Source organism: Rattus norvegicus, chromosome 4 (assembly GCF_036323735.1).
Source record: "Rattus norvegicus strain BN/NHsdMcwi chromosome 4, GRCr8, whole genome shotgun sequence".
Lineage (NCBI taxonomy): Eukaryota > Metazoa > Chordata > Mammalia > Rodentia > Muridae > Rattus > Rattus norvegicus.
Window position 1 is genome coordinate 87,427,518 of NC_086022.1, and position 61,349 is coordinate 87,488,866.

Here is a 61,349-nt window from a genome sequence, read left to right on the forward strand (position 1 = left end):
ATAAATAAAAACCTTGAAAAAGCTCTGCTCCCAGACCCGGTGAGAGAGAGACCCAACCGCCTGGTCAGGTGGGCACTCCTGAGGCTGCAGAGCGGAAGAGACCACCAACACTGCTCACCCCTGCCCACATCCCTGGCCCAAGAGGAAACTGTATAAGGCCTCTGGGCTCCCGTGGGGGAGGGCCCAGGAGCGGCAGGACCCCTGCGCCTGAGACACCGCCGGAACCTGAAAGAAACAGACCGGATAAACAGTTCTCTGCACCCAAATCCCGTGGGAGGGAGAGCTAAACCTTCAGAGAGGCAGACAAGCCTGGGAAACCAGAAGAGACTGCTCCCTGCACACACATCTCGGACGCCAGAGGAAAAAGCCAAAGACCATCTGGAACCCTGGTGCACTGAAGCTCCCGGAAGGGGCGGCACAGGTCTTCCTGGTTGCTGCCGCTGCAGAGAGCCCCTGGGCAGCACCCCACGAGCGAACCTGAGCCTCGGGACCACAGGTAAGACCAAAATTTCTGCTGCAAGAAAGCTGCCTGGTGAGCTTGGGACACACGGAAGCAGAATTTCTCTAGGACCGGGCACGTTCTGTGTTTACCGGAAGTCCCACACCCGCGGATCCCGGCCCGCAGCAGCTCTCTGCTCCCAGACCCGGTGAGAGAGAGACCCAACCGCCTGGTCAGGTGGGCACTCCTGAGGCTGCAGAGCGGAAGAGACCACCAACACTGCTCACCCCTGCCCACATCCCTAGCCCAAGAGGAAACTGTATAAGGCCTCTGGGCTCCCGTGGGGGAGGGCCCAGGAGCGGCAGGACCCCTGCCTGAGACACCGCCAGAACCTGAAAGAAACAGACCGGATAAACAGTTCTCTGCACCCAAATCCCGTGAGAGGGAGAGCTAAACCTTCAGAGAGGCAGACAAGCCTGGGAAACCAGAAGAGACTGCTCCCTGCACACACATCTCGGACGCCAGAGGAAAAAGCCAAAGACCATCTGGAACCCTGGTGCACTGAAGCTCCCGGAAGGGGCGGCACAGGTCTTCCTGATTGCTGCCGCTGCAGAGAGCCCCTGGGCAGCACCCAATGAGCGAACTTGAGCCTCAGGACCACAGGTAAGACCAAATTTTCTGCTGCAAGAAAGCTGCCTGGTGAACTCAAGACACAGGCCCACAGGAACAGCTGAAGACCTGTAGAGAGGAAAAACTACACGCCCGAAAGCAGAACACTCTGTCCCCATAACTGGCTGAAAGAGAGGGAAACAGGTCTACAGCACTCCTGACACACAGGCTTATAGGACAGTCTAGCCACTGTCAGAAATAGCAGAACAAAGTAACACTAGAGATAATCTGATGGCGAGAGGCAAGCGCAGGAACACAAGCAACAGAAACCAAGACTACATGGCATCATCGGAGCCCAATTCTCCCACCAAAGCAAACACGGAATATCCAAACACACCAGAAAAGCAAGATCTAGTTTCAAAATCATATTTGATCATGATGCTGGAGGACTTCAAGAAAGACATGAAGAACTCCCTTAGAGAACAAGTAGAAGCCTACAGAGAGGAATCGCAAAAATCCCTGAAAGAATTCCAGGAAAACATAAATAAACAAGTAGAAGCCCATAGAGAGGAGACACAAAAATCCCTGAAAGAATTCCAGGAAAACACAATCAAACAGTTGAAGGAATTAAAAATGGAAATAGAAGCAATCAAGAAAGAACACATGGAAACAACCCTGGATATAGAAAACCAAAAGAAGAGACAAGGAGCTGTAGATACAAGCTTCACCAACAGAATACAAGAGATGGAAGAGAGAATCTCAGGAGCAGAAGATTCCATAGAAATCATTGACTCAACTGTCAAAGATAATGTAAAGCAGAAAAAGCTACTGGTCCAAAACATACAGGAAATCCAGGACTCAATGAGAAGACCAAACCTAAGGATAATAGGTATAGAAGAGAGTGAAGACTCCCAGCTCAAAGGACCAGTAAATATCTTCAACAAAATCATAGAAGAAAACTTCCCTAACCTAAAAAAAGAGATACCCATAGACATACAAGAAGCCTACAGAACTCCAAATAGATTGGACCAGAAAAGAAACACCTCCCGTCACATAATTGTCAAAACACCAAACGCACAAAATAAAGAAAGAATATTAAAAGCAGTAAGGGAAAAAGGTCAAGTAACATATAAAGGGAGACCTATCAGAATCACACCAGACTTCTCGCCAGAAACTATGAAGGCCAGAAGATCCTGGACTGATGTCATACAGACCCTAAGAGAACACAAATGCCAGCCCAGGTTACTGTATCCAGCAAAACTCTCAATTAACATTGATGGAGAAACCAAGATATTCCATGACAAAACCAAATTTACACAATATCTTTCTACAAATCCAGCACTACAAAGGATAATAAATGGTAAAGCCCAACATAAGGAGGCAAGCTATACCCTAGAAGAAGCAAGAAACTAATCGTCTTGGCAACAAAACAAAGAGAATGAAAGCACACAAACATAACCTCACATCCAAATATGAATATAAAGGGAAACAATAATCACTATTCCTTAATATCTCTCAATATCAATGGCCTCAACTCCCCAATAAAAAGACATAGATTAACAAACTGGATACGCAACGAGGACCCTGCATTCTGCTGCCTACAGGAAACACACCTCAGAGACAAAAACAGACACTACCTCAGAGTGAAAGGCTGGAAAACAACTTTCCAAGCAAATGGTCAGAAGAAGCAAGCTGGAGTAGCCATTCTAATATCAAATAAAATCAATTTCCAACTAAAAGTCATCAAAAAAGATAAGGAAGGACACTTCATATTCATCAAAGGAAAAATCCACCAAGATGAACTCTCAATCCTAAATATCTATGCCCCAAATACAAGGGCACCTACATACGTAAACGAAACCTTACTAAAGCTCAAAACACACACTGCACCTCACACAATAATAGTGGGAGATTTCAACACCCCACTCTCATCAATGGACAGATCATGGAAACAGAAATTAAACAGTGATGTCGACAGACTAAGAGAAGTCATGAGCCAAATGGACTTAACAGATATTTACAGAACATTCTATCCTAAAGCAAAAGGATATACCTTCTTCTTAGCTCCTCATGGTACTTTCTCCAAAACTGACCATATAGTTGGTCAAAAAACGGGCCTCAACACGTACAGAAAGATAGAAATAATCCCAAGCGTGCTATCAGACCACCACGGCCTAAAACTGGTCTTCAATAACAATAAGGGAAGAATGCCCACATATACGTGGAAATTGAACAATGCTCTACTCAATGATAACCTGGTCAAGGAAGAAATAAAGAAAGAAATTAAAAACTTTTTAGAATTTAATGAAAATGAAGATACAACATACTCAAACTTATGGGACACAATGAAAGCTGTGCTAAGAGGAAAACTCATAGCGCTGAGTGCCTGCAGAAAGAAACAGGAAAGAGCATATGTCAGCAGCTTGACAGCACACCTAAAAGCTCTAGAACAAAAAGAAGCAAATACACCCAGGAGGAGTAGAAGGCAGGAAATAATCAAACTCAGAGCTGAAATCAACCAAGTAGAAACAAAAAGGACCATAGAAAGAATCAACAGAACCAAAAGTTGGTTCTTTGAGAAAATCAACAAGATAGATAAACCCTTAGCCAGACTAACGAGAGGACACAGAGAGTGCGTCCAAATTAACAAAATCAGAAATGAAAAGGGAGACATAACTACAGATTCAGAGGAAATTCAAAAAATCATCAGATCTTACTATAAAAACCTATATTCAACAAAACTTGAAAATCTTCAGGAAATGGACAATTTCCTAGACAGATACCAGGTATCGAAGTTAAATCAGGAACAGATAAACCAGTTAAACAACCCCATAACTCCTAAGGAAATAGAAGCAGTCATTAAAGGTCTCCCAACCAAAAAGAGCCCAGGTCCAGATGGGTTTAGTGCAGAATTCTATCAAACCTTCATAGAAGACCTCATACCAATATTATCCAAACTATTCCACAAAATTGAAACAGATGGAGCCCTACCGAATTCCTTCTACTAAGCCACAATTACTCTTATACCTAAACCACACAAAGACACAACAAAGAAAGAGAACTTCAGACCAATTTCCCTTATGAATATCGACGCAAAAATACTCAATAAAATTCTGGCAAACCGAATTCCAGAGCACATCAAAACAATCATCCACCATGATCAAGTAGGCTTCATCCCAGGCATGCAGGGATGGTTTAATATACGGAAAACCATCAACGTGATCCATTATATAAACAAACTGAAAGAACAGAACCACAGGATCATTTCATTAGATGCTGAGAAAGCATTTGACAAAATTCAACACCCCTTCATGATAAAAGTCCTGGAAAGAATAGGAATTCAAGGCCCATACCTAAACATAGTAAAAGCCATATACAGCAAACCAGTTGCTAACATTAAACTAAATGGAGAGAAACTTGAAGCAATCCCACTAAAATCAGGGACTAGACAAGGCTGCCCACTCTCTCCCTACTTATTCAATATAGTTCTTGAAGTTCTAGCCAGAGCAATCAGACAACAAAAGGAGATCAAAGGGATACAGATCGGAAAAGAAGAGGTCAAAATATCACTATTTGCAGATGACATGATAGTATATTTAAGTGATCCCAAAAGTTCCACCAGAGAACTACTAAAGCTGATAAACAACTTCAGCAAAGTGGCTGGGTATAAAATTAACTCAAATAAATCAGTTGCCTTCCTCTATTCAAAAGAGAAACAAGCCGAGAAAGAAATTAGGGAAACGACACCCTTCATAATAGACCCAAATAATATAAAGTACCTCGGTGTGACTTTAACCAAGCAAGTAAAAGATCTGTACAATAAGAACTTCAAGACACTGAGGAAAGAAATTGAAGAAGACCTCAGAAGATGGAAAGATCTCCCATGCTCATGGATTGGCAGGATTAATATAGTAAAAATGGCCATTTTACCAAAAGCAATCTACAGATTCAATGCAATCCCCATCAAAATACCAATCCAATTCTTCAAAGAGTTAGACAGAACAATTTGCAAATTCATCTGGAATAACAAAAAACCCAGGATAGCTAAAGCTATCGTCAACAATAAAAGGACTTCAGGGGGAATCACTATCCCTGAACTCAAGCAGTATTACAGAGCAATAGTGATAAAAACTGCATGGTATTGGTACAGAGACAGACAGATAGACCAATGGAATAGAATTGAAGACCCAGAAATGAACCCACACACCTATGGTCACTTGATTTTTGACAAAGGGGCCAAAACCATCCAATGGAAAAAAGATAGTATTTTCAGCAAATGGTGCTGGTTCAACTGGAGGGCAACATGTAGAAGAATGCGGATCGATCCATCCTTATCACCCTGTACAAAGCTTAAGTCCAAGTGGATCAAGGACCTCTACATCAAACCAGACACACTCAAACTAATAGAAGAAAAACTAGGGAAGCATCTGGAAGACATGGGCACTGGAAAAAATTTCCTGAACAAAACACCAATGGCTTTGCTCTAAGATCAAGAATCGACAAATGGGATCTCATAAAACTGCAAAGCTTCTGTAAGGCAAAGGACACTGTGGTTAGGACAAAACGGCAACCAACAGATTGGGAAAAGATCTTTACCAATCCTACAACAGATAGAGGCCTTATATCCAAAATATACAAAGAACTCAAGAAGTTAGACCGCAGGGAAACAAATAACCCTATTAAAAATGGGGTTCAGAGCTAAACAAAGAATTCACAGCTGAGGAATGCCGAATGGCTGAGAAACACCTAAAGAAATGTTCAACATCTTTAGTCATAAGGGAAATGCAAATCAAAACAACCCTGAGATTTCACCTCACACCAGTGAGAATGGCTAAGATCAAAAACTCAGGGGACAGCAGATGCTGGCGAGGATGTGGAGAAAGAGGAACACTCCTCCACTGTTGGTGGGATTGCAGACTGGTAAAACCATTCTGGAAATCAGTCTGGAGGTTCCTCAGAAAATTGGACATTGAACTGTCTGAGGATCCAGTTATACCTCTCTTGGGCATATACCGAAAAGATGCCTCAACATATAAAAGAGACACGTGCTCCACTATGTTCATCGCAGCCTTATTTATAATAGCCAGAAACTGGAAAGAACCCAGATGCCCTTCAACAGAGGAATGGATACAGAAAACGTGGTACATCTACACAATGGAATATTACTCAGCTATCAAAAACAACGAGTTTATGAAATTCGTAGGCAAATGGTTGGAACTGGAAAATATCATCCTGAGTGAGCTAACCCAATCACAGAAAGACATACATGGTATGCACTCATTGATAAGTGGCTATTAGCCCAAATGCTTGAATTACCCTAGATCCCTAGAACAAACGAAACTCAAGACGGATGATCAAAATGTGAATGCTTCACTCCTTCTTTAAATGAGGAAAAAGAATACCCTTGGCAGGGAAGGGAGAGGCAAAGATTAAAACAGAGACTGAAGGAACACCCATTCAGATCCTGCCCCACATGTGGCCCATACATATACAGCCACCCAATTAGACAAGATGGATGAAGCAAAGAAGTGCAGACCGACAGGAGCCGGATGTAGATCTCTCCTGAGAGACACAGCCAGAATACAGCAAATACAGAGGCGAATGCCAGCAGCAAACCACTGAACTGAGAATAGGTCCCCTATTGAAGGAATCAGAGAAAGAACTGGAAGAGCTTGAAGGGGCTCGAGACCCCAAAAGTACAACAATGCCAAGCAATCAGAGCTTCCAGGGACTAAGCCACTACCTAAAGACAAAAATGGACTGACCCTGGACTCTGACCCCATAGGTAGCAATGAATATCCTAGTAAGAGCACCAGTGGAAGGGGAAGCCCTGGGTCCAGCTAAGACTGAACCCCCAGTGAACTAGTCTATGGGGGGAGGGCGGCAATGGGGGAGGGTTGGGAGGGGAACACCCATAAGGAAGGGGAGGGGGGAGGGGGATGTTTGCCCGGAAACCGGGAAAGGGAATAACACTCGAAATGTATATAAGAAATACTCAAGTTAATAAAAAAAAAAAAAAAGAAAAAAAGAAAAAAAAACCTTGAAAAAATAAACACACACAGCACAAATTCATTTATCCTTGAGAAAAGTCTATTTGTTTATTTATTTGTTTATGCATTTACTTATTCATTGTGGAGCTGGGGTGTGGAACCAGGAAATTGCACACATGTAAGGCAGATTGACGTTGTCAAGAACTGAACTTCCTTCTAAGCCCCTTGACTATTTGAGATTCTAATATTTTAAAAATGAATCCCTCATGGGATGAACAGGATACAAATACATCCTCCCATCCAGAGACTTCGTCCTTTGTTGTTTCCTTTGCTTGAGCATGATTTTTTTAATGGCAACTGTAGATTTAATATAATCCTATGTGTCTTTTACTTTTGCTTGCCATGCTTTTGGAGCCTTAAAAAAATCAACATTTAGACCAATGTCCTGAAGTGTTTCTTTATGTTTTCCTTTTAAAAATAATCTTTATATTTACTTCAGTTGTATGGGTGCTTTGCCTGCCTGTGTAGCTCTGTACCAGATCTGCAATGCCCACAGATGTCAGAAGAGGGCCTAAGGTCCCCTGGAACTGGAGTTCCAGTCAGTTGTTAGCTGCCACACGGGTGCTGGTATCGAATCCAGGTCCTCCTACCCACCTGAGACTCTGGGACGGCTTATCTTTGCCCTGGATCCATTACCAAGCACTTGTAAGACAAGACTTCAATCCCAGGCGCGCACACGTATACATAGCCATCTGATTTTTCCACAAGGCAGCAAGAATACCCCCTGAGTAAAGTACCTTCTCTTCTATGAATGGTGCCGGGAAACTGAATACGCTTCTATGCTGGATAAACTAGAACCGTATCTTTTGCTGTATACAAAGGTCAACACAAAATGGATCAAAGACTTAGATATAAGCCATGAAACTATTGGAGAAAAGCTGGAAGGGAGCCCTGGAAAGATGGCTCAGTAGTTAAGAGCACTGTCTGGGAGTAAAGAAAGATTTTATTGATTTCCAGGTTGCGTGATTCTAAAAGATTGTGGTCTTCATCTTCAGGGTCCAGGGAAGCAATGTGGAGCTGAGAAGCACCTTTTCTTTTCTCTTCTTTTCTCTTTCTTTTTGATTTAACTTGGAGCTAAGTAAGTACAGATTTTTTTTCTGTAGGTTCTCATTAGATTGCTGGATTCTAATAATAAGCTTTATGCTTAAAAAATATTCTCTTCACTTTGCAGATATCTCTGAAACTTTGTTAACTCAGCTCACTAGAGTAGCTGCTGTATTTCATTTGCTTACGTTTCACTCAGCACCTTTGCTTTAAAAAAAAAAATTAAACTTGTTTGGTGCCCATTGCTCATGTTTCTCGTTCGTTGGTGTCTTTACTAGGTTTTGGTATCTGGATTATCTGCTAACTTTCCAAAACGAATTGAGAAAGCCCTGGTGATTTACTTTTAATATTCCAACGTTTTAACAAATCGAGGATGCATCTAACTAGAGGTAGCTTGTGGATTTGGAGCTTTAGCCAAGCTGTCACATGTTCAGGAACGTACATTCACTGATCACATTAATCCACAGCAACTCAAAAACATCCTGAGGGATGGTTCCAGCCTGTTTATTGTGTACAGTAACTAAGTTTTTAAAAAGACTCCTTTTAAGTTTCCTTCCTTTCCCAGAGCAGCAAGGGGAAACTGGATCCGCTGCTACGTAGGAGTCTCCATAGCGTCTCTTGGGACCCTCCGTGCTCAGGCGCGGGGCCTGGCAGTCGGAGCGGTCGTCTCTAGGTTTCTGGAGGAGGGGAGGGCAGAGGAATTCCTAAGCTCCAGTGTCCCGGCCGGTCGACGCCCCTAGGGCTGGGCCGGGCTCCTCCCCTCCGCCCCGCAGGGGGCGGACGCGGGCGGCGGGGGGCGGGCGCTGAGACCCGGGGCCAGCCGGGAGACCTTTCCACGTTTGCATCGGCGCGGCGCGCCCAGCCTTGCCCCTCGCCTCACTTTTTCAGGCCGCGCGATGGCATTCGGGGCCCGGGGCTGGCGGCGCTGGTCCCTGCTCCTGCTGCTGCTCTGGGTGACCGGGCAGGCGGCCCCCGTCTTGGGCCTGGCTGTGAGTTCGGAGCTTCAGATCCAGCGGAGCTTTGTGCCTGACGAGTGTCCGCGCACGGTGCGCAGCGGTGACTTCGTGCGCTACCACTATGTGGGGACTTTCCTCGACGGTCAGAAGTTCGACTCCAGGTAACCCGGGTCTCCTCACTCCCCAAGAACCTCTACCAGCCCGCCCCTGCCCCCTCCACCGCCCTCCCATGCCTCTGGAGGTGGGCTGAGCCTTCTGTCCCTGACCACAGCGGTAGGTGGGACCTTGAGATTGCGGACCCGACAATTCCTCCTTTTCTTTCTGCCCCGACAACGGCACATGTTTTTCAGACTTGTAAAATGGCCACTCAGTGAGACCTCCTAGAATGGGTGATGCTTGCCTGCTCTCTTGGTGGTCCCTTTTGACTGGTCCCTGAGTTTCACCCCTGGATTGTCCAATCAACCTAGCCTTAGCACTGACCACTGGGAGCGGGAGGAGGTAGGTGTGTCCCATAATCACAGCCACTGTACTGGACTGTTGAGATGTTAGGCACTGGTCTGTTTTGTATATATATAAATATGCATGAGCTCATTTAAATCTTTGGGGAGTTACAAGAACCTTGTGTTCCTTAAAAAAAAAAACAAAAAACCAACGAAGGAACCAAGACCAGTGAGGCTTGTGCAAATATTGAATTGAGGCGATGGGAATTCAAATGCTGTGCCTGTGTGTAACTCCTGTGCCCCCCCCTTCCGGCTTTACAAAAAATGCGGGAGAGATGGCCTGGAGCAGCCCAGTGGCTTGCCCATGTAATTTGTTTTTAAGTCTTCAGCTCACTTCAGTTGCGGCTGCTATTACTAACCCTGGGCTGTGCCCTCATGGTGAACCAGCCATTGGGCAGGGGACTGCTGAGCCTCTGCTATGTGCCTGAGTGGGCTTATGTATGTACAAACACAAGCAGCCACACTTGTCTTTTTTGAAATTCCAGGTAGTGAATCTGTAAAAGCATTTTAGTTTGTTGGTACTATGTGGCACGAAGCAAGTGCTTAGATACGGTCATCCTTAGTGCTAATTGTTTTTTGGGACACATAGCAAGATTGAACCCAGGACTGTACATTCTAGCCAGGCTCTCTATTTCTGAGTTATATCCCCAGACCTAGTCATACCGTTGTTTCGTTGGTAGTTTTTATACCAACCCAACTTTATTGGGGTATTCCCACGCTGTGCCGTTCTCCTAGAATGTATAGCGCTCCTGAGATGGCTCAGTGGTTAAGGCACTCGCTGACAAGCTTGATGACTTAAATTCAGTCCCTGGGACTCTCACAGTGGAAGGAGAAAATCGAATCCCACAAGTTGGCCTCTAACCTGCACATGGATATCATGGCATTCCTCCTCCCCCCAAAATACATAATATGTAAAAAAAAGAAAAACCCTGAAAACATAGATTATATGATATTAAGTTCTTTTGAACATACATTTTATTTCTTTCCGATGTATACTCAGGAGTAGAATTGTTGAATCAAATGGGATGTATGTGTGTTTGGGTTTTTGAGGTCCAGAATCTGAAAAGTAACTACAGTTGTTTTCCATAATTCACTCACTTGTCATTCCCTCCGTCAGTGTTTCTAGTTCTTCATGTTCCTTTTTAACATTTTTGTTGTCTTTTTAAAAATTATATTTTCCAGCTGTGGTGCACACCTTTAATCCCAGCATTTGAGAGGTAGAGGCAGGCAGGTTTCTGTGAGTTGGAGGCCAGCCTGGTCTACATAACATGTTCCAGGATAGCCAGAGCTGCATAGCAAGACTCTGCCTTACAAAACCAAACAGCCAACCAACCAACCAACCAACCAACCAAACCAAACCAAAAGACAAAAAAAAAAAAAAAAAAACAAAAAAACAACAACCCCCCCAAACATTTATATTTATTTAATTAGTTAGATTGTGTGTGTGTGTGTGTGTGTGTGTGTGTTTATGCAAGCTCGAATCTACACCTATACATGCATATGTATGCCACAGTGCAAACAAAGGTGGAGGTCAGAGCTCAGTTTGCTGGTGTTGATTCTCTCCTTTTACTCTGTGCATCGTGGGGATTGAACTCATCGAGTAGGGCTTGCTGGCAATCTCTGTTCCTGGCTGCGCCGTATTGCTGACCCATCATTAAGGTTTTGATCTTCATTTCCGTGAAGCGGTTGAGCATCTATTCATCTGCTCATTGGTTATTTGTATGGCTTTCATTTGTTCCTTTCATTACAAAGTAAATTTTTGCTTGAACTGAGGATAATTAATAATTCCCATTAGAATGAGTTCTACTCTCTCGGGATAATTAATAGGACAGTGGGAGAGCAATGGTACAACCATAGCATTTACGCACTGTCTATCCTTACGAGTTCTAGTCTTACACACTCCTCTCTGAGACTGTCATTTAGTGCAGGCAAGTAATTACAAAATATGGATTCGGGCACAAGAAGAAGAGCAGAGCCTGCTCTCTTTCACAAGAGGCCATACCTAGTTTTACCCTGGGCCTTCACATATTTTAATTATTTCCATCTCAGAAGAATTCTCCTACTCTCAGAAGACAGCAAGGAAGATATCTCATTACAGAATAAGAAAGTAAGGCTGAGAATATCCAAATGAGTTGCCCAAGGCACCTGAGAATTGGGTGGTCATGTGGGATCTTCATGCAGGTGGTTTATGACCATAATCTGTGTTCTGTAGTCTGCCGTAAAAATGGTGGAAGAAAGGCAAGAAGGAGTGAACTCAAATAAAAGGTTTAACTCTATGTTATGTGTGTGCAACAGGTGGGTGGTCAGGATGGAGTTCCTAGATTGCAGGGATAAGCCCCAAGGAAGAGTCAAAAAGAGCTTCTAGGGAGAGCTTAGGAGCAGAATTTGGTTGGGGAGGTAGTATGGCTGGTAGAAGGGTGTGGAGGGGGTGCATGGTGTCGTCAAATCGAGGCCTGGTTGGTTCGGTGTCAGAGTGGGGCAGTGACAAGTGGGAAAAGTAAGAGGAGGCTGGAGGGAAAGATTTAAAAACATTGAATAGACTTTAAAAACTCTTCATTGACATAGAATTATGCATATTTATTGGAAACAATGTAACAGCCAGGAGTCGGCCAGCTTTGGTGAGACCTTGCTTTCTGGCTGTTGAGGTTTGAACCTTGTAAGGACAGTAGAAAGACCTTGAGCACTTTGAGTTCTGGCCTCAGGGATCAGATTTCCCTTTCAGAAGTGGGTGCCAACAGGAGACAGACTGTGAAGGGCAAGCCACAGAGGAGCTCTTTCACAGATTCCCTCTCAGGTCTCTGATCCTTTGGAATGTGTGGAATGTTAGGATATGAGGGTGAAAGTCTCTTTTTAATTTTAAAAAAGTTTTTTTTAATATTATTTGTAATTATGTGTCTGTGTGTGGATGTGGGCACATGCATATCCACTCTTCCCTCAGAGGCCAGAGTTGTCAGATCCACGAGAGCTGGAGTTACAGGCAGTTGTGTGCTGCCTGACATACTGCTGGGAACCACTCCCATGCCTGCTTAAAGAGCAGTGTGAAATTTTCCACTAAGCCATCATCTCTCCAGCCCAAAACTTTGATGGCCTTGTACAAGGTGTGTGTAGAGAGGAAAACTCTAGGAGTTTGGACGTTAGCTGCCTTGGTGGTTTTGCCAGAAGAAAATGGCAACTGTCAGGCTGATGAGATGGCTCAGTGGGTAGAGGTGTTTGCTGCCTCTCCTGATGACGTAATGCCCCCACCCCCAATAACTATCTGTTAACAAGAGAAAGAAATTGAGGACTTGTGCTCATAAGCAGTAAGAGAACCTTGTACCACAGGTTTTGGGTGTTGTTGTTGTTGTTGTTGTTATTGTTGTTTTTTGTTTTGTTTTCTTTTTCTGTGTCTCTGTCCGACACTTGAAGCCAATGGTACTTTTCTGCATATGGGCACTCACAGCTACAAAGATGATTAGGACCAGCAGCCCCTGACTGCTGTTTGGATGTGACTTTGTTTAGCCACTGTGGGCCTGTTAATGTATTCCTGTGTCCACTGTGGCAGAGGCAAGCTGACAGCGGCTTCCACCTGGTGGTGTTGTGGAGCCCCTAGCCTTCCTTCCCAGCACCATCTTTAAGAGTTCCAGTGCATTTCTAGGCATGAGAGGAAGGGAAACAACACTTTGGAGTGCTCTGATTTCTTTCTGGGACTAAACCATTTTCATTATTCTGGCAAGAAAGTCCTCTCTCTGGTTCATTCGCAGCCTTCATGTCTGTGATACCCACTGCATGTAGGTAGGTCAACTTGTGCTGCTCTAAGCTTTCTAAAACTAAATGCACCCAAATCGCCCACAGAGATTGTTACACAGTTTCTGGTTTGCTAGCTCTGGGGGTTTGGGTCCAAGAAGCATTTGCCTTTAAGACAAGTTCCCTACTGGTCCAGCTGTCTAGAAGATAGGACTTTGAGAACCATTGCTCTCAAAGAACTAAAGATTTGATGAAGCTCATCAGTTCACTATGTTTCCATTTAGTCACCCACTGCTTATTCATGAAACAGACACTTACTGAGTAAGTACTCTTCCAGGTTCTGGAGAGGTGGTAGTGATTAAAACAGAATCCCTGACCTTATGAAGCGTACATTTCTACTGGAAAAAACACACATTCTCTAAGTTATGCAGCAAAATAGTAGTAGTTGAGAGCTATTGAGGCAGATAGAGCTGAGGGAGGCTGAGGAGGGGGATGAAGCACGGGGCTCAGACAGGTACGATTACCTTGGTCATCTGGATAATAAATAACTTCTAGACTCCGTGCTAGACTCTCTGTGTCTCATATAAGTCACCTGGCATACAGAGACTGCCAAGCGAGGGGCAGACATCCATGCCTCTGCCAGCTCTAATGAGAAGGGGTTTTCTGTCTGCTGGGGAAGGCTTTGTGGGGAAACCTGATGCTTGAGATAGATCCTGAGCATGGACTGGATTTTATTTCTTCAATGTAGAGCGTGTGCTTAAGAGAGAAAGAGGTGTGTGTAAAGCTTAGGCATGAACAGTATCATGATCAAGGAACAGAGAAAAGAAAAAAAGTCCTTGATAGTTGGATCAGGAGACAGGAGCCCTAGACCTGCTCAGGTGTGGAGGAACTGTTCCATAGAAGTCCTGGTAGCTATTAGAGGTTTTTGTGTAGAGGAGTAGTATCCAGGAGTTCTTCCGTGGATAGATTATGAATAAGGGACCCTTACAATTAGTCTCATTGCAATATTATTTTGCATAATTATTCAATTGAGTTTCTAATGTTGGGCTGCAGCAGAATAGACACAGAGAAAAGCCATGCCCTTGTCACAAACCAATTCCAGCTGACTAGAGCAGAGTGCAGAAGGAATTTGTTGGAATCGTCCCTGCTGCTGTAAGAAATTCCAGAAACATGAGTTGATGACTGTCTTCAGATCCCCAAGGGACTGACTGCATAGGAGGTTTTCTCAAAAGAAAGCCAGTTCTCCATATGGTACCCAAGATTAACCAGACCCTATCTCAAGTCCGGATTCCTGGGAGAGAATTTGGTTGGTTGCATTTGGGTGAGGTGCCTCTTGTATGGCCATTCAGCTATAAACCTGTTTAAGATGGGACCCAGGTTCATTGCTTCAGTAGGCCTGGTCCTCTGAGAAGAGCCACTGAGCTGGGTAGCATCTGGGTGGACTGGGAGAAACGATTAGCAGCTAGTCTGAGCACGCTCACACAGTGAGTGTAAGGTGGCAAAAGAGTTGATGCTAGGGTGCTGCCAGTGAGGTATGAGCCCGAGGGCGGCATCTGAATCAGGGGAAAGTACTCTTCCTATGAAGGTCCCTTGAGGCCACTGGCAGGTTGACGAGCCGCCCCACCCTGGGATGATATATTGGCAGGGCTTTGTTTCTGTCGGGCAGTGCAGGTTACTATGCATGCATATGAATGGCTAGACTTGGGTGTGTTTTTCTGACCAAACCCTTGTTAAGAATTATCTATGGGAACGCAACTTTTTAATTTGTGCAACTGCCTAAGAGTAATACTTTTTAACAGAATGGGACAGCTCGACTCTGCTTTGAAGCGTTTCCTTAGTATTTTAATGTGCTGGAGGTCATCCCGTGTCCTGCCTGCTTGTTCGTCCTTCTCTTCCTTCATTGCAACCTTCTTTCATTTTTCCATCTGGGCAGTAGACAGGTAGCTTGCCAGATCATTTACTGGTGCCAGGTCCCATTCGCTGCTGGTCGACGTGGCTACTTGGGAGAAATACGCTTGCACAATGCGTCTGGAGGCCTAGCCACCTCTAGGAGTGTGTATGGTGCAGAGAGTGGGAGGTCGGGAAGTCAGACCTTGCCTGCCTCTTTGGGCCTGCAGCTGGATCCGTTCTCAGTGGAGGGATGTCTCCAGGGCGTGGGACGAGTCGCCCTGCAAGGAGAGTTTTAGTTCACTAAGGGCGGCTATGTCAGGGCCACAATTGCTATGTGAAGCAGATCCCAGGTGAGGCAGTCTTGGATATTCTTTTTTTGTGTTGTTTTGAGATAGGGTTGGGAGGATTCTCTCCATCCCAGCTGGACTCAAACTTGATATCTTCCTGTCCCAGTCTCTAAAATATGGGCATTGCAGGTGTTTGTCACCATGCTTGGACTGTTTATTTTTGAGATAGGGATCTCCCAGTGTCACCCATGATTGCCTCAAGTTCATGGGTTCTAGAGATCTTCCTGCCTCAGCCGCTGGAGTGGGTGGGGCTGCTGTACCAGCCTGGGTAGTCTCTATAATGTTCAAAAACATTGTTGTCAGCTTTTAATGGTTTAAACAGAATCTTAAACTAGAATTTAAAGTAAACTCTTTCTCCTAGTTGATGTGTATAATAGAACTAAGAGGTGAATTGTCTGCGTCCTCTGGGATGGCCATTTCTCTTTTGTCTCTGGATCTGAAATAAGAGTGATTTCAACAAAGAATGGTACAAACACAAGCCATTTAATTTTAGTTCTAAAAACATTTATTTTTAACGTTTATTTATGTGAATTGTGCACCGCGTGCATATAGGAACCTTTAGAGCTCAGCAGAGAGCATTGGGTCCCCTGGAACTAGAGTTACGAAGTATCACGTGGGTAGGGGGAACCAAAACCAAAGCTTCCTCTCTGCTAGAGTAGCAAATGCTCTTAACCATGAGCCTTCTTCTCTCCAGCCCCATGAATTTATGTAAAAAATTAACACAATACATAATATAGGCTGGAGGTGTAGCTCAATGGTAGCAATGTAAGGCAGTCTTTTTTTCTTCCAGAGGACCCAGGTTCTATTTCCAGAACACACATGCTGCCTTACAGTGCTCTGTGATTCCATGGGATCTCATGCCCTCCTCTTCTGGCATTCATAGACACCAGGCACACATGTGGCACACATATACATGCTGCAGAACACTCATACATATTGTACTGACTGGTTTTGGGTGTCAACAGAGAAAGGAGCCTCCCTTGAGCAAATGCATCCATGAGATCCAGCTATCAGGCATTTTCTCAATTAGTGATCGATGAGGAAGGACCCAGCCCATTGTGGGTTGTGCCATTCCTGGGCTGGTGGTCCTGGGTTCTCTAAGAAAGCAAGCTGAGCAAGCCAGGGGAAGCGAGCAAGTAAGCAGTACTCCTCCATGGCCTCTGCATCAGCTCCTGCCTCCAGATTTCTACCCTGTGTGAGTTCTGACTCCCTTTAGTGATGAACAGCAATGTAGAAGTGCAAGCTGAATAAACCCCTTTCCTCTCTAACTTGCTGCTGCTGCTGCTTCTTCTTCTTCTTCTTCTTCTTCTTCTTCTTCTTCTTCTTCTTCTTCTTCTTCTTCTTCTTCTCTTCCTCCTCCTCCTCCTCCTCCTCTTCCTCCTCTTCCTCCTCCTCCTCCTCCTCCTCCTCTTCCTCCTCTTCCTCCTCCTCCTCCTCTTCCTCCTCTTCCTCCTCCTCCTCTTTCTCCTCTTCCTCCTCTTCCTCCTCCTCCTCTTCCTCCTCCTCCTCTTTCTCCTCCTCCTCCTCTTCCTCCTCTTTCTCCTCCTCCTCCTCTTCCTCCTCTTCCTCCTCCTCCTCTTTCTCCTCTTCCTCCTCTTCCTCCTCCTCCTCTTCCTCCTCCTCCTCTTTCTCCTCCTCCTCCTCTTCCTCCTCCTCCTCCTCCTCTTTCTCCTCCTCCTCTTCCTCCTCCTCCTCTTTCTCCTCTTCCTCCTCTTCCTCCTCCTCCTCCTCTTTCTCCTCTTCCTCCTCTTCCTCCTCCTCCTCCTTCTTCTTCCTCCTCTTCCTCCTCTTCAGATTTATTTGTTTAATGTATTTAAGTACACTGTAGCTGTCTTAGACACACCAGAAGAGGGCACTAGATTTCATTATAGATGGTTGTGAGCCACCAATTGGTTGCTGGGATTTGAACTCAGGACCTCTGGAAGAGCAGTCAGTACTCCTAACTGCTGAACCATCTCTCCAGCCTCCCCTAACTTGCTTCTTGATCATGATGTTTGGTCAGGAATAGAAACCCTGACTAAGACACATATTAAAAACATTTTAGAAGAATGTGAAGCCATGGATTTAATTCCAAGTATAATGAATAAATAATAGTGATATCTATCTATCTATCTATCTATCTATCTATCTATCTATCTATCTTGGTTAGGTAATTTTATAACTTAAAATTCCAGCTGCCCAGCTTCTAAGATCTGAGCAGGGACACCTGGACAGGTGTGTTCTCTAGTTGCACAGTGGACTTCCTTCTGTCTTGCTCCAGCCTTTCCAGGTTCTAGGAGGCCAGCCTGATGGGTCTTTGGCCACATCCTATTTTATAGACTCTTTCTTCTGTGACTTTTCAGTAAGATCCACTCTGTTCTCCTATTAGCTTTCAATTCTCCCAAGTTTTATTGCCATCCATGGGCTGTTTTGACCATCTTTACTGTCCCCTTAATCCTTTTGAAGGGGAGGTATATGTGACTTTATGGCTTCCTTTTACTACTTGTTCTTCGGTTATTTATTTTTAAAGAATTAGCTGTTTCTAAAGATTACATGTATGCGTTTGGGCTTGTATTTGCAGGTACACAAGGAGGCCAGGTGTCAGATTCCCTGGAACTGGAATCACAGATGATTGTGAGTCACCCAACTGGGTCCTCTGCAGCAGCAGGATGAGCTCTTAACCACTGAGCCATCTCTCCATCCCTTGTTTATTTATTTTTATTACCTTTTCTAGAGGTATGGTCTTGCTCTGTAGCCCAGAATGGCTTTAGTCTTCTCACTTCAGTTTTTCCACTGCTTGGATTCAGGCGTGCACCAGCCCACAGACTTGGCATGTGTTCCTTCAAATGTTCTCTTTTGCTATAACCTTGCCTAATCCCGTATTCAGAGGTACAGCCCATTACCCCATATTCAGAGGTACAGCCTATTACCCCGGACACTATAGGAATAGAGATACTAAGTGCTTATTTATGTTAAGTAATATGTTAGAAAATAATGTATGCTTCTGTATAGACAATTTCCTGAGTCGAGTATGATGGGTTTTACTTATTTTCAGTAATAGTGCCATGGCTGGATCTTTTTGTTGTTGTTTGTTTTTTTCTCTTTTTTGAGTCAGGGTCTCAAATTTGCTGACTTTGACTTCTGATACTTGTGTCTCCACCTCCTGAATATTGGGAATCACAGGCATGAATCATCAAGTGATTCTTGTGATGTTGGGGATGGAGTCCAGGGCTTCCTGTAGCTAGGCAAGCACTCCACTGCTGAGTTACATCCCCAGCTCTAGGTAGACAGCTCCAGCCTCAACTTTCTTAAGTGCTAATTTAATTTTGCAGCATAATAAAGTCACTTCCTTCTTAGCTCTGCTACTACACTGTCCCCAGTGCTGTTCTGTATCTGCACACATCTGTGCACATAGCCCCTTTGCTATTGTTCTTTCAAAAACAAAATTTACCAATGTAACCATTTAAACATTTATGCAGTAGTAGTGTGAATTACATGCATGTTGGTATGCAGTGGATCTCTAGGGTTTCTTGTTTCTTAAAAGCTCTTACTCTAGATGCACTAACAGTTCCTCCCCATTTTCCCTGCACCCCAGTTTCCTGATAATCACACTTTACTTTTGTTTCTATGAGTTTAAATTGTTTTTATGTTTTATTTTTGAGACAGGGTCTCACAATATAGCTCAGGCAGCCCTGGAGTTCAAACTTTGTGTCTTTCTGCCTTAGCTGGTCAGGTACTGGGATTATAATGTCTTGTGCCACCATGTCTATTTCATGTACTTTGTGGAACCATAACATAGTGTTTATCTTTCTTGGCTAGTTCATTTCACTTAATGAAATATCCTCAAGATTCAGAGGTAGTGCATAGCGTATTATTATTCTTTTATTTTATTTTCTCCATTTTGTGTAGTTTCTCCCCTTTGTCACAGATGGATATTTTGTTCGTTTCTGTTTCTTGGCTGTTACGGATCGTGCTGTAGTGAACATGTTTATGCAGATATCTCTGCCAGCATCTGTTTTTAATTCTTTTGGATAAATGGGATTCTTGGGGCTTCGTGCACTTTTGAGTTAACTTTTTAAAAATGGATTCTCTTTTCTGTAGTAGTCGGATTGCTTTCCATTCCCACTAATGGTGCACAAGGTTCGCCTTTCCCCACCTGAGTCTGTGGGAGAGACGTTTCAGGGTCAAACCTCAGAGAGGTTTGCATATCTTTGCTGCTGTTCTGCAGGTTGTCTTTCCATCCTGTCTATTATTTCCTGCACTGCGAGGACTTTTTAAGTCTGCCATAATCCCACTTGGCTAGTTTTGCCTTAGCAAGCCTGTGCCTTTGGTGCTATCCAAGAAATCATTGTAAAATCAATGCTGAGAGGCTTTCCCTGTGCTTTCTGAGATGGAGTTTAAGGATAAGCCTAAGCTGGCCTCTGACTCCTTGATCTTCCTGCTTCCACATCCCCATCGCCGGGATAATATGTGAGAACTGCCATGCCTGGTTCCAGGTTTTATTTTTAGGGGTTTTGTAGCTTTGGGTCTTAAGTTTATTTATGTCTTTAATGGGATTTGCATTTAATGGCAAAGACACAACTTTGTTCTTTGGTATTTAGATAGCTGTAGTTTCTGACACAGCTTTTTGGAGCCTAGAATCTCACCACCTCGTGATCTTCTCCACCATCCCTTGATCGTGTATGAAAGGATTTACTCCAGACTCTCTGTTCAGTTTCATTAGTTTCCGTAATTAAATGTGGGGCACACTGTTCTCATCACTGTAGTCTTCTACAGTTAAAGATCAGGAACTAGAGGGTTCCTGCTCTTCTCTCCTAGGATTATTGTGGCTACTTGAATTGTTGACATTTCCAGATGAATTTTAGGATCTTTTTCTCCTGCTGCAAGATGCCAGTGGGAATTTGGTAGGAATTGCCTTGGCTCTGTAGGTTGCTTGGGTCCTGCAAGTGTTTTAATGAAATTGAGTCTTCCAATCCATGAACACAGGTAGGGTGTCTTTATTTTCATCCTCTTTAATTTATTTTTTGCTTACAATTATTTTAATATTTTTACCATGTGCGCACATGTGCATGAGTGTGCAGTGCACACATGCATGTATGGAAGTCAGGGGATAACCTGCAAGAGTTGGCTCTCTCCTTCTACCATGCGGATACTGGGGATCAAACTCGGGTCCTCAGTCTAGGTTTTAAAGTCCTCAGGTCCGTACCAGGGAGGCTACCTCGTCAGATCACTTCCATTTCTTTCAGCAATATTCCTCTAATTTTCAGTGTGTGATTCTTTTGTGTCTTTGTTTAATTCCCGGCAAACATTTTTTTTTTGCCTTTGTAGATAGGATTGTTTATTAACTTATTATTTACTGGTAGAAGGGAAACACAGCTAATTTTTGCTTCTTGACTGTATCATGTAACACCGCCAAAGTCGTTTATTAGTTCAGAGAGAGCAAGCGAGTGACCAAGCTCTTTAGGGGTTTTTACAGTTTCTCGTGTGAGCACAGGAACACTGACCGTTCTTCTCCGTAGTGTGGATACTTCTACTTCTTTGTCTTGCTGAATTTGCCTTGCCAGTTTTTCCAGGACTTTGCTGAAGAGAAGAAGGAACGAGGGCATTGTTAGTTTATTTCTGATCACTGGGAGAACGCATAGGGTTTTTTCACCATTGAGTATAATGTCAGCTGTGCACAGTCCCTTCGTCAAGCCTTCCTGGAACTGCCTGGTTGGGCGAGCCATCTGTTTCCTGTAGGACCCCAATTGGGACATCTATAAAAGGTGTGAATGAGCTGGACAGTGGGACAGGCGGCATAACTTCTTATTCCAGCATTTGCAGAAGTGATTTTCGCGATCAGTTCTGGGCTTGATGCATCACACGAGTTTGTTTGTGCCAGTTGCCATGATCAGCATAAATCTATCTAGGCAGTTTTTCCAAATAGTCAGCCCTTTAAGCAACAGACAGCACTTAGAGCCTGAGTGCGTATAACACATTTCTGCATCATTATTCCTAGTGCTATGCAATCATCAAAGGAAGGGCTGATCGTCAAAGGAATTAATAACACTGTGAGTCTCCGGGGCTTCCAGAGCCTGTGCCAGGAGGCGAGACTTAGATAGGCATGGATTCTAACATCTTTGTTTTTTTCCCACTTGGCTAACTTTTTGAGCTTGGAAAAAAAAATTAACTTCCAGGGAGCCTGAATGTCTAAGCATTACACAACACAACCTGTGTCGTGGGAGAATTATGAGGATTCAAGGATTAGAAGGATCCAAGCTCTTTGTGAAGAGGTCACTTTGCTTCTGGGCCTAACACATAAGAAATGCTTGGTAAATAGTAGAAAGGGGCCAAGGATAAATGGGGAAAATGTGCACGGGGACTTTATCTGTGGACAGAGAAGGAAGGTTAATATGGGGGAGAGTGAAGAAGCAGAGATAAATAACACCAAGGGTGTTTGAAAGAGCCATTGAGCAACATGTTAGTATATGAGCTTCCTTAAAAATATATAATACTTGTGTGTGTGTGTGTGTGTGTGTGTGTGTGTGTGTGTGTGTGTGTACTTCCCGCAAGAGTCTATGCGTTCATTGGACACGAATCCCAGTGCCAGAGTGGGAAACCTCTAGCAGGCTGTAGGTCAGAGGAATGCATGGTACTTCTAAACCAATATGGGCTACTGCCATTTTCCTTGGTTTCTTTCCAGAATTTGAAGGTAAGACTTGGTTGCTGAAGACACTGCCTACGTCAGGACACAGTGGAGTAGAGCTGCATTGACCTAGAAGGAGGGTGTTGTGCAATCTGCCAAGGGAGGGAAGCAGTCAGTAGCGCTAACCAGTTGTAAAGCTTACAAACAACAGCGATGACCAGCCTGAGAAGATATTTCTAGTGGCGCATTACTGACACTTTTTACCTTGGGGGTGACCAAGAGCTGTCTAGTTGGACTTCAGGCTTGCGCGACAGGAGGGGATCTTGCATGGTAATGTAAAGCTAGCCAATTACTTAAGGCTGGAGAGGTCATAGATGTGAGAGAAGAGCCTACTACCACCATTTTCCTAAACCAATATAATTTCTAATTGCACTCTAAACAGTTACCTTTATACTCACAATTGTAGATCTCACACCCTATCATAAAAGCCTCCCCTCCCCAACAGATGGAGACTATTACAGAGATCCACAACTAGCCACAGTGCAGAGAATGACTGTGGGTGCCAACCCTGACTGATCCATCTGCAAGATGACCTAGGATGCCTGCTATCAAATAGTGCCTTTTAGGAAAACACACCTGTAAAGTATCAGCAATATGGTTGCCTGATCAAATCTAGTGTAATGACAATACCAGCGGATATGCCAGTGTTGGTGGGGGGAGATGTCACATGGTTTCACCCCTAGATGAAGGAGTTATACATGGTCAATGCCTGTTAAGAGATTCAGTTTCTTCCACGGGTGAGCTCCCACATAGGATGTCCAATCCTAAGTGGTCAGCCTTGGAAACATGTTTATATAAGAAATTCTAAGTGTATAAACACAGAGAGAGAGAGAGAGAGGGGTAGGGGGAGGAAGGGGAAGGGGAAGGGGAAGGGGAGGGGGAGGGGAGAGAGAGAGAGAGAGAGAGAGAGAGAGAGAGAGAGAGAGAGAGAGAGAGAGAAACACATTTGTACAGAAGTATTAGGGTAAGGCACAGTCATCTCAGGACAGACAGAGAATTTAGACCTCTGTCTCAAGACGGAGGAATAGTGGCAGATACCACGAAAATGACATGAGTCAGAGTCTCAATGATGGAGAACTTGGCTTGATCCCAGAAGATAAAAGTGGTAGGTGGAAAGCTCTCAGTGCTGCATTTGCAGAGAAAGAATCATGAGCTACAGAAAGAACAAACAGCTCCCATCAAGGTGATCTAAAGGGGCCCTAGAGGTGAGTGGTCACCCAGGAACGCTGGGTTGCCCTTTTTGAAGGCTCCCTAGCCCTCTCCCTTCTCACCCCGTCTCCTTCTCCCTGACTGGTCTGGCTGGGTCCCTCACCTGAGTAGATTTCCTTCGCTGGCCCTCCAGCTCCTTGGAGCAAGAAGCAGCCCCCTTTAAAGTGTCCCACACCCAGTTTGCACATCAGCTTTAGTTCCCCTGGCTCTCCCTCAATATGTATAACACATAACAATAATGATCAAATAAGGGAGCATGGATTTGGGAGATAGGGTATGGGAGGGGCTTGAGGGGGGAGGGAAGGCGTAGGAGAGATGTAGATACAGTGCTCATGTATGGAATTCTCAAAATAGAATAGAGCCAAAATAGAATAGAAACGGCTTTGTGTTAAGAGCACAGCTGCCCTTCTAGATGACCCAGGTTTGATTCCTAGTACCTACGTAGTGGCTTACAACTGTCCTTAACTCCAGTTCCAGGTGAGATGAAGTGGGCACCAGGCATGAATGTGGTGTATAGACATACGTGCAAAGCACTCATACATGTAAAATAATTTTAAAAAATTAAATAAAAACAAGTAAATAAAATAAAAGTCCAGAAACACTTTCAGTTTAATTTGCAATTTCTTAATGTCATTTTCAGAGGAATTATTTGTGATCTGTTAGCTGAGCCTAAAATATTCCTCTATTGCCAAACCAACTCTTTGAATATTTAATTTCAGTTTAATGGACTTTTTAATAGGAATCAATGCTAAATGTGTAAGCTTCTTAGAAAATGAATTAGAACTATTAAAGCAGGATGTGTGTGCACTTAAAAAATTGTATTAAGCTTGGGAACTGTTTTCACGTTCTGCAGATGAGGAATGTATTTCTTTTTTTTTATTTATTAACTTGAGTATTTCTTTTCTTTTTTTTTTTTTATTAACTTGAGTATTTCTTATATACATTTCGAGTGTTATTCCCTTTCCCGGTATCCGGGCAAACATCCCCCTCCCTCCTCCCCTTCCTTATGGGTGTTCCCCTCCCAACCCTCCCCCCCATTGCCGCCCTCCCCCCACCAGTCTAGTTCACTGGGGGTTCAGTCTTAGCAGGACCCAGGGCTTCCCCTTCCACTGGTGCTCTTACTAGGATATTCATTGCTACCTATGAGGTCAGAGTCCAGGGTCAGTCCATGTATAGTCTTTAGGTAGTGGCTTAGTCCCTGGAAGCTCTGGTTGCTTGGTATTGTTGTACATATGGGGTCTCGAGCCCCTTCAAGCTCTTCCAGTTCTTTCTCTGATTCCTTCAACGGGGGTCCTATTCTCAGTTCAGTGGTTTGCTGCTGGCATTCGCCTCTGTATTTGCTGTATTCTGGCTGTGTCTCTCAGGAGCAATCTACATCCGGCTCCTGTCGGTCTGCACTTCTTTGCTTCATCCATCTTGTCTAATTGGGTGGCTGTATATGTATGGGCCACATGTGGGGCAGGCTCTGAATGGGTGTTCCTTCAGTCTCTGTTTTAATCTTTGCCTCTCTCTTCCCTGCCAAGGGTATTCTTGTTCCCCTTTTAAAGAAGGAGTGAAGCATTCACATTTTGATCATCCGTCTTGAGTTTCATTTGTTCTAGGCATCTAGGGTAATTCAAGCATTTGGGCTAATAGCCACTTATCAATGAGTGCATACCATGTTTGTCTTTCTGTGATTGGGTTAGCTCACTCAGGATGATGTTTTCCAGTTCCAACCATTTGCCTACGAATTTCATAAACTCGTTGTTTTTGATAGCTGAGTAATATTCCATTGTGTAGATGTACCACATTTTCTGTGTCCATTCCTCTGTTGAAGGGCATCTGGGTTCTTTCCAGGTTCTGGCTATTATAAATAAGGCTGCAATGAACATAGTGGAGCACGTGTCTTTTTTATATGTTGGGGCATCTTTTGGGTATATGCCCAAGAGAGGTATAGCTGGATCCTCCGGCAGTTCAATGTCCAATTTTCTGAGGAACCTCCAGACTGATTTCCAGAATGGTTGTACCAGTCTGCAACCCCACCAACAATGGAGGAGTGTTCCTCTTTCTCCGCATCCTCGCCAGCATTTGCTGTCACCTGAGGTTTTGATCTTAGCCATTCTCACTGGTGTGAGGTGAAATCTCAGGGTTGTTTTGATTTGCATTTCCCTTATGACTAAAGATGTTGAACATTTCTTTAGGTGTTTCTCAGCCATTCGGCAGAGGAATGTATTTCTAAAGCCACTTCCTGTTTGGGTTCTGATGCTGCTCCAACATGGGCTAGTCCTCTGGAATCTTGAAAGCCTTGCAGATAGTTTCATTATCCCAACCCCAAGGATGGCTCTGAGGGTGGTACTGTGATATGGCCATGCTCAAGCAAAACTCAGGAGCCGGCAGAACAGGAGGTGGCATTTGCCCCAGAGTGGAGGTTTAAGCTTGATGTGTGCAGAAGGTGCACATGCTTCCTGGTGCTCCAGTGTAGCCTGGGCTGGAAATCCTGTTCTGTTCACTGACCTTGAATTAAAATGGGGTATGAGACTAGGAGGAGCTGGGTAGGGGGAAGTTCTGAGGAAGCTGACTCCTTTGCTTGGCCAAATTGTTCTTTAGGAAGAAAATGAGGAAAAGGCAGATATTTCAAAACAAAGGATGACACAGAATCATGAATGCTAGCAGTTATTAACTCTCTCCCTCCCTCTTTCCCCTGCCACTCTTAGGTTTTTAAATATGAATCTTTCCATACATAGTATCTTTATCTATAGTTGTGTAAATGAAAAATGGTATCATTTAACATTGTAGCTGTGTTACCTGTAGTATTTGTGTGTGTGTGTGTGTGTGTGTGTGTGTGTTTGTGTGTGTGTCTCTGTGTGTGTGGCATGTATGCTTGCCACAACACACATAGAGAGGCCATGGGGTGTCCTGTGGTAGTTGGTCCTCTCTACCTGCCATGTGAGCCCCAGGGACCCAGATTCTCAGGCTTGGCAGCAGCACCTTTACCAGCTGAGCCATCCCATTGGCCTACCCCTTGCTCGCTGAGAGCATCCTTCAATATGGATGGGAATCTGTAACATGGCACCGAAAGCTGACTGTACATCTGACTAAAACAAAGCCAGCAATGGAAACATTGCTTCTTATTATAAACCAAGATCTGCAGCAAGCTTTCTTTTGTTTATTCTTCTCTGTTTTCCACTCATTTCTCCTTCCCCAACCTGATTCTTTTCTTCAGTCTGCAGGGCTGGGAATTAAATCCAGAGCCTTGCAATGCTAGATTCCACCACTGAGCAGTATCTCCAGACTTCTTTCCCTTTAAATTTCAAGGCAGTCTCACAGGTTGCCCAGACTACCTTTGAACTTGTGATCCTTTCCCCTCGACTTCCTTTATAGCTGATACTACACATGGGCTATCAGGCCGAGATGTGAGGTCACTTTTCCACATACAGTGTTTGAAAATATGGGCTTCTCTGTCAGTTTATAAAGTAGATGTAAATATATATATATATATATATATATATATATATATATATATATATATATCAAAGAGCTTAACCAATACATCTCCTGGAAGATAAAGCTTTGTTGCCGAATTTATTGTTGAAGAACAAGCATGTAAGTCCCAGCCATGATTTGTTATTTATGGCCTGACGTGTCAGCATTTAATCTTGCGCACCCCCTCTCTATTGAGTGTGTCTCCGTGTGCTTAGGAAATAAGAGGACAATTTCCAGACTTTCTGCTTCCTCTGTGGGTTCAGGAGGATCAAACTCAGGGTGTCAGGCTTGTGTGGCAAGCGTTATTTTTTTTTTAAGAGGACAAAAGGCTTTATTTGATTTACACTCCCAGGCCATCATTGAGTAAAGCCAGGGCAGGGATCATGCAAGGCCTTGAAGCAGACACCTTGGAGAAATGGTGCTTGCTGCCTCACTCACAGGCTCAGACCTGGTGAACAAGTTTTCTTATTTAGCACAGAATTATCTGCCTGGGGTGATGCTGCCACAACGGCTTGTGCCCTTCTTCAACAATAAATAATGTCTCACAGACATACTTCTGCAAGATAATCTGATTTAGACAATTCTTCAACCAAGTCTTTCCTTTCAGATGACCCTATGCTGTGTCAAGTCAACAATTAACCTAGGACAGCACCTAACCTACCAAGTATCATAGGTCAGACACGCTACAATATGCTGCAACCCACCAATCAGCTGTTTACCATTATGACCACATATGCTTATAGCTTCATGGGAAGAGGTTATTGTAGTGTGGCAAGCATTTTTAAAAAACCTTTTTATTGGTTCTTTGTTAATTTCACATCATGCACCCCAATTCCACTCACCTCTCCCATGCACTCTCTCCACCCTTGCAACCTTATCCTCAATAACAGGAAAAAAAATCTCATAGTGGAAACTATAGTGTGTCATGGTGTGTCCCAAGTATACCCTTTGTCCATACTTCTTTGCTTGCAAATGCTCATATCAGTGAGTCATTGGTCTGGTACGAGGCCTCTGGCTTCTGCTACACTATCAATACTGGAACCTCATTAGGATTCCTCTTGGATATGGATGTCCTGTTGTTGCCCTGTGCCATGGAGATCCTATAGTTTTGGATCTGTAGGACCAGTCCCTTTATGCCCTCCAGCAGTTCATCCATGGGGGTTGGGAGATGTTAGGGAGAACTAATTCAAAGCCCTGGATCTGGGCCTGAGCTGATCAGTCCAGTGGCAAGCAATTTTAGGGGGATTTGTTGACAATATTCAAGTTAATATAAAAACTTCAGCCCCGCAGGTACTGTCCAGTAATGACAAATCCTGGGTCAGTAACTCCTTGCCAGGCCTTTTTCTTTGCTGCTGTGACCGTCACGAAACTGTTTTCACTGTGGTAATAGCTGCTTTTATTTCTCTTTCTCTCTTCCTTCTGGATTGCCAGCTATGACAGGGACTCTACGTTCAGTGTGTTTGTGGGAAAAGGCCAGCTGATCGCAGGGATGGACCAAGCTCTTGTTGGGATGTGTGTAAACGAGAGGCGTTTTGTGACGATTCCCCCAAACCTCGCCTATGGAAGTGAAGGAGTTTGTAAGTCTTCGTTCTGTTATTTATAGACACATTCACATACCCTTCAGTCAACCTGACTGGAGAATTTGAAATCTTTAATAGGAGAAAAAGAAAGGCCCAACACCCCTAGCTAGCACTTCTAGTATAGGTTTATCTCTTAGAGAGGGAAGAAAGTGCTGACACAGAAGAAGCTAACGCACTCTTGAGAAGAGTTTTTCTCTCTCTTTAACTTTATTTGGAGGAACAATCAGCCCTTTGGAATTGTGCATCTGTGATGGGTTTGAATTCTTTTGGCTTCTGTTCTCATGGCAGTAGTCAATTGACTTCTTCCTTGTGGGATGTGAACAAATGTTTATTTAACCCACTTAGGTCATTGATAGTAGACCAAAGATCCCACCTAAGCCCAGCCTGGTGAACTAGGGAGTTCGTTGGAGTAACTTACAGGAGCTTGGTTGAGGGGTTACTTCCGGGCAGCAGCTGGATCACTGAAAAAAACATTGTAGAAGGGGTGGGGTCAGATAAAAGCTGCATCTCCGAAGCTCCCTGTACGACTTGGAGGCAGCTCCTTAGGACACAGTTCCTCTCCCTAACCACCACTTAGATTTTACAACTTTCGGGAGAAACCTAGTATATCTTTTTCTGTTAGCTTCTCCAGTCTGCTATACCCACTTCCTCCCTCCTGGGGGGAGCCGTTCAACAAGGAGAAAATAGCTATTCAACAGCTGCTTTCTAGGGAACCTCGGAGTCGCCAGAAGATGGCAGTCTCTCAGTGTGAATGCACTTCAATTTCCAGCTGGTGTGATCCCTCCAAACTCAGTTCTTCACTTTGATGTACTCTTGGTGGACATTTGGAATTCTGAAGACCAGGTTCAGATTCAGACGTATTTCAAGCCCCCCAGTTGCCCTCGGACTATCCAAGTATCTGATTTTGTGAGGTACCACTACAATGGAACATTCTTGGATGGGACGCTGTTTGATTCCAGGTAAGTGCCACGGTTGGTGCCAGTGTGTGAAATGCCCTTGGTTCCTTCTGTCCTGTCTTCTTTATGTGATCACTAGGAAACGAGAAAATGTATTCTACCAAACTATACTTTGTACCAAATCCTTCCTCATATAATCGTGGTTAGTGTTAGATACTCTGTGGTGCCAGGGTCAAACTAAAACACCTTAGAAAAAATTAAAGATTTCATTTAAATGATTAAATGATTAAACCATTGTTGGAGATCTCCTGTGAAGTGAAGGGACATGTTTCCAGGGAAGCTCATGGGTGTTTGAGTCATTTATGTGGTTTGTCTATGGGAAGGGAAGAGGAGAACTATAGAGAGGCCTGAGGCTAGGAGAAAAACTAGGGAACGCTCTGAGATTTTCTGTAATGGCAGAGTGCTCAGTGAGCAAGAGAGCCGTTGGCTGCTGGTATCAATAGGAGGTCTCATTTCTTCCTAACCCGAAGGGAGCAAAAATGGGACACATGCCTACTCTGAGGGATGACTGTGGGCTTTGTGTTCACCTGAGATTTGGGAAACGAAAACCCCAAGGGGTGAGTTAGGAACGGTATGCAGCTTACTTCCTTCCTCTTTGACGTTTTTTCAGCCACAATCGCATGAAAACCTATGACACCTATGTGGGGATTGGATGGCTGATTCCTGGAATGGACAAAGGGCTGCTGGGCATGTGTGTTGGGGAGAAGCGCATCATCACCATACCTCCTTTTCTGGCCTATGGGGAGGAGGGAGATGGTAAGTCCCTCTTCCTCAGAGCTTTATCTTTATGTTTACTTTCATTGATGAGAGTACGTGTGTGTGCTTGTTTCTCTGTACATGTACCACATGATGTATTGGGCATGGAGGCCAGGAGAGGGCTTCAGATCCCCGGTAGGTGGAGAGTCCGGCTGTTGAGAGCTGCTCTGTGTGGGTGCTGGGAACCCTACCTGAGTCTTCTGCCAGAGCAGTTAGTGCTCTTAACTCCTGGGCCATCTCTGAGCCACGTCTCTAGCCTCATTGTCCTTACTTCTGTCTGTAGCAATCATTTCGTCTGTGTCCACTGAAACATACCCTGCCTTTTGCTCTAGGCCAACACTACAACTATGGTAGCCACCGGCTACCATATTCTGGTCACAGCCTCCCATCTCTGGTATGCGTGAGTCACACACCACTAAGGGCTCTGAGCTACTCCACAAATACCTTTTGTTTCCGTCATTACAGAGAGGTCTTTTGGACAGCGCTAGTCAGGGCGATCTTCTATCTAGAACTTGAATTTCTCATTTGCATTTGAACATCGGTGTTCATGGTAAGCACTGTGTCCCTCCCTGCTTTGCCAGCTGCAGCCCTGGGCACCAAGTTCTCTCACTTTCTTATCTGTAAGCAAGATTTGATGTAGACAGTTTAAGAAGCTGTAGACACCAAAGTAAAGGTTTAGTCACTGATGTCTGAATGGACGTATTCCCCAGCTTTTCCCCTTTGTTGGCTTTATGAGTGTATGTGTGTTTTACTTGGACAAACTGAGAGCATACCATTGGCTGTGGCGATTGTGGAGTTGGCGGAGTTCTTGCCTTGCATTCATGAAGCCCCAGGTTTGACCCCCAGCACATGGGGGTACATGCTTCTATTTTCAGTATCTGTGAGGTGAGAGCAGGAGGATTAGGAGTTCAAGGTCATCTTCAGCTACACAGTAAGTTGGAGCCCAGCTGGGACATGTAAGACCCTGTCTCGAAAGCAAAATAAAATAAAGTAATGTCCTATGAAGAGAAGTAGAGTGTTGACTGATAATTAATGCTTTTTATTTATTCAAACTAAATTTCCCACATCTCACATTTTTCACACATACTGACAATCGGATATAACAGAGACCTTTAGGCGTGTAAGTCATAGGGCATACACGGAATAAAGAATAGAAACTAGGGCAGGGTGTGGTGGCATCCACCTGTCATAGCAGTTGACAGACTGAGCCTTAGGATCATGAGTTCAAGGCCAGCCTGGTAATAAGAACCTATTTTAAAGAATCACAATAAAAAAGGATACAAGTGAAAACATGGCGCTCTTGAGGAAGTCAAATGGTACTCTAATTCACAATAATCAATGTACTGTTTTCCACACTGTTTTCTGCCTTTGTGGTGTGTAGGGCAAAGGAGAGGGGAGGCCAAGGGGATGAGGCTCAGCCTTTCCATGTTTTCTATTCCCAGGCTTGAGATCGGCAAACAGCTCTTAATGCTTGTACTTCTCTGTTGCTGCACCGTGACCAGCAGTAATGGATTGAAGGAAGGGTTTATACACAGATCAGGGAATAAGAGGTCATCATGGCAGTAAGCAGCAGGCATGGCACCATGAGTGAGGCGAGAGCGTACCTCTTCAAATGCATTTACAAAACACACAGAGGCAACTAGAGGTGTGAGGCCTTTAATCTCCAAGTCGGCCCTCCAGGGACAGACTACTCCAGCAAAGTCAGGCTTTACTGCCTAGACCTCCTGAACAGTGTTACCAGCTCGGGAGTGTCACCAACTTGGGAGGCTGTGTTCAAATGTCCGAGACTATGGGGGCCTTTCTCATTCAAACCTCGATAATGGGCTATTTTTACTTGTCGGTGCTTGTGATCTAACTTAGGGCCTTGTGCATGCAAAATGTGCTATCGTGCTGACTGCAAACCAGTCCTGCATACTATGTCTTCACAGTCAGCTGATGGAGTACCCTGCTAGAGAGAAATAGTTGGGAAATTACCACAAACGTGTCTTAACTTCTTGTCTCTGGAAGATATAAATTGTTCATTTTAAAATTTTTTTTATCCCATGGATTTATTTATTTATTCACGTTATATTCTGATTGCAGTCCCCCCTTCCTCCCAGTCCTCCCCTTACATGGCCCTTGCCCCATCCCCTCTGTTTCCCATCACCTGTGAGAAGAAGGATGTCTCTTCCAGGGTACCAACCCACCCTGGCACCTCAAGTCACTACAGGACTAGGTACATCCTCTCCTGTTGAGGCAACACAAGACAGACAGTCAGGAGGGGAGGATCCATAGTCAGGCAGTAGAGTCAGGGTACACGCCCACTCCAGTTGCTGGGCTACGTCACACATTTGCTGCATTAGTGCAGGGGGTAGGGGAGCAACGAGGCCCAGTCCTTATATAATTTTTGGTTGGTGGTTCAATCTCAGTCCAGGTTGGTTGACTCTGTTGGTCTTCCTCTCGAGTCCCTGTCCTCTTTGGGTCCCTCAATCCTTTCTCTAGCCATAAGTTATTCTTGATTGTCTCATTCTTGGCCAATGGGAGTGCATTCACTTCAGCGCCTAAATCTTGCTTTGTAGCCAAAGCTGGCTTTGAACCGCTGATCCTCCTGACTCAGCTTCCCAAATGCTGACAAAATATTTTGGATATCATCTAAATAACAAAATAAGATTCCTAGCCTACTACAAAAAATCATTTCTTTAAAGTAGATACTTAGGGTGCATGTGTTTAAAATAACACTTTTAAAACACTATGTATTTATGTAATACCTCACTAAGCTCAGCTATCAAAGTATATACCTTAGATGTTTGAATTATGTACCACATAAATTATATCTTACAAAAGCTGCAAAAATATTCAGCAAGTATATGTGAATGCTAGGAAAATTTAAACTCTTGAGTTGATTTTGAGACTTTCTTTTTTGGGACTGGGGCATTAGTAGATCACTATGGACCTGCATGACTGAGTCTGATCTTTAACAGTATAAGGGAAATAAACAGAATGAAAAAGACTTCCTTTCTAAAAACATTTTTTATACAACATAAGTCCCCAGCTCCTTCCAACTCCTCCCCATCTTCCTACTCACCCAATTTAACATTCCTTCTCTTTCAAAAAATGAAAATCAAAACAAACTTAAAAAAAAAAAGGAAAACAAAACAAAACAACAAAAAAACCCCAAGCAGCGGACAAAAACTATGTGGTGCATTTTGTGTGGGCCAACTACCCCTGGGCATGGGGTGGGGCCTGAAGTGTTGTTGTTATTACCCCTAACAGTGCTTTTGAAAAAACTGGTTTCCCCTTTCTTAGTAGGGACCAATTGCAAATAGCTTCTTGGTTAGAACTTGGGACTTGGGATTTACTCCCCCTAATCAGTGCTAGGATTTTGTCTGGTTTGAACTGTGCAAGTCCTGTGCATGTTGTCCCACAGTCCATGAGTTCATTTGTGATATGTCTAGAAGAAATGTCTAGAAGTCACAATATGTCTAGAAGAAGCTAATATTCTCTTTATCCAAAGGCATTAAATACGTGGAGTTTGTATTTTTACCTCCTGATTCTTCCCACACCTAGAGGGAATGTTTCAATTCCAGGGGGGATGTTGCTATACCACATACATAACTAATTGTTACTGTGCAGTGGTGGTGTACGCCTTTAATCACAGCACTCTGGAGGCAGAGGCAGGAGGATCTCTGAGGCTGGCCTGGTCTACAGAGTGAGTTCCAGGACAGTCAAGGCTACACAGAGAAACCCTGTCTCAAATACTCAGAAAAAAAAAGTCATTCTGTATTGTTTAGAGAATAATGAAAAAATAGAAGTCTCTGTGTAATACAGATAGAATTTTTAATTTTTTATTTCTTTAGTGCTGGCCGGGCTTGAACTCATGTACCTGAGGGGGATCTTGAATTCTCATTGCTTTCCACCTCCCTAGTGCTGGGATTGCACTTGGGTGCCACCATGTCTGGTTTTACGGATGTAACTTTTTGTCTTCAATATTTTTGCTCTGAGATTGGTTGAATCCATAGATGTAGAACCCAGACATACAGAGCGTATGCTGTATCCTGCATGTCCCATCCTAGAAACATCCAAGAGAAACAGCACCATGCAGAAACGAGATAGAAGAGATGTGTTATCTAATTTCTGTTTATTAACAGCTCATTTTGGATAAAGAACTTTACATTAAAAAAATGGCCCTCGGTTTTAAAGAACATGACTGTATAGTATTTTCCAGAGTGAAGTTACAAGTTTGGAGTTTGCACATTTGAATGTTTACAATGCATTTGTGCCAGACAGAACCCATAGGAGATAAGGATTTGGATTCCACAGAGAGCTTCTCATTGGGGCCTGAGCATCTGAGGTGTGGTCATGGTCTCACCAGGGTGAGACACTGTAGTTCCACAACATGGAGAGCAGAGCGTTTCCTTGGCTTGAAAACTTCCAGGCATGAGGAACACCAACACAGATGGCATGAGTGGTTGTCAAAGCACTTCCTACATTTTGTGTCTGGAATGAATTTTTCTTCCATTTCACTCTAGGAAAAGACATCCCTGGGCAGGCGTCCCTCGTCTTTGATGTTGCATTATTGGACCTCCATAACCCCAAGGATACCATTTCTGTTGAGAACAAGGTCGTCCCTGAGAGCTGTGAGAGGAGAAGTCAGAGTGGGGATTTCCTTAGGTATCATTACAATGGCACGCTTCTGGATGGCACCCTCTTTGACTCCAGGTAAGGAAGCTACTCTTCGTTCACCAGAACATCTGGCTAAGTGGTGTGTAACCAACCGTGGTTGGCCGTGGTGGAAATACACCATCAGTCCTGACTCAATTTTAGTCATCACTACAGGTCTCTGTTTTCAGACTCTGAGTTTCTTCCAAGGTGGTTACCAGGGTCTCTTGGTTTAGATGGTTTAGGAAACAGGAGGTACTTATGTTCCTAGACACCCATTGTTCTCTTTCCTACTCTGAACCCACTGTCGACTCGAGGATGTGGAGTGGTCAGAAGTGAGGTGAAGAGATAAAGTGGACGAAGAGCCTATCTCTGCTGCCCTAGCTTCCTGATGTTGGATAGTGTTGCAGCTCTTTGAATATCAGCTTCAGCTTATTCCTCATTTCAACACGTTCTCCATGATGGTTGAGTTAAGGTATTGAAAGTGCTGTGTTTAAAAGTTGAGGACACCAGCTGGATGCAGTTGGATGCGCCTGGATGCATCCAGCTCCTTGTGAATGGATGGTGCAGAGGCTAGTTCCCCTGCCTCTTCCTCAGCAATTACCCAGCGGGCTTCAGTGCACAATGCACGTGGCAAGCTGTGGCGTGTCTTGTTTATTCAGGTGGCAGGCATGTTAGTTTTGAAACCACTCCTCTGGCTTCCCATAAACAAATAGTGACAGAGCCTCTATGTCTCTGAGGTAATAGACTTCTAATTTGTTTATCCATCCAAAGCAGCAAAGAGGGATTTTTCTATGGTACTTTTTAAATTGGAACAACACATTCTTCTTACTTGTTAAGATCTCTTCTACATTTTTAATCATTTTTTTTCTTAAGACATACAGTAATCAACATGGTTCAACATTAAACTAAGTAGTAAATTAAGATATTCAATATACATGTCTTTGCCTCTCTTGATTTATTCTTTAGAGTTAACTATTTATTTTAATTAATTTTAGACTTATTTATTTTATGTATGTGAGTGTTTTGCCTGCATTTATGTATGTGCACCTCATGTGTACCTGATGCCCACAGAGGACAGAATGTGTTGGATCTCTTGGAACTAGAGTTATGTATTACTGAGGGCCACCCTGTGGGTGCTGAGAATTGAACTTGGTCCTCTGCAAGAGCCACAAGTACTCATAACTGCTGAGCCATCTCTCCAGCCCCAATTGAACCATTTTTATGTTTCTCCTTTACTCTTCCTTTTCCTCCCTTCCTCTCCTCCCTTTCCCTCCCTCTCTCCTCCTCCTCTTCCTCTTCCTCCCCTTCTTCCTCCTCCTCCTCCATTTCTCTCCTCCCTCACTTCATCCTTTTAAAAATTTATAGTTCATAATTGAACCCCAGGGTCTCACATTGAGCAATAACCCAAGCCTTTAAGAAGTTTTTGTTTTGTTTTGTTTGTTTGTTTGTTTTTTGAGATCAGGTATTCCTGTTTAGCTCAGACTGGTTTTGAACTCCTGAACTCAAAGCGGTCTTCCTGCTCCAGTCTCCCAAATCCTAGAATTACAGGTGCACACCTCTCCATACAACTTGGATAGTTTTGTTAATCAACCAGTGTGTGTGCATGCATGTGCGTGTGAGTGTGAATGTGTGTCTGTGTGTCTGTATGTTTTAATGTAAATGCAACCAGATGCCAATGTTGCCTTAATTTCTTCCCTTTATGGATATGGTATGTCTCTGTGTGTATGTATGTGTAAACACATTATAGAAGATTAGTTACTTTACATATAATTCTGTTCCTTGATAGGAACATTTTCCACATTGGTGCAATGAGAGAACTCATTTGGTTTTCACATCTGCATTGTTTCCTACTGGGCAGGTATAAAGTGTTTATATGACCATCATCCTATTGCTTTTGACTTATCTTTGTACTTTTCTGTTATTAATTTTTTTCTCAATGCATGTTTGACATTACTTTTTACATTTCAGCGTGACTCTGTCCTTTATTCCTTGGAATTACATTCCTAGTTAAGGGCCATTGCAGTTTGGCAGAGTGGGAGTGCCTGTGTTCCCAGCTACTTGGGAGGTTGGGGCAAGAGGATTACTTAAGCTCTGGTGTTAGAGGCTAGCCTGGGCAACACAGGGATGGCCCTGTGGAAGGAGGTGAGGGAGGGAGGGACGGAGGGAGGGAAGGAGGTGGAGAGATCATTTTCTGGGCGTACTGGATTTCTGCCCACATGATGGAACTAATTTTTCTGCAAATTTTTAGTGGTTCGCCATGTGAGTGCAGTGGGATCTCATCTATCCTAACCAATATAATAGTCCATTGTATAGATTCTGTCTTAAACTTATGCAATCAATCCTTTTGGGGGCCATTTATGGTTTTCCTACCTTTTGACATTTAAAAAGAGTTGTAGTAATTTTTCTTTTTTTTTTTGTGCCTAGGTCTTCAAGTATATGATTCTTTCCGAGAAGAATCTTTGGGTCAAAGCTTATATATGTGTGTGTATATATGTTATTTTAATGTATTCTTAATCAAAATGGAATTTTACTGCTTTCCCTTTTCCACCCCACATATATTATCTTTTGATAGCATTCTCTGGGTATCATTTAGTAGTAAGACCCAGCTGTGGTTGCTTATGTCTTCAGTCCTACACTTGGAAGGCTGAGGCAGGAGGATTGTCTTAAGTTTTGATGCTAGCTTGGTCTCAAAACATACAACAAAACAAATAAAGCTTTGGTAACTTTCAAGAGAAAAATCATGCCTAAAATTTTAATCTGAACTTCTTTGATGGTTATTGTTTCTGCATATTTATTTGGAAATCTTTTATTATCATTTTTCCCTATTTTTATATTAATGGTATTGTAATTTGTCCTTTTCTTATTGATATGAAGAAATTAATCCTTTTGTGGTTGATATTTTCTATGCTTACATTTTGTTTGTTCTCTATATTTAGTATTCTGACTATAATACAGCATGGGAAAGTTCTGTCTGCTTGGCATTTTGGGTGCAACCTATTTTTGGGTATCTTTCCCCTTAGGGTTGGGAACATTTCTGCTATGCCTCCAACATGCCTTGAACATGAAGTTCCTCTCCTTCTCCTGTGCCTAGATTTGTTTTTTAAATTATGTTCCACATATCTGGAATGTTCTATTCATGCTCTATTACTTGATCTATCTTTGGTATTGTCTGAATATTCCAAATCCTCCACCTTGTCTTCAGGCTCTGATATCCTGCCCTCCTCTTGGTGCAGTCGGCTGGCGAGTCTCTCCAACTTCTACGACATATTGAAGTGTTCATTTCCAGGTTTTCAGTTTGGAATTTTTCAAGTATTTTAAAAACCATGTGTATGTATTTATGTTTGTGTGTACATTGTGCACACAAGTGCAGCTGTCAGCAGTGGCCACAAGCCCGTGGAGCTGGAGGCACAGGAAGGTTTAAGCTAATGGTCTGGGTGTTGGGAACTTTCTCTGTCTTAAGGGCTGAGCCATCGCTACTATTCAGGGTTTCTCTTAATTAAATTACTACAATATTAATTTATTGTATGCTGTATTGGCTTCCTCATGTTGTTCATTTATTTTTATACTCTCTCAAGTCAGTTCCTGAGCTTGTGTTCTGCTTCATTTCCTTGAATATATTTATAATTATTCTTTGGAATCCTTTCTTGGGATCTCATCTAATTCACTTTGCAGGCCATCCTATGGAATTAGTAATTATTGGTGGAGTCAGGTTGTATTTAATTTACACAGTCTTTATGTTGTTTTCTACACTCGGTTTTGCTATCTTACCAATGGAAGTGTCTGCTGTACTCAGGAGGGGGCTGGGCTTTAGTAACTCTAGGTGTCACTTTTGTCTGCTAGAGGGCACCAGGCTCAGTCCCAGACTTCTGCAGAGTAGAGACTGTCTCCCAAACAATTACTGTCAAAGGGAAGGAAGGCTCACTATGAATGTGCACGGTCAACCAAACAATCGTTTAAACGTTAGTTATTTTAGGAAGTAGTACTTTGTACACTGTAGGTGTGAGTGAGAAGGGAAAAAATCAGAGTAAGACTAGTAGTTTTGATGCAGTAAGGAAGGTGAGGAAGGAAATGCAAATACATGAATACTTGGGCAGATAGGGAAGTGGGAAAGAGATGAGGTCACTCCCATCAGCTCCACTGTATGGCTGCTTCTCACACACACACTCCTTTTATCTCGTAACCATACAGATAGAAAACACAATGTGCTGTTCCTGCAGATGCTCACATGTTCCTCATTCCAGGGGCTGTGTCCTTGCATTCTATGGTTCAGCCGTTCTGGGGTGTGGAGTTACCTGTGGCCCTTTGGTATCAGGATTCTGAGTAATTTCCCCAGCTGCTGTGTGTCCCTTGTGAATGACCTCATCTTTTCCTTCTTCTTTCTTAGCTATTCACGGAACCACACCTTTGACACGTACATTGGGCAGGGCTATGTGATTCCTGGGATGGATGAAGGCTTACTGGGTGTCTGCATTGGAGAGAGGCGAAGGATTGTGGTCCCTCCTCACCTGGGCTATGGAGAAGAAGGAAGAGGTGTGTATTACCTGCCCTTCTCACTAACTGGCTACTTCCACATTGCTCAGGTCAGCACGTCTAGAGATGAAACAAGGAATCTAAATCTAGCCTAAGACTCCGCCCCACTGATGGTTTTCTTTTCTAAAGCTGTTGGTTTGCAACAGTTTCCTATCCCCATATTCCTTTTCTTTCTGACAAATGTACCCTCTGCAACCACTAATGAAAGAACAGTGAATTCTACCTTGTTTCACCAATTGTTAACATTTTACTAATATGTAATATATATTTTTATTTTAATTTTACATGTATGAATATTTAACCTGCTTGTATGTAAGGGTACTGTGTATGTGTGTCGTCTGAGGAGGCCAGGAGAGGACACTGGATCTCTTGAAACTGGAGTCACAGAGCGTTGTGAGCTGCTGTGCTGGGAACTGAACCTTGGTTCCTCTGGAAGAGCAGCCAGTGTTCTTAACTGATGAGCCATCTTTCTTCCAGCCCCAGGATTTACTATACTTTTAACTGTGTTTGTATTTCTTTCTTTATTTTAAATAAGGTGGTTGAAAGTAAGTGTAACTTCACTCCTGTTTTGTTTTTTATCTTACACATTAAGGAATGCCCCCCATTTAGCTGTACAATTCAGCAACATTAGTAAATTTAATGAGTTTTGTAGTAGTCACATTAATTCTCAGAACACTTATGTCACCTTATAAACAAAGTACCTTTAAAGGCTGTAGAAATAGCTAAGTGTGGTGGCACAGGCCTGCAGTCCCAACACTGGCGGTGGAGGCAGGAGAGTCAGAAGTTAAAGTTATTGTTGGCTATATAAGGAAGTTGAGGCTAGCCTGAGCTAAATGGGACCTTGTTTCAAAAACAAAACAAATCAAAACAAACAAACAAAAACAGACAAAACAGATGCAAGTAATATATGTTAGCTTTAGGATTTAAAAAAAAAAAGCTAAGAAGATAAATTATACCTCCAAATCTCCCTAAATCACACCAGAAGTTAGTGCTACTGAGAGACATATCACATCAAAACTGCCCATGAATCTGTGAATATATGCTTATTAAAAGGGCATTTGCTGGTTTGATTAAGGACTTTTTTTTGTTGTTTTGTTTTTTCCTTTTTTTTTAATCTTTATTAACTTGAGTGTTTCTTATTTACATTTTGATTGTTATTCCCCTTCCCGGTTTCCCGGCCAACATCCCCCTAACCCCTCCCCCTCCCCTTCTATATGGGCTTCCCCTCCCCATCCTCCCCCCATTACCGCCCTCCCCCCAACATTGATTAAGGACCTTGAAGCAGGAAGGGTGTTCTGGATTACTCAGATGGCCCTGAGATGCTTTGAGGGTCTTTGAGGGAGTCAGGATGTCATCTTGGGGAGAAGTCAATAAGCTACATTTAGACTGAGGAGGGCGATGGTCAGGATTCAGGTTGCCTTTGGTCAGAGGAAAAAAGGTACCTCTCTCTCCTGAGGTCTCCAAAAGGAGCACACCCTGACAGTGCCTTTAAATTACCCTGCTGACTTCCAGGACTGTGTCTGTTTGTTTGTCCTCTTCCCATCTTGTCCTGTTCCCTCCCGTCTTTCTCGTATCTTCCCCTTCCCTCCTCTCCTCTCCTCTCCTCTCCTCTCCTCTCCTCTCCTCTCCTCTCCTCTCCTCTCCTCTCCTCTCCTCTCTTCTCCTCTCTTCTCTTCTCTTCTTTCCCCTCCCCTCCCCTCCTTTCCTTCTTATTGTTCTGGGCACAGAACTTAGGGCCCGGTGTGTCCTAGGCAAGTGCCTTACTGCTATGCTTCATCTCCAGCCCAGTTTTTGTGGTTTCAAGCCCCCAAATTTGTAGTAAATTTTTATTCCAGTGGTAGATATTTCTGTACTTTTGGATATGTGTGTTAAAGTTAAAGTTATGTGTATATAAGTTAAAGGAAAGGTATGTACTAAATATGAGGTCCAAGCCTATTGATATGGCTCTGTGGAGGTAGAGGCAGGGGAATTGAGAGTTCAAGTCCAGCCTGGGCTACAGAGGTAGGCCCTTTCTCAAAGATAGAGAGGAAAATAAAGACATACCTACCTATCTATTCACACTGAAAAGGAGGTCACCTTCTTATCATATTGTGTTGTACTTCCTCTCTTTATCTGGTTTGTTGTACATAGTATTTAATATTTAAAACTTTTTCATTTTTTTCTCTTGCATTATTTTTTGCTGGCTTGCTTAGATTTCCTTAGGAAAAGTTGGTAACAGTTGTTATCATAGTTTTATACTCTTTTTGCTGCTAGACTTCTGACTGACCTCATTGACTGAATATGCTCACTTCATTAACCCTCTTCTGATTTCTATTCACATATAATGTGAATCTTGGGAATTTTTTTCCAGAGGTTTCCTCACAGAGGATTCAAGACGTATCAAGCTGGTTAGAAACTAGAGGGTACAACTGAGAATTTTTTTTTTTTTTTGGATCATAAAAGGTCATAGCTTAAGGAATATGAGCTGGAGCCAGGTGGGGTAAGGTAATGCATGCTGTAATCTTAGTACTCAGGAGCAGAGGCTGAGGCAAAGGCTTTGGAGTTTAAGGCCACCTTCCCTGTCTTTGTTACCTTCTATTGCTGTGAAAGACACCATGACCAAGGCAGCTTGTAGAAGAGTTTATTTGGGGCTTACAGCTTCAGAGGGTTGTAGTTCATGATGGCAGTGCAAAGGCATGATGCCATGAACAGCTAAGAGCTTAGATTTGTAAGTAGGAGGCACAAAGGGCTACCTACAAATGACATGGACCTTTGGAACCTCAAAGCCTGTCCCTTGTGTCACACCTCCTCCAACAAGGCCATACTTCCTAATCCATCTCAAACACTTAGACCCACTGGGGATCAAGTACTTAAACCATTAAACCTAACTAAGTAGTGACTCTGAGGCCAAACCCTACATGAGATCCTGTCCCCCCCAAAAAGGAGAGAGAACCAATGTAGAGGGAGAGAGGAAAAAAGAGGAGGAGGAAGAAAAAAAGAAAAGAAAAAGATGAGGGATTTACTCAGTGTTAAAATGCCTGCATAGCATATATGAGGCCCTGGCTTCAATCCTTAGTAATGAAGTGAATAAAGGAATGGATGAATGGACAATTAAATGAATAAGTAAATACATAAAATAGCTCTTACTTTGTGTCCTGTTTAGAGTTTTGATGCTACCATTTTATACTGTGCACAGAAGTGCCTAGTTTCTGAGCATTCTTATTTCATTATGACTTGAAGAAGAATCCTTCCTGTCTTTTAAAAAAAAGAACACACTGATGAAAACCATTTGTTTACAGTATTCTTTTTCCTTTTGGCTGCCCATCAAGAATGAGACTGAGCATGGCCACAGAATTAAATGGTGCTTTTGGAAATATCCAAAGAGGCTGCTCCATCTTCAATCCCACATTATAGTAGGGGAGGGCGCCTTGAAGTGTAAAACCCAGGTGCTCTGGGTCAGCACACAGTGGCTTTTGGGAGGGTTACGTAGGACTTCATGGTGATCCCTGAAGCACTGGCCCAGAAACAGGTGAGGAAGCAGTTATGCTTAGCTTGTGGCTTCCTTTCAGCACACTGGAGTGCCAGGTACTAACAGGGTCACTGTAAAATCTGTGGCACCAGTGAGCCTCTCGTGGTGGTCATGGCCTCTGCTGACATTTTGTTTTGTTGAAGCTGTTTCACCTCAAGGGTTAGGAAAAGCAGAATAAGATTTCCGGATGTTTGGGCCTTCTTTGCCCCCTTCCACATTCTGTGAGGACAGCCCAGGAATTAGGACTCTTAGGTGTGTTCTTCTGAAGGGTGGGTTTCTTGTTATAGAAGGAGAGCTTCCCTGTGGCTTGCTGTTCCCCCAAACTGTCTTTTCAGTAATTTTTAGAGGAGAGTGAGGAAAATAATTGCTATCTTACCCACTTGTCTCTAGGACTGTGTGCATGTGTTGTTGTATATGTGTATGTGCACATATGCATGTCCACTGGGTGTTGCATGTGTTGTATATGTGTGTGCACAAGTGCGTGGGTGTGCACACTGGGTATATGCATGTGTTATGTATGTATGTGCACATGTGTGTGGGTGAGCACATTGGCTGGAGGCCTGAGGATGAATCAGGTGTCTCTTTTTTCATTGTTCTTCCTTTTGTTTTTTAGACAGAGTCTCTCTGAGCCTCAAGCTCATTGATTTAGCTAGGTGAGGAGCCTACTGGCTTTGGACTGGTATTGTAGGCATGCATTCTATGCCCAGAGTTTTACATGTTCTTGGGAATCTGAACTCAACTTATCAGGCCTGTACATCAGGCACTTTGCTGACTGAACCATCTCCCATACCCTTCTTGGACTTCTTGTACAAAGACTCATGGAAAACTGGAAATAGTTGTGGATAGTATTTCTATATTAAGACGTATTGCAAGTTTGAGGAACAGAGTTGATCCTTAGCACCCACATAAAACAGCCAGCTATGATGGGTTTAATGTATGTATCCAGGAGGCAGAGATCCCTGGGGCTGGCTGAGTGAGCCTAGATGCCTTTGTTGAGTTCCAGAACAGTTAGAGATCCTATCTAATAAAATAAAATAAAATAAAATAAAATAAAATAAAGGAAGGAAGGGAGGAAGGGAGGGAGGAAGGGAGGAAGGAAGGAAGGAAGGAAAAGTCGATGGTGCTCTTGGATCAGTAACACCTGAGTTTGCCCTCTGGTCTGCACACCTGTGCATGCGTGTGCGTGTACATGCACAGCTCTACATAGAAGAAAGCATTACTATAATTACTGTTCAGATAAGATTGTACGACCCATTAAAGTGGAACGGTTTGCTTAAGGCCACAGAATGGAGCCACAATTAGACCCAGAACTTTATTACGCATCTGTGTCACAGGGCAAGTCCCCATTATGCAATGAATTGCTGGTTTCCATATGTAGTGAACTGAGAGTTCAAACTAGAAGTTCCGGAGATCTCGAGGGGAATTAGTGAGGAGCAGGAAGTAGGTGAGTTTTCTGCTGGGCCAGGCAGCCAGCAACCTTTGTGTCTGCCTTGCTGGCCTCTCTGGGGGGAAAGTCTTGGGTTCAAGCTCTGTTCTCTGGCTTTATAGGCTAAGAAACTTCATTTGATGGTCCATCACAGATGCATTGAGTAATCTCATGCCCATGTTCTGCTTAGGTGTTGGGAAACCTATTAGAGAACAAGACAAACAATAACTCTGCCCACACACAGCCTGCATCCTCACTGATGGCCACACTAACATGTTTATCTCTGAGTTAACTAAGCACCTGGGAGACTGACCCACATTAACTTCCTAGAAGCTGACAAGCAAGCCTGGAATTAAAATGGAACTCACTGAGTGGGTGTGAATCTGTTTCTCAGCTCACCAAGATGTTTGCGTCAAAGACGTTGACTAAGTCATCGGCAGAGCGCTTGGTGAATTGATGGCAGGTCTGGGAATGTGCTGGTCTGGAACCTATTCCATTTTCTCCCGTAGCAGGCCCTGTTTCCCATTGCATCATTAAGGGATCATTTTATTTACATTAATCAAGTTTAGTATCTGCCTGCTTATACATCTATGTTGGAGAAAGGTTAAGTTAACCACGTGTCATTAACACAGTCTTTCTTTCTCTTGTTTTTTGAGACAGCGTATCACTGTGTATCCCTAACTGGACTGAAGTCACTCTGTAGACCAGGCTGTAACTAGAAGTTACAGATATCCACCTGCCTCTGCCTCCCAAGTTCTGGGATTAAAGGCATGAGTCACCATGCCCAGCCATAGTTTTTGTTTGTTCTTCTCAAGCCCAGAGGTTCTTGAATGTTAGTGCAGATGGGAATTACTTATAGCTTTACAGAGTGTTGTGTGGCAGGGGGCTAGGACTCTGCATTTTTACCTGGATCCAGACAAGATTAAACCACTGCTAAAGTCACAGAATAAGGGTCAGGCACTGACGTTTTTAATTTTACTTTTAATTTTTGAGACAGTGTCTCTCTATGGAATTCAACCCTCAGTTTCCCCACCACTGCTTAAATTATTTTAAAGTTTTGTGTGTGTGTGTATGTGTTTCTTTCTTTTTTCCTTTGTTTTAATGAGTATTCTTTTAAAAATTAAATTTATTTATTCACTTTACAATCTAATATCAACCCTTCCTCCCCTCTTAATACCTCATCATGCAAGTCCTCTCTCTCATTTCCCTTAGAAGAGGAAGACCCCCCCATGCCACCCCTCCCCCTCCCCCCCCCCACTCCACTTCCATCCCCCACCCCACACTTCCTACCCTGCACATCAAATTAATACAGGACGAGGCACATCCTCTCCCACTGAGGCCCAACAGGGTGTCCATTTAGAGGTGTGGGCTCTGCAGGCAGGTAGGCAACAGGCTTAGGGACAGCTTCTGCTCTAACTGTTTAAGGTACCCACATGAAGTCCAAGCTACTCATCTGCTACATGTGTGCAGGGGGCCTCGCTCCTGCCCATGCTCACTGTTTGGTGGGTTATTCAGTCTCTGGGAGGCCCCTAAGAGTCCAGGTTAGTTGACTCTGTTGGTATTCCTGTAGGGTTCCTGTTCTCTTGGGGTCCCTCAACTTTCTCCCAACTCTTCCATAAGAGTCCCCAAGCTCTATCTACTGTTCGGGTGTGAGTCTCTGCATCTCTTTTGATTGGCTGTGGGGTGGAGGCTCTCCGAAGAGAGTTACATTAGGTTCTTGTCTGCAAGCATGATGGAGTATCATTAATAGAGTCGGGGATTGGTTCTTGTCATATGGGCTGGGAGAAGTTGAAGCAGTGGTCATTCCCGCAGTCTCTGTTCTTGGTCCCTGCACATCTTGTAGGGAGGATACATTTTGGGTTGAAAGATTTGTTGGGTAATTTGCTGTCCTTATCTTTCCACTGGGAGTCTTCTCTGACTACAGGAAGTGGCCACTTCAGGATCTTTATCCCCCACTGCTAGGAATCTCAGCTACAGTTCCCCCTTAGATTCTCTGAGGCCTCTCCTCATCCCAGATCTCTGGCACATCCCGGAGATTCCCCTGCCTCCCAGCTGATCTCCCTTCTCTCTCCCCTGCTCTCCCTACATATTATCTCCCCACACTTAACCTCCCCATCCCCTCTTCCATCAACCTCCATTTGATATCTATTTTTCCCCTTTCTGAGAAAGCTTTAACCAGCCTCCCCTGGGCCTTCCTTGTTCCTTAGCTTCTGTGGGTCTGTGGATTGTAGCGTGGATAGCCTATACTTTATGGTTAATGTCCACTTATAAGTGAGTACACACCATGCATGCATGTCCTTTTGGGTCTCGGTTACCTCACTCAGGATGATATTTTATAATTCCACGTCTCCATTGCTGGCGGGGGTGCAAACTTGTACAACCACTCTGGACATCAATATGTTGGTTTCTCAGAAGATCTGGAGTAATTCTACCACTCCTGGGCATATACTCAAAAGATGCTCCACCATCCCACAGGGACACTTGCTCAACTGTGTTCATAGTAGCTTTATTCATAATAGCCAGAAACGGAAAACAACCTAGATGTCTCTCAACTGAAGAATGGATAAAGAAAATGTGGTATGTCTACGTAATGGAATACGACTCAGCCATTAAAAACAAGAACATCATGAATTTTGTAGGCAATGTGATTTTCTTTTGAGATATACATTTGTTTTCATTCTGCAATGGTGAAACATTACATCATTTGATTTTTTTTAAATCACATGCTCAACACGTTTACTTGTTAGACAGGGTCTTCTTGTGTAACACTGGCTGACTGGGGTTTGCCGTGTAGATCAGGTGACCTTAAACTGAGTTGTCTGCTTGACTTTTGCCTCTCAAGTGCTGGAGTAAAGGGTTGGTGGAGCTTATACCATTCTCGTTCTGACCATTTGAAAGCTTACAATTCAGAGGAATTAAATGTATTTACAGTGTTACTAGGGTTGTTGGAGTCAAAGCCTGTTCTCAGGAAGCCCTGAGAAGTTAGGTTCAGAGTCATCCCCAACATACCACAGAAAGATAATAATTGACAGAGTGCAGAGAAGTGAGGTTCATTGAGAGTAGTCACACTGGGAAGAGAAACAGATCAAGAAGTCTGAGAACCCCCTCCCATGGGTCCATCTTCAGTGGCTCTGTCGAGGCTGAGGTTGAAGTATAAGGCAGGAGTTGTGTGTAACTAAGCAGACCCGGTCAAGGTGTGGTTCTGCCCATCACTGACTAACTGTTGTAGTTAGAGCCTCTGCCAAAAGGTGTTTTCTTTATCATTATTAACTTTATTAATAGCTGATGCGGGATAAGTCAGGAAGAGCCACCCTGTGTGGAAGGCTGATTCAGGGATCCTTTATACAGGACATGATCTGGAGGTCTGTAGTCTACACAATAAAACCCTGTCTTAAAAAAAGTGTAAAAATGTTGATCATGTGAGTGTTTAAAAAAAAATGTGTGTGTGTGTGTATATATCAAATAATGTAATTCGCCATCTTTGCAGAATACCAAAAAACAAAACAAAACAGAAACAAAATCCCCAAAAGGTATATACTCAGAGATACTATCTCAAAAAGAAAAATTAATACCCAAGTGTCAGTGCCTGATCCCCTACTGAGACTTTAACAGTGGCCCCAGTCTTGTTTGGATTCAGGTAAAAACGCAGAGACCTGGCCTGCTGCCACCCAACCCTCTGTAAGCTGTAGGTAATTCTTATCTGTACCAACATTCAAGAACCTCTGAGTTTGAGAAGGACCTGGGCTCCTGTGTTCCTTACCCGGACACACCTGCGGGTCCTGCGGTGGGGAGTGCGCAGTGTGTGCTGGGCTGAGCTTGCTCACTGACTCCCTGGGTCTTGCCTTCAGGGAGCATTCCTGGCTCAGCTGTGCTGGTGTTCGACATCCACGTGATTGACTTTCACAACCCTTCGGATTCCATCAGCATCACTTCCCACTACAAGCCTCCAGACTGCTCGGTGCTGAGTAAGAAGGGGGATTACCTCAAATACCACTACAATGCCTCACTTCTGGATGGCACTCTGCTGGACTCCACGTAAGGGTAACTGGGACCCAGATGTGGAGGGAGCCTTTGGTAATACCTCCCACTGTCTTCCTCTCGTCATCCGATGCTGGGTAGGAGCTGTTTGGTGCAACCCTAGTGCAAGCCTTCTCAGTGCTCGGTGCATTGTTATAGAATTTCCTGCCACTGCTCTTCCCTGCTCTAGACTGTTCTTACTTGGCAGAACTCTCTTTCTCAGCCAGATCTATATTTAATAACTAAACCCTTAGAGTCAGATGCAGGGACAAACACTCATAATTCCAGTGCTTAGAAAGCTGCAAAGGGAGACAGAAAGTTAGAGGCAAACATGGATGCATAGTGAGCCCCTTAAGTAAGAGCCTGAGTCGAGTCTGCTACACAAGGCTTCCTTTGTCCTAGGCTATGTAAGCACACCACTGCTGGGCCTCTCTGCTTTTGTCCTCACTTACATGTCCTCCCTGTTTTCAAAAACATTCCTGAATTCCTGGGAGGAACACTGCTCCTGCTTCTTCAGTCTCCTAACACTTTCTGTATTTTTAATCCTCCAGCTTTAAGTTATTTTTGTGTCTGTTAAGATTTGAATTCTTTAGGGACACCTGATTTCTTATTCATAGTTTTTCTTTTGTTTGTCCAGAGTATCTGTAGCACTAAAGGATTATTTTATAAGTGTTAGTTGATAGAAATAAACCTGAAAGTCATAAAATAATGTAAAGACAAGTTTGCTTCCCGTGACTCTGAATCTCAAGTGTGTCTGGAAATTGATTCAGTCTTCTCTGGGAAAAAATGATTTTCAGACTTTATATTTTTGTATAAGAACATCCACTTTTATGCTGAGCCTGATTTAGGTCTGAGTCCAGAGTTGGAGAGCTGTTTGTCCTGAGCGTGAAGGTGCCTCTCTTTTAACTGTCACTTTGTCTGGGAGTCTGGCTTTGGACTATGAGGTCCTGCAAACTGTGGCACATTCAGTGTTATTCCATCAAATCCAAAACTCTCTTAGTATTGGAAATACTATTTTATGTCTCTCTAAAAACACAGAAGTGTTGCCCTGTCAGTCAGTCATAGTCACAGAGCTGTTAAAATGTGCAGGGAAAAATATCACATTTTAGAATTGATGAAATATGTCCTTAACCTCAGTGGCTCTGAGTCACAGAGATCAGACCTCACAGAGCAATCCCAGCCACTGGTTGTGAAAGTATTCAGAGGCAGTGGGAAGGATCAGAGAGCTCACACATGTGAAAATGGCCCAGCATTCAGTGCTCCTGTCTCGGCTCTGCTGCTCAGACCAAGAAAGGGGACATGGGGCTGGGAGACAAAGAAATTCCTTCTTGTCTGTGTAGGTTATGCATCTGAGGGGCAGAGATCAGACTTCCTGCATTCTGATGTTTGGTGGAATCACCATATTCTTATGGAGCAGAAGCCATGGGATGCAGGAAACCTGCTTTTTAAGGAAAAAATTGCGATAAAAATTCCTTGAGAGTCATTTGTTACCTGTAAATTCACAGGCAAGAGCCGTGGCTACACATCCTTGCTGGCCTTTGTGTGTGTGTGTGTGTGTGTGTGTGTGTGTGTGTGTGTGTGTGTGTAAGATTCCAAATAAAGGAATCATGGGAAGGATGGCAGGCAACTATGCTCCTGGCCACCTCAAACCCTACATGGGTACAAGCAACACAACAGTTCACTGGTGTGGGTGGTTGTTATCAAGGCAAGGGGTAGCTGCTTCTCTTACTTGGGTTTCTATGGCTGTGATGAAACATTATGACCAAAACAAGATAGGGAGTGTCCTAGTTAGGGTCTTATTGCTGTGAATAGACACCATGATCAATGTAAGTTTTATAAAGGACAACATTTAATTGGGGCTGGCTTACAGGTTCAGAGGCTCAGTCCATTATCATCAAGGCAGGAGCATGGCAGTGTCCAGGCAGGCATGGTGCAGGAGAAGCTGAGTTCTACATCTTCACCTGAAGGAAGCCAGGAACAGACTGAGCATCCCCAGGCAGCTAGGAGGAGGGTCACCAAGCCCACCCTGACAGTGACACATTTCCTCCAACAAAGCCACACCTTCTAATAGTGCCACGCCCTGGGCCAAGCATATGCAAACCATCACAGAGAGGAAAGGGTTTATTTGGCTTACACTTCCACATCACTGTTCATATTGAAGGAAATAAGGATGGGAACTCAAGCAGGGCAGGAACCTGGAGGCAGGAGCTGATGTAGAGGCCATTTGACGACGACCCTGCAGGTGTTCAGGCAGGGAAGTGAACCAGGAAGAGATGACAATGAAAACTTGGTTCAAGGGGCTGGAGAGATGGCTCAGTGGTTAAGAGCACTAACTGCTCTTCCTGAGGTTCTGAGTTCAATCCCCAGCAACCACATGGTGGCTCCCGACCATCTGTAATGGGATTCAGTGTCCTCTTCTGGTGTGTCTGAAGACGGCAACAGTGTACCCATATACATAAAATAGATAAATCTTAAAAAAAAAAAAAAAAAAAAAAAGAAAGAAATCCTTTAAGAGAACAACTTGGTTCAAATTGACTTCATGAACCCAGATCACGACTTCAGGGAGTCTAATACAACAAATTTAAACAGTATAATTTGGAGAAAAGTTTCTTTTAAAAAAAGTTTCTTGATGTCATACAATCCCTGCTGCACAAGGAAGTATGATCACATCTTGAACTTCATTCAGAAACTTGTCATTTCTTCCAAGATGGGTTTTAGAGGTATGCTCCCTGGACTGACTTCAAGGCCCCGGGAAGGTTGTAGCCTGCTCTCAGTCTCTCAGTCATACAGATAATGTAGAAGTCATTGGGCTATTAGCCACCCCTGGTCATGGTTGTGGGAGCTTGGGAGAACTTCTGGCTGTAAAAGTCATTTAGATAATTAGCCACCTATGGTCTTGGTTGTAGGAGTTTGATAGGGTCTCGCCCAACAGATAACACAGGTCGCCAAGCTATTAATCACTTCCAGGTCCCAGCTTTCTGGAAGAACAGGTTATGTCCTTCTTTTGAAAGAACAGTCCGGGTGCTTAACATTCCTGGGTTCCCTGGTGATCTGTGGGTTCATGGTTCCAACAGTCATGGTGGAGGGTTGCTGCTTACTTGCTTGGTCCTCCAAGGCTCAGGCTGCTTTCTTATAGAATCCAGGGCCACTTTGCCCAGGATGGTATGACGCTCAGTGGGCCGGACCTGCTCCAGTCACTCCCTGATTAAGAAAATGCCTTACAAGTTGTCTGCAGCTGGATCTTACTGAGACACTTTCTTAATTGAGGCTCCCTTTTCTCCAGTGACTCTAGCTTGTGCCAAGTTGACATAAAACTTGCCAGCACGATGCTGCTTCGAGGAGAGATAGAAATTTCAAAGGGCCACGGGATAAGGATCCAGGAAGCAGGAAACCTGGGGTCAGGGTTAGGAGAACGTAAGGCATGAGGATGGTGCTTGAAAATCTCACAAAATAAGTAAATAAACAAAAGTATGAGACCCCAGAGAAAAGTAGCAATGGAATTGTTTGCTTGGAGGATTCTATTAGGCTGTGTGTTACAACTGGGTGTTTGTTATGGCATAAGCAAGGTCTTGACTATTCTGAGACTCAGAGACCTGTACTACTTCCAGCTGGGACCTGGAGAGGCAGCCAGGAGACTGCTGGTTGCTGAGAGAGGCTTGACAGCCAGTAGGTCAGAGGTGGCTCCGTCACAGGACTCTCCCGAGGACATCCTGTGCTGGTGTTGGCTCTGGGTCATTTTCTCCCCAGGTAGGATAAGCACATGGTCATCTTGGGTCTGCTGAGCCATCAGAGGGCCTTGGGAAGGAGAGAAGGGAGTGGAGATCTTGGCCTGTGGAGGCTGGGAGGTCCCTAGGGACTGTAACCTGAAGGAGACGTCTGCTCCTTGTAACCACCTGGTGATAGGCACCGAGGGATGGCAGGATATTTCTTCTTTGGGAATGAAGAACATAATCACTGTCATTTTGCCATTTGAGAAGTGGTAGATTTTTAGTCATGGCTGAGGCTATGGGGCCAACTTCTTTCCCCATGTCCTCAGGATCCCTGAACTTTGTGCTTAATGGAATTTTAGCAGGATCAGCACCTCCCACTTTTTCTTTGCTTTCCTGTGGGTCAAACATATTTATTATTGACTGTTACTATCTCTACACTCTGGACAGAGAAACCAAAGGTACATTTCCCAGGTCAAATGAAGCAGCAGACCCAGGATGCTTTCAATGCTCTGAATGTCTGGGCCACTTCTCTAGTGCCAGAACCAGGCTTCTAACTCAGGCCTTTAAGCTAAGGTCCTGAACCTGGTGCTTGCCTGCTAGCACTTTGGAGTCTGAGAGAGGAGGATCAGAAGTTTGAGGTCATCCTGGACTATAAAATTATTTCAAGACCATCCTGAGCTGCATAGTGTTTTAAAATAACATCAGTAACATAAAATAAAACTCAGGCTCCCAACTACACTGTATGTACTATACCCTCATAAAATGCCTGTCTATAGGCAAAGAATTTACTCCTTGGGGACACTGTAGAGTCAGCTGTCACCAGGAATGTCCACGTAGCTCAGTGTTCCCACTTTATATTTTCCAGCATGCCTATAGGATCCCTCATGGCAGTAAGGCCCCACGCCAGCTCCTGTACTGTGGAACTGTTCCTCTGTCATTTATGTCTTTGCCAATTCAGAAGCAGGCAGGCTGGTTGTTTTGCAGTGTGTCCCGCCGCAGGTCGGTTTGCCATTTGTTCGGGACTATACGTCTTTCCTAGAACACCCTCTGCCTCCGCTGATCGGTACTCGATTCCTCTCTTTTCCAGGTGGAATTTAGGCAAAACTTACAACATCGTGTTGGGATTTGGACAAGTCGTGCTGGGGATGGACATGGGTCTCAGAGAGATGTGCGTGGGAGAGAAGCGAACAGTGATCATCCCGCCCCACCTGGGCTACGGAGAAGCTGGCGTGGGTGAGCGATAGTGTTCGGGAGTGCTGAGAAAGTCACCATCTGAAGGCATGGGTCAGAAGTATAGCTTCCACGTTGAACTGAAGGGTTTGTGGGTTCTGTTTTTCGTTTGTTTGATTTTTAATTAAGAAAACTTCAGGAGTTTTGAGCATTGTTTTTAGTTAAAGACCTTGTAAATTTTGTTCAGATTCCCATTACACTGTCCCTGACTTCTTGAGAAAGAGTCAGCTCCAAGAAAACACACCACTGGTCTGCAGCTTTATCTGGCCAGGCCCTACGGGAGGGCTTTGGGTGGTTTGGGTGGTTAGACTGCCTGATTCTTAAGAACTGTTTCCTGGGCCAGGTAGGGCGAGCAGGCCATTGCTGTGCACTCCTCTGCAGCCTGTGAGTCAGCCAAGAAGATGCTGTAAGGCAGAGGTTGCTTTTGAGCTCTGGGAAAGTCAGCCTCTGCCTCACTGCCGTGGTGATATTTTACGTGATTATTTTGTGATTCCTGAATATTCCTTCATGGTGTTTTTACACTGCTGACAGCTGGCAGGGTAGTGCACCAGTTTGTAAAAGTGATTGGTATGTTAGGGTGATTTCATTTTTTTTTTAAGAAAAAACTTTAAAAAATATATCACTTACTGTCTCTTCCTCTTATTTATCCCAGAAAAAAAAAGTCTCAAACAATATGTATGTATTCTTTAAGATTTTTCTTAGGGCATATAATTATATCATATAGTAAATATAAAATAATAGTTTTGTGGAAAATTGTGTGCTTGGCATGTGTGAGGCCCTGGGTTTAATCTCTAGCACCAAAAAATGAATTTCAAAATATAATTTATGGGCTGGAGAGATGGCTTAGTGGTTAAGAGCACTGACTGCTCTTCCAGAGGTCCTGAGGTCAAATACCAGCAACTACACGGTGGCTCACAGCCATCTGTAATAAGATCTGATGCCCTCTTTTGATGTGTCTGAAGACAGCTACAGTGTACTTATATATAATAAATAAATCTTTAAAAAAATAAAAAAAACCAAAATATAATTTATAATTTATAACAATATATATTATATATGTATATGTATATACATACTCATATACTTATAGTGCTACTTTTGAGTCTTATTGTATATACTGACCTTGAATTGGAAATAATTTTTAGGCATCAGTTATTCTCCTTAAAGTTCAGCCATTAAGTTTATCCTAAAATCCTATAATTGGGGTTGGGAGACGTCTCAGTGATAGGGTGCTTGCTGAACATGTGTGAGGCCCTGGCTTGATCTCCCACACCTAAAAGAAAAAATGGTTCTACAACTATTGTTCCTACCGATGGCTTTTGAATATTTTGTTTTTACCAAAACAAAACAAAACAAAACCCAGTAAAGAATATTTTTTTTCTGGGCTTGTTACTTTTGGCTTTCTGAAGCAACATTTTACTATGTAGCCCAGGTTGGCCTCAAACTTTCAATCTTCTTGCCTCAACCTTCCAAGTGCCAGAATTTTAGGTCAACATACTTGGCCTAACAATTGCATTTTCGTCTTTCATTTTGAATTCCATATAACCATAGAATTGACTCACTTATGTAAGTGCATGCTTGTGTGGGTCACATGTATTTGTGAGTGCATATGTGTGCATGTGTGGGGCCAGAGGCAATTCTGAGTGTCTTTCCTTAGGAGACATCTACCTTGCTGTTTGAAGCAGGGTCTCACGCTGGCTTACGTGAGCTACAGTGGCTGCGTAGCCTGGCCCAGGGGTCTGCCTGTCTCTGCCTCTTCCAAGGCTGGGATTAGGAGGGGGTGCTACAATGTCTGACTTAAATGTTTTATTTAACTTGCATTTATCTATTTATTTGTTTGTTGTGTGTGTGTGTGTGTGTGTGTGTGTGTGTGTGTGTGTGAGAGAGAGAGAGAGAGAGAGAGAGAGAGAGAGAGAGAGAGAGAGAAGGTACATGCTACATGCTGTGGTGTATGTGTGGAAGTCAGAGGCCAAATTTTGGATTAAGTTTTCTCCTAGCATGTGGGTCCTCCTGGAGATCTTACTCAGGCCCTTAAGTTTAGTGGAAAACACCTTTTTTTTTTTTTTGCCAAGTCATTTGCCTGCCCATGCCTGACATGGGCAATGGGAACTAAATTCAGGCCATCTCCCTAGCCTCTCCATTTAATTTACATGTAAATTAAGACTCAGGTTTCATGAAACAATAGTCATCCTTGCTGTATGGGGTATTCAGGGATCTAGTTTATTTTATTCCTTAAAAAGAAAAAAAGTATTATCCTCTTTTAAGGAGCAAAGAAATGAAAACGCTGGAAAGACGTATCAAGACAATATGGAATAATTATGTAATATATAATAATTATTCATGACTTCATTCGGGCATTGGCACTACTCTAGCTGGGAACTAGTATCTTTGGGTATGGTGGCTAGAGGCTGGGGAGGACAGCGCAGGTGGATGGTCCCAACCACCAGCCTGCATTAACACTGTGTTCCTTCTACCTGGTTGACTAGATGGAGAGGTTCCTGGCAGTGCCGTCCTAGTGTTTGACATTGAACTGCTGGAGCTTGTGTCTGGCCTCCCGGAGGGCTACATGTTCATATGGAATGGTGAAGTGTCTCCCAACCTCTTTGAAGAAATCGACAAGGATGGCAACGGAGAAGTCCTCCTGGAGGAGGTAAATGACCTTTGTAGGAGGGCCCATTATTCAGGCGCCTCCTGGGGGCAGGGGTCCATTTACTGTGCTGAGGGCTGAGGACGGAGCTGGCCATGCAGATCTCGTGTAATGGTGGTAACTGGCACGTGTGCTTTACACACATTGTCACATGAAAGAACAGAGCTCCTGAGAGGTGAGGGGATGTCTCAAATACACAGATCTGGAGTCAGTTTCCAGTCACTGGTCGCTCGCTGTTTCTCCACGTTTTCCAGCTCCACCTTCAGGACAGCCATGTGAGCAGCATTCTAGGTTTTAGAAGAACCCGCAGAGAGTAATTACCCAAGGTCTCAGCTCCCCAGTGTTTGAGCAGGGGCCACAGCTTCTTCGTGGAGCTGAGCACTAGTGGTCTTTTGTCCTGTCATTGTGCATGAATTAGGGCCCAGGCTCATTCCCTTCTGCTTTCTCAAGCACAATCTCCAGTTTCACCCCTTTGTCTTCCTACCCCATCAGCTTTTCCTAGACCTGGTTTTGTTTGTTTTTCTCTAGTCTCCTTTGTGTTTGAGACCTAGTCCAGTGTGTTGCCCAGGCTGTCCTTGAACTTGGGATCCTCTTGCTTCAGCCCCCCATGTGTTGGGGTGATAGGCACATACCACCATGTCCAGTACAATTAGTTCATGTTGTCTTGATGTCTTTCTAGTGTTTCCATTTCTATGCTACTTTTATAGCAGAACCTCAAGAGACTTGTCCTGCTTTCCTCTACTGCTCCGATTTTGTTTGTGTGTATGTGTTTTTAAATGCATTCTTGTTTTTATTTGTTCTTTTGTTTTGGGATGAGGTTTTGCTCTGTAGCTGAGTCTGGTCTTGAACTCATGGTCTTCTTGCCTCGGCCTCCCGACTGCTGGAAATAAAGGTAGGCACCATTGTGCCTGCCTTTATTTTGCTTTTGTGAGATAGGTTCTTCTCTTGCCCAGGCTAGCCCTGAATATCTGAGTTCAAACCATCTCCCTTCCAAGTAGCTGAGACTTCAGCTTCCCGTTGTGACTAGCCCTCCATTCTGTATGCATATGGATGTCTTGCCTGCGTAAAGGTTTGCACCAGGTTTATTTCCACATCTTGTATTCTTATCACCTGCTTTACTAGCCCTACCCAAAGACCATCTCACCCAGAGCTTCTCCATGAGCCAGTCATAGCTCCTGGCTTCTCACGACTTGCAGAGACCCATCTCAAAGCCTCCCTCTGGCTGTCAGGGCCTTCGCCATTTGCTTGCTACCACCTCCTCACCAGCTTCTCTCTTTGCTTGGGCGGTCCATTGCATGTGTTCTGAGAACCCACGAGGCAGGCTTCCACCCTCTGAGCCAACTGTTCTTCAGGCTTAGAACGGACTCAGCTTAGAGAACTGTCTGGCTCATTCCCCGACTTCCTTCAAGTCTTTGCACAAAGTCTCCCAGGTCTCAGAGGTTCTCCTCTGACCACCAAATTTATTGTTTCAAATCCCCTCCCTAGTTAACCTTATCTTGCTTTCTCTTGCCTCACTCTCTCTTGGTTGAACACTCTATTTTATAACTTAAAGTGTAATTTACTTATCCTATTCATGTAGAATGCCAGTATCACAAGAGAAGTTCTGTTTATGCAGTATCCCATGACTTTAGAATGATGCTTGGCACATGGTGGATGCTGGTAGGTTTTGATTGTGAATGAATGAATGTGCGGGTACAACACTATTTTTGGAGGGGGTAGCCTCAGGTGGGAGGCTAAAGCTGTTCTGGTGGCTGAAGCATATTGGATACCTTCATCCCAAGGACTCTTGAAGTAACAGGCACCCAAGGAATCCAGAGGATAGCATCAGATCCCCTGTGGCTGGGAGTACAGGTGGTTATGAACTACCCAACATGAGGCCTGGGAACTAAATGCTCTTAATTGGTTATCCATATCTCCAGTCTGCATCTAAGAAACCCAGGTCACGTCATTCTCAAAACAACTTGGTTTTAAAGTACAGATTCTTATATTTTTGGTTGTGAGCCTAGCCTTTAATGGCTGAGCCATCTCTCCAGCCCAAGCACAGATTCTTATTTGTCAATCTTCCCACTCTCATGCTGCAACGTTTCAGGCTTGGTTCTGCGTGCTCAGCGCTGCCATTCTCACATTTGTCCTGTCCCTTTTCCAGTTCTCAGAGTACATTCATGCCCAAGTGGCATCAGGAAAAGGGAAGCTGGCTCCCGGTTTTAATGCTGAAATGATCGTGAAGAACATGTTCACCAACCAGGACCGGAACGGAGATGGGAAGGTGACGGCTGAGGAATTTAAACTCAAGGATCAGGAAACCAAACACGATGAACTGTAAGCCTGACACGAACCAGTTTGTGCCTAGGAGTGCATGACACCAAGCGACCTGTCGTGGCGGAGCATGCTGTCAAGGTGTGAAGATTTCTAGGAAGGTTTGAGAGTAGCCAGTAATAGGTGGGCCATGTAGTACCTGGTGCCCATGTTGAGAACGTGGGTGGGTTTCCAGTGACAGTAAAGAGAATCTGTATAGAGCACCTTGGCATAGGAAAGCCTGCAGCACCAATCGTATTTGTAAGTCTTCTGGAAGGTTGTGATCCTAAAGGAAAATTATTTCATAGAAGATGTAGCTGTCATGGAAGAAATGACAAGTACCCAGGTGTCTACCTAAAGAAATGATTTGTTTTTAAATCTTGCTGGTGTCTTAAAAAATGTTCACTACGGGCAGAAAGATAAAGGGTACACGTGTTCCAGCAAGATTCATTGACAGCAGCCATTGCTCTTTTCAGTGTTCTGCACAATCTCTGGTTATACCAGGGCCTGTGCAACAGCCACCCCCTGTCACCGTCCCTATAAATCCATTTCATGCTTTCCAGTTCACTCTCTACACTGGCAGCCCTCCAATTGTAGTGTCTGTCACTTAAAGGTTAACAGGAGTCTCTTGGACAGGAAAAACACAGACCAAATGGAAGCTGTCTTAGCTCCCAAGTAGAGGGTTTCACCTGCAGTTGCTACATAGGCTTATCTGTTTGGCTCTTCCTTATCTTTCGGACACTATCCCATAGGGCTCTTTCTCTCTCTCTCTACTCTATTTCTTTGGATAGATACATGTAGGACTGATGGCTGGGTCTCACTGGTCAGCCAACAGAAAATTTTACTGTGACTAAAGTGTATGTGTTATCCCAACAAATGAAGGTGACATTTTCTGCCACCCATTTGTGTCTTGGAGGGTAATTTGGGGTCTCCTGCTGTAGAAGAGCAATACTGTTATTCAGGCCAGCCCATTCCCACACCATGTGGTAGCCATGTTCCTGCCTTATGTCCTCGGTTCCCAGTGGTGTTGGCACTCACCCTGAAGTAATCAGGAGGTTTCCTTTTGAAATGACCTTTTTACAAATTTGAACTGTTTTGTACTGATATTGCCCTGAGGTAGTTCATGCAAATGCTGTGCACTCATTCAGTGGAATTATTGTTGGAAAACTGATCTTTTTTTCTGATATAAAGTGTTGAATCATATCATCTGGCTTTATGGTGTTTTATTTGAAGGTCTAGAGGACCTTAAGAGAATGAATGCACTGTGTGGTTGAAGTCCCCTTGACAAAAACTTGGCAGGATAGCATTGCATTTATTGCAGAGCATTGTGAGTGGGGTGGGGGTGGGGAGGAAGTACTGGCAGGAAACTCACTCGATAAGCTTATTGAAAGGGCTATTTACAGGTGAGGGCAGGGCTCAGGGCAGCAGAGAATGCTGAGATACTGAGAAGATAGGGTTGCTTAGTGATAGCTGGAAGCAGCTTGCCACTCCTAGGTCTGGGGTTTCAGGTGAATCAGCTGGAGCAGCGCTGCCTGAATGTGTGTGCTGAGGCATCTAGCTACACACTGCATGGCTGGCACTGCAGCCTGCTGAAGGGTAAGAGATACCATCTCTTCTCACCCTCCTGTCTGCTGCCTACGGTTGGCTCCCATCAGGTGAACCCCCACCTAAGCCAGGTGGAAAGGACCTCAGGGACGGGGTCTCTCTCCCAGGTCGGCCTCATGAAATGTGCAGTTTGGGAAGAATGGAGTTTGGGGAGATGGCTTAGTTGGTAAAGTGCTTGCCATGCACCGGAGCATGAGAACTGGAGTGTGATTCCCAGAACCCACGTAAAAAAGTTGGATGTGCTGCTGAGTGCTTGTAATTCCGGTGCCGAGGAGGTAAAGCAGATCTTGCTGGAGTTGGAAGCCATCCTGGGTCATAGAGTGGGTAGTACCAGGCCAGTGAGGTCACATAGCACGGCCCCCTCTAACCTGGAGAGTGAGAGGGAGAGGAAGAGAGGGGTGGGAGGGGGAGGGGAAGGAGGAGAGTGGGGAGATGAGTTTATTGCTGGCCTGTCTGCAGGACTGCAACCTAAGCACTCCCTGGCTCTTGTGCCATCTGCTACTATGTTAGGTCTTCAGGAGCAGCCATTTATTTTAAAGTCCTTTCCTCTTGGCTTTCCTGTGAAACTGGAATATTTTTATGTAATAGAGAGAGTGCTGGCAATCATTTAGGCCCAGTTGCCAATATGACACTTTAATCTTTTAATACTATGCGGGTGCTTCATCCTTAAGTTAGTATTTTAATTAGCCACAGAATCATTTCCAGCTTTCATGGTTTATATTTAAAATGCTGATGAAGGAGAAAGAACTGGAAGAGCTTGAAGGGGCTCGAGACCCCATATGAACAACAATGCCAAGCAACCAGAGCTTCCAGGGACTAAGCCACTACCTAAAGACGATACATGGACTGACCCTGGACTCTGACCTCATAGGTAGCAATGAATAGCCTAGTAAGAGCACCAGTGGATGGGGAAGCCCTTGGTCCTGCTAAGACTGAACCCCCAGTGAACTAGATTGTTGGGGGGAGGATGGGGAAGGGAACAGCCATAAAGAAGGGGAGGGGGAGGGATTAGGGGGATGTTTGCCCGGAAACCAGGAAAGGGAATAACACTCGAAATGTAAATAAATACTCGAGTTAATAAAAAAAAATGCTGATGAGGGCTGGATTTTTTTGAGTCTGGGGTCTTATGTCTTTAGTTTTATTATCAAACTCTTGGACTCAGGTGATCCTCCTTCTCCAGCTTCTGTAGACACCCACTGTCACACTCAGATCAGCTTTTTTTTTACATCCGTCTTTAGCTTAGGCTGGTCTTCAGTGTCTCATGTAGCTGAGGGCTGAATTACAGGTGTAATTCCATGCATTACATGCACATTGTGCACTGCTGCATATTGAACTGAGAATCTCATCAACTCTCCAAGGGCCACCACAGCTGACTTGGTGGGATGCCTATAGGCCCTTGGGAGCTTGCCTTTCAAGGAGACTAGAATGGTGGTGTGCTCTGCTTTTTACTTCCTGGTCATGAGGTAGAAATTTTGCTCCATCATGTATCCTGCCTCTGTGGCCTGCCTTTTCAAGGCTCAAAAGGAAGAAAATTTTGAGGCACCCTATTACTTAT

General features: G+C 44.0%; 1 protein-coding gene across 1 annotated transcript; it reads left to right on the forward strand.

Moving 5' to 3' along the window:
- Window positions 1-8,921: 8,921 nt before the first annotated feature.
- On the forward strand, window positions 8,922-59,392 carry Fkbp9 (FKBP prolyl isomerase 9). Its single transcript, NM_001007646.1, has 10 exons — window positions 8,922-9,259; window positions 28,325-28,470; window positions 29,243-29,432; window positions 30,040-30,185; window positions 34,694-34,883; window positions 39,211-39,356; window positions 48,139-48,325; window positions 53,105-53,250; window positions 55,734-55,897; window positions 58,041-59,392. The coding sequence occupies exons 1-10, from the start codon at window positions 9,039-9,041 to the stop codon at window positions 58,215-58,217; spliced, it is 1,713 nt and encodes a 570-aa protein (NP_001007647.1). The 5' UTR covers window positions 8,922-9,038; the 3' UTR covers window positions 58,218-59,392.
- Window positions 59,393-61,349: the final 1,957 nt, after the last annotated feature.

What these genes read in the sequence shown, in the direction of transcription:
- Fkbp9 (NM_001007646.1), top strand. Translation starts at nt 9,039, where the DNA reads ATGGCATTCGGGGCCCGGGGCTGGCGGCGCTGGTCCCTGCTCCTGCTG. An exon ending in CTATGGAGAAGAAGGAAGAG is followed by an intron (nt 39,357 to 48,138) that starts GTGTGTATTACC and finishes TCTTGCCTTCAG; the next exon opens with GGAGCATTCCTGGCTCAGCT. An exon ending in GGCACTCTGCTGGACTCCAC is followed by an intron (nt 48,326 to 53,104) that starts GTAAGGGTAACT and finishes TCTCTTTTCCAG; the next exon opens with GTGGAATTTAGGCAAAACTT.